The sequence below is a fragment of the Malaclemys terrapin genome, chromosome 17, assembly GCF_027887155.1.
Source record: "Malaclemys terrapin pileata isolate rMalTer1 chromosome 17, rMalTer1.hap1, whole genome shotgun sequence".
NCBI lineage: Eukaryota > Metazoa > Chordata > Testudines > Emydidae > Malaclemys > Malaclemys terrapin.
The window spans coordinates 466,726-525,174 of NC_071521.1; the positions used below are offsets into that span (position 1 = coordinate 466,726).

At 44.1% G+C, this 58,449-nt stretch overlaps 3 protein-coding genes and 1 pseudogene across 11 annotated transcripts; 1 reads left to right on the forward strand and 3 right to left on the reverse strand.

Annotated features, from left to right (window-relative positions):
• Window positions 1-920: 920 nt before the first annotated feature.
• Window positions 921-49,327, reverse strand: SLC2A8 (solute carrier family 2 member 8). Of its 7 annotated transcripts, none has more exons than XM_054007853.1 (11): window positions 49,229-49,327; window positions 17,942-18,096; window positions 15,808-15,970; window positions 14,800-15,006; window positions 11,345-11,444; window positions 8,567-8,778; window positions 5,595-5,741; window positions 3,880-3,988; window positions 2,529-2,702; window positions 1,657-1,802; window positions 921-1,481 (listed from the first exon to the last, which is right to left on the reverse strand). In XM_054007853.1, the coding sequence occupies exons 2-11, from the start codon at window positions 18,040-18,042 to the stop codon at window positions 1,335-1,337; spliced, it is 1,506 nt and encodes a 501-aa protein (XP_053863828.1). In that variant the 5' UTR covers window positions 18,043-18,096; window positions 49,229-49,327; the 3' UTR covers window positions 921-1,334. The 7 variants fall into 7 exon arrangements, with proteins under 7 accessions (XP_053863828.1, XP_053863824.1, XP_053863822.1 ...); XM_054007849.1 differs by lacking the exon at window positions 49,229-49,327 and adding an exon at window positions 19,091-19,106; XM_054007847.1 differs by lacking the exon at window positions 49,229-49,327 and adding an exon at window positions 18,428-18,617.
• Window positions 18,626-28,799, forward strand: FBXW2 (F-box and WD repeat domain containing 2). Of its 3 annotated transcripts, none has more exons than XM_054007856.1 (8): window positions 18,626-18,711; window positions 18,990-19,095; window positions 21,784-22,293; window positions 22,693-22,887; window positions 23,969-24,102; window positions 25,059-25,145; window positions 25,966-26,135; window positions 27,021-28,799. In XM_054007856.1, the coding sequence occupies exons 3-8, from the start codon at window positions 21,804-21,806 to the stop codon at window positions 27,307-27,309; spliced, it is 1,365 nt and encodes a 454-aa protein (XP_053863831.1). In that variant the 5' UTR covers window positions 18,626-18,711; window positions 18,990-19,095; window positions 21,784-21,803; the 3' UTR covers window positions 27,310-28,799. The 3 variants fall into 3 exon arrangements, with proteins under 3 accessions (XP_053863831.1, XP_053863830.1, XP_053863829.1); XM_054007855.1 differs by having other exon boundaries at window positions 18,647-18,735; XM_054007854.1 differs by having other exon boundaries at window positions 18,698-18,773.
• On the reverse strand, window positions 33,815-36,619 carry LOC128825387 (glycosyltransferase family 92 protein F13G3.3-like). Its single transcript, XM_054007872.1, is given in 4 exon segments — window positions 33,815-33,926; window positions 33,928-34,040; window positions 34,042-34,754; window positions 36,607-36,619. Coding segments are annotated over 4 exon segments (951 nt in total).
• LOC128825388 (uncharacterized) lies at window positions 37,126-38,794 on the reverse strand (annotated as a pseudogene).
• Window positions 49,328-58,449: the final 9,122 nt, after the last annotated feature.

Below are 58,449 nucleotides of genomic sequence, written 5' to 3' on the forward strand. Positions count from 1 at the left end.
AGTGAAATGGTCATCTAATGGAAATATCTCCTGTCACTGTCAACTAAGAGTGTTTTACATTGACAAATTTCTTTAAGGTAGTTACGTTCTTGTAAAAAGTGTTCAGTAAGCTACTTAGACAATCAATATAGTAAATGTTATAGAAGCAGAACAGAGTATAAACAGCAGCTGATAAGAAAGTACTACATCAAGTAACTTAAATGTGTATAGTTCAAGTAGCATAAGTTTAAGTAGCATCAATGCTGGGTGGGGCTAGTCTTGATTATAGGGTTCAATGGCCAACTGTATTGCGATGGAAGTCTCCCACACAAGAGAAGTAAATATTTTGTAAATACAGGCACAGTTTCATAACTGAACAGCTGATTAAGGTATCTGAATGTTACAGTGCCATTCTGATGTATAGTAAATATTTTTTTCCAAGGCCCAGAAGCTTTTTCAGCAGTTTGGCAAACTGAGCAGAAGCAACGCACCTTCCGTTGTCTGGTCAAATGATAGCACCTCTGAAGATATTCATTTGAAATTTTAAAATGCTCTATTTTAGCCTGCTTTTCCCACAAGATTACAGCTAAATATGATATATTTCCCTGAGGTGCTCAAACCCCCTCCTGACATTAGGGCTCTTGGAGGGTGTTCAGCAATTTAGCAAGCATACAAACATCTGAAGAGGGCTGATGGCTAGTGCATTAGTTGCAGGACTTGTACTCACCAATGGCCTGGACTTTGTTCAGTCAGGCCACTACCCATACAAGCACAGGTGAAGACAGTGGAAGAATCAAAATAGGGTATGAAGTTAATGCAGTTCAGGCAATAGTAGGTTTCATTTGTACTACATACACTGTGCTAAACACTGGGCCAGGGAAGAGGGGATTCCTTCCAATCCCTAGCACAAAGGACTGGCTCATGCAATAAGAGACAGAATGAACAGCATACCAGCTAATCTATTAAAAGCAGTTATTCAGCCTTCATAACTGATCTACAGTAGGTAAAGGGAACATTGGAAAGAGAAAGACAGTGACAGCCCCAATGAAGCTCCAAGGCCTGGGAAAAGGAGAGAATAACTCATGTATCAGAGTGAATTAGCACCACCTGCTGCTTTGTATACCTGAAAGAAGCTGAATGCATACATGCATATGAGAACAATGTTTTGGTTCTCCACAGTGCAATTCAGATTTTTGCCAAAGTTAACAAAATTGATTAGAAGTTGATTTAAACCATGTTTAACCACATCATGAATTCAGGTGCAGCCTACTAACCCAGAGGATGTTTCTTGGAAAAGTTTAGGCAATAACACTAACAGTAACCTAATAGGAAAACTTTCCTACAGGGAAAGAACCTCAGGTCACAGGTGATCTTCGGAAGTGAGCCTCTATTTGTTCCAATGTCCTTCCTTTTGTTTCAGGCACATACAGGACAGTAAAAATTACATTTAGAATACAGAAGACAGAGAAAAGCCAGAAAGTGCCATAGGAAGTCAGGAAGCCCTGAAAGAAAAAGAAAATTATTATTATGAGAAAACACAAAGCTGCATAGGACTACTTGCAATACCTCATTACCAGGGAAGAGCATAGCTTAGTGATTTGCCAACAGTATTGTTTATCAACTTTCACCATGAATCAGAAGGGGTAAGGCTCATAATTAGGGTTACACGGTGCTTACTGTAAGATCATGAAATTCCTTGGTTATTAAAAAAGCCATCAACCAGTTTGTTAAGACACAGGCACCGCTGGAAATCCCTCTAGCTTTAAGTGGGAATATTTCAGACATCACCAGCCAAGGAATGGGACCCCAACCAAGGGCAAAACCTGAAATTGAAAATAAAGGTGAAAAGTAAACTTGTTTTGCATTTAAAGAAGCAAGTGGTGAATGATGCCAAAGCCTGTTCTGTGATAAGTGTTAATTCTACCCCAACTCTAACTACTGTCCTGTCAGACTGCTGTAGAGGGAACATTTCACTTAGAAAGCAGTACTGAAGTGCATACTCCAAAACTGGTATATACTTGTTGCAACACTACCCAAAAATTATTAACCCCACCATCTGATAACACGCTTCGATAAACGAGAGGGGTTTTTTTGTTACCTCTCTCTGAAGTGGAGGTTTCTTCAAAACTAAATCTACATTTTTAACTTCAGTTGCCCTGCACTAACCTAAAAGTTACCTCACTTTGACTGGTGCAGGAAGAAAAAATGCTTCTGGTTACTGGTTGTGAACACAGTTTAAAATAGATATATAGATAGATCGATCGATCTAAGAATGTGGTCCAGGCTGATTAATCCATATCCTACACCCTTTCAGGAGTCCCTGCTGAGTGTAGTACAGACTGCAGGAGCAGAACCTTACAGCTTGATCCCCAAAAAGTGTTATGCTTTCACAACTCTTAGCTGAGTCAACAGAGGTCACAGGTGATCAGTACTATTTTAAGGCCATACTCAAGAACTTCTGAGGTACACAGTACTCCTGTCTCAAGTGCTTTTATAGTTGCGGACAATTTTTTTTGCATAGCCCAGGACTACAATGGCAGACCACTCACCAGTGATGAACAGTCCCAAGCTCACTACAGCCAACCATGCTAGGTTGTTTTCTGCTCCTACAGATGTTGAATTTAGTGTAGTCAATAAGTCAGGTTGTGATGAATTCTGAGGGTTTGGAAGGATCACTTTACAGTACAGCCCAAATGCTGCAGTGCTGATAGCCATAATGACCCCTGCAAAAGTGAAGAAGAACCAACTGCAGATTTATTGCCACTTTGAAAAGATTTGGATCCGAGAGACCAGAATTGGTAAATTAAATACAAAAAACCCCCCAAGCCTCTTATGGAAGTTCCTCACATCTGTGCTTTGCCCACAATGATTGTATAAGAATAGCATCCTTAGAAACTACCTCTGGAACTATTTGGTACAGGATGACTCAAGTGAGAGATCACCAAAAATAAATAAAATAGAATAGTATCTAGAATTACAATAACCTCAGCAATCACTGAATATACATACAATTACAGGATTCAAATATACTGTATACATATATGCATGTTAGAGTAAATTAATCCTGCTTGATATAATTAATACTACCAAACCTACTTGTGAAATAGGTACAAGTAAACAAGAAGTGTTCACTAGTTTCAGAAGACAATGGTACTTAAAGAAAGAAAGAACTCTCCAGTGCAATGTATAAGTTGTGATCAACTTTTCTTCTAAATCATCAGACTAAGTCTACAGAAGTGAAGTTTTAAAATAAACCACTTCATTGCATAATTACAAACCTTCATGCAGCAGGCAAGCTAGGATATTTTTGGTATTACAAACAATATTGTTCTTAAAGGAGGACATTTACCAACAGAAACTATCTTTAAGCTTTTGCATATCTGACCCAAGTTTGGAATGTTAATGCAGGCAAGTTTTTGCATGATGAAAGACACTTTTGTCATTGTCCCAGCCTTTAAATAAAAGGCCTCAGAAAGAGTTTAGAAACTCATTGTACTGCTTCTGGAGTTTACATTCTCAGTTATTAATTGGCAACATGGAAGCAGGATTCCTACAATGTAGGATACACAGTGGCAACTTAAACAACAAAGAGTCTGGTGGCACCTTAAAGACTAACAGATTTATTTGGGCATAAGCTTTCGTGAGTATAAACCTCACTTCTTCGGATGCATAAGTGGCAACTTAAGGGCACAAAGCAGAGACAAAAAGATGCAGGACACTGGAGAAGTCTGGACCTAGGTCTTTAACTCCTTCAGTCACATTCTCCAAAGAGACAGATTCTTAAGTATGGTTTGGAAAAGACAAAATAGTGTCTAGATGTTCCCTCATCCATTCACGTTGATTCAAACCAGCCATCTCATATGTATTTTATATTTTAAGATATAGATTTTTTTTTTTTACCTGAAATAGAAAGCAGTACTTTTCGCCCAGTTTTATCTATAATAAGTGCAGCCACAGCTGTGAAAAACACTTGTATGGAACCCACAACAACAGAGGCCATTCTGCTGTCCTGAAAGTAAGAGAAAAAAGAAATCTGTAGTAACAATGTCATGGTGTTCAGTAAGTGATTAGGATTTTCCAGTAATGCTACAGGTAGAAAAGAAATAGCATATTTTGTATTGCTATTTTGTATGCAGTATTGATCTCTTGGTCTCATCTCTGTATTAACTAATATACTGTGCTTCTGCACAATACCTTTCATATGAGGATCTCAAAATGCTTTTCAAGCATTAAGCCTCACCAGGTAAGTTACTCCTGGGGGGATTCTGCACCACAAAATTAAAAAAATTCTACAATTCTCTTTTACAGTTAAAATACAGCTTGCAGAGCCCACACAACCCCTCACCCCATTCTCTGCCTACCAGACTGATGGGGGGGGGGGGGGGGGGGGAAAGAGAGCTCAGGGCTTCTCCCCTGTGGAGGGGTGGTGGGGCTAAGGGCTTCTTCTCCCCAGCAGGGATGGGAGTCTTGGGGTTTCAACCCCATGGGGTGCGCCCGCCAGAGCTCGGTGCTTCATCTGAAGCCCAGAGGCCCCCCTCCCTGCAGGGCAGAAGCCCTTAGCCCCACCACTCCGCCGTGGGGTTGAAGCCCCAAGCACTGGCAGGCAGACCCCAGCTCTTGAACGTCTGAAGATCATCATGTGCGCTCAGAGGGTCAGTAAGTTTGGCCATCACTACTGTAGATCATCCTGCTACCATAAGGTTCTGAATGGCCATACTGTGCGGATGAGAAGTTCCTAGGTAGCCATGGATTATAACATTATGGCTCCATTACATGACTTTGGTAAAGTCAGAAGCAACTAACAGGAATGTCAAGGATAGAACCCCAGATGTCCAACTCACAACCACTGCTCTTATTAATATACATGAAGGCTCAATTTTATTCATTTCATTCAGAAAACTAACACAAGATTGTTATTAGCAGCTGATTCTCTCACAAGCCTCTGTCACTGCTATACCTGTGGATGACCTGGAGATTATGCAAGAAACACAAGGGAAATTGAGGCAGTGGAGGATGAAGGCAGGAAAGGGGAAAAGAAAAAAAAACAAATATTTTTAAATAGTTTGATTCTAACATGCAGAGCATATCTTGGTCAGTTAAACTGAAAACTGACACCAGACAGAAGCACTTCGCATGATGCATTAACTTAAAAATAGCATTTAATTATGACTAGTAAAATGTCCTGATCTTTCTGTAGAGATCCACTCCAGCAATTATTCCTCTCCCTTGCTGTACTTTAGCTTTCACCTGACACAGCAATTTTACTTCCTCTGAAGCACACAATAGTAACCATGGTGAGAGAGATTCTGCGTGGACCTATGACCAAGTGGGCTTTGGCACCTTATACTACATTTCCTGGAAATGGAGGCAAAGTTGCTGACCAGCAGTCTAATATATATTATTTTCCTTGAAGAAACTTAATAAAACTAACCAACAAGGACAGTCAGATGCCTGCATACAAACAAAACCACAGAGACTTAACATTTTTCCATCACTCCAACAGATTCACCAAATTCATATATGGTTTCTGTTTGGTACTCTGTACTCAAGTGTAACATCTGGCTAAACTGCATTTATCTATTATATTTTAGAAAGATGAAGTGAACAATTTTTACCTTAAAATTAGCTTCTTCAAAGATAGTTTCTGCATAAAACATAATTGCATTAATCCCTGTTACTTGCTGGAAGAACATCAGTGCCACACCAATAAGAAATGGCTTGTAGATAGATGGATTCTTAAATTCAGCAACACTTAGTCTGTGCTATAAAGAAGACATAGGCAAAGGTTCAGTGACAATTATTTGATTTGCATAACTGAATGAAGAAGTGCTACCACCGAGATTCAGATCTATCATAAGACCATATTGTGATGCTGCATATAGGAAAGGTGGCCATTTATATTACTGTTAACACTGTTATACAATTTCCATAAATCTTGTACAAAGAATGTCATGTAAGGTAGCAAATAACTTTTCCATTGATAAGTATGATTATCCTGTTTATAAGCATGGATCATCTTTGTATCTGAAGTTATGACTATTGGCTACGTGTTGTAGTCTGCTAAATAACTGCCTAGCCCTGATGTAAATCTGTGTGCTGAGGGCCCATCAGGGACACTCCATTCTCCCAATGGGCCATTGAAGAAACTCATCCTGTCCAGATAGCATTTTTGAGGATGCCTCAGATAGCAAGGAGCTAATGGCCATCCCCTGTGATGCAGCAAAACATGTAGGAGCTTGTGATACGCTTATGTGACCCTGGACTCCATCTTGGGACAGTAGCTTTCACATACAGGGGCTGTGGACTTTGTTTGATATAGTAAATTTCCATGTACATGAAGGAGAATATAAAGACACCTCCATTTTGCTTCTTTCCTGCTCTAATTCTCTGAAATATAGATTTACAACAAAAAGAAAAACATCTTGAACTATGGACTGAGGACCTTCCAATCTTTTAGAAGTCACCAGAGAGACTTTACAAGACAGCAGTCTGTTCCATCACTGCTACAAACCTGATATAAGGACTTTGCAACCATTAGTATGTAAATAACCTATTAACCATTTATAACTCTTCTTTTCTTTTATTAATAAATCTTTAGTTGCTAAGGATTGGCTGACAGTGTGATATTTGGGGAAGATCTGAAATTCATATTGACCTGGGGATGTGTGTCTCTGATCCTTTGGGGTTAGAAAGAACCTCAAATAAGGTGAAACGGGTTTTCAATAACCTCTTGCTATATTAGACTTGGTTGTCTGGATTGGAGCCAGGAGCTAGAATGCCTAAAGGGTACGGTGTTTGGCTTCTGGCTAGCCAGTCTGCTACTGGAGAAGCTCTTTTGTTACCGGTTTGGTGAATCTAATTAGAGTGTAAACCACCAGCTTTGGTGATTGCAAGAAATAGGGCAGTCAGCCCCGAGCAGGACATTGTCAGTGTGGTCTATCCCAGGCACTTGGTCACACACAAACAGAGCAAGTCCCCCATTTAAGTAATCTATTAAACTGGTATAATGAATGTGATTGTTATGTTTGGAACAACTTGAGAACTCGCAGTACTTAAATAATGCTGATTTCTTCTACCCTTAGTTCCCATTACTATAACTGAACCATAGTATTTGGACATCTGAGGGAGCAACATTTGAAGCCACAGCAGGGAATTTAGAAAAACCAGGCATCAATTTCCTTTGAAGTCTCTGCCTTCCCCTCCTACTGCCCCATCATCCAGCCCTCACAAGATACCCAAATCCACAAACCCCTTTGTAAAACATGAGAGATTTATTGGTATTCACTTTCTACAAATATCTGAGTCCAAACTATAAAAAGACCTGTTTAGTAGTTTGGTCAATATGGTCTCTACAACAAATTGAGGGGGCTAATCTGTGCTCTTATTTATGAGACAAAGTGGGCAAGATCTTTTATTGTACCAACTTCTGTTGGTGAGGTAGACAAACTTTGGAGCTATGCAGAGCTCTTTAAGATCTGGGAAAGGTACTCAGTGTTACTAAATATAAGATCAAACAAATAGTACATATTTAAGGGATCATTCCAGGTGAAATAGGACAAAAAAAAAGGGGGGGGGGTGAGTGGGTTACTGATTGTTTAATTAGCTATAAATCCAGTAAAAACAACGAGGAGTCCTTGTGGCACCTTAGAGACTAACGAATTAATTTGGGCATAAGCTTTTGTGGGCTAGAACCCACTTCATCAGATGCATGGAGTGGAAAATACAGGAGCAGGTATAAATACATGAAAGGATGGGGGTTGTCTTACCAAGTGTGAGGTCAGTCTAACAAGATAAAAATCAATTAACAGCACTCCGTGCATCTGATGAAGTGGGTTCTAGCCCACGAAAGCTTATGCCCAAATAAATTCGTTAGTCTCTAAGGCGCCACAAGGACTCCTCATTGTTTTTGCTGATACAGACTAACATGGCTACTACTCTGAAATCTATAAATCCAGTGTCTTTACTAAGTATCTAGCAAGGTTATGAATTCAAACTCCCAGGCTCATCTTTTTTAAAGTGTTGTGCAGGTTGCTTTTCAGAATGAGGACTGATAAGTCAGGTATAGAGTGATCACTTTGTGTGTGCAAAAACAAAAAAGTTCACCAACCTCTTGTTCATGTCAGCATTAAGAGAGAAGATTTTGGGCCAATACTTCTACTATTTCCATTTCCTCCTAGTTTTTCATATTGTTCAGCTATTTAATCACCCAATGCAAATGAGGAGCTGAAAGGATTTAGGTACCTGCTACAAATTATTAAAAATGGGATTTGAGGCCCGATCCTCCACTCCACATGCATCTGTAATACCCACGGACTTCAGTGGGAGCTTTGGATCCTAAGAATGTGCAAACCAGGCCACACAGGTATAGATGCAGAGTGTTCTAGTCTCATTTCCTATACCGTAATTCGGCAGCCGGAGGGAGAAGGGAAGAAGTCACACTTAAGATAACAATCAAGTCCTGAAACAATTATTTCACTATTATCTCTGACCATATACACAAAGTATGTAATAACCATATTCAACCACGTTTCTTCTTTACTGAATAAAAAAAGCTTTTAGTGTAACCCAGAACAAAAATCTTCATCACCTGCTCCTCCGCACTAGTTTCAATCTGCCTGCATTCCCATTCATGGTCCACCTCTGATCCCCGTAGAAACTGTAAAGCAGCCATAGCTTCAGTGCGTTTTTTCTGGTTCAGCAGGAACCTAGGTGTTTCAGGCATGAAGGACATGAACACGAGCATTATGCAGGGTGGGAAAGAACATAGCACAGCCAGCCAGCGCCATCTGAGTGCCATTCCTGAGGCAGGAAGGGGAAGGAACATAAATGAAGAGAATCAGCTGACATTTGTCCGCATTATAGTGAGCTGTACTAGCTCTGCTGATAAAGCAATTTGTGTACAATTTCCCCTTCCTCAAAGTGGTTCCCTGAGTATGTGTTAATTCTCCTCCTGAAGTCTGGAGAAGTTTCACTAGCCCTGCATCCCACATAGCCAGCATGGATTTATCAAAAAAAAAAAAAAAAAAAAAAAAAATCATTCCAAACCAACCTAATTTCCTTCTTTGATGGGGTTACTGGCCAAGTGGATGGGAGAAAGCAGATGATGTGATACATCTTAATTTTAGTCAGGCTTTTGACACAGCCCTACACAACATTCTCCTAAGCAAACTAGGGAAATGTGGTCTAGATGGAATTACTAGAAGATGAATGCAAAACTGGTTGAAAGACCGTACTCAAAGAACAATACCAATGGTTCACTGTCAAACTGGGAGGACGTATCTAGTGGGGTTCCACAGGCATCAGTTGTGGCTCCACTACTATGCAATATTTTCATTAATGACTTGGATAATGGAGTGGAAAGTATGCTTACAAAATTTGCAGATGACATCAAGCTAGGAGGAGTTGCAAGCACTTTGGAGGCCAAGCACTGTGCAGCCCTCAGTGGTGAAAGAACAGGTTAAGGATAAAAAGCTGGCTAGATTGTCAGGCTCAATGGGTAGTTCTCAACGGCTCGCTCTCTAGTTGGCAGCTGGTATCAAGCGGAGTGTCCCGGGGTCGGTTATGGGGTTGGTTTTGTTCAACATCTTCATTAATGATCTGGATGATGGGATGGATTGCACCCTCAGAAGTTCACAGATGACACCAAGCTGAGAGAGAGCTGGAGGAGAGGTAGATACATTGGAGGGTAGGGATAGGGTCCAGAGTGACCTAGACAAATTGGAGGATTGGGCCAAAAGAAATCTGATGAGGTTCATCAAAGACAAGTGCAGAGTCCTGCACTTAGGACGGAAGAATTCCATGCACCGCTACAGGCTGGGGACCAACTGGCTAAGCAGCAGTTCTGCAGAAAAGGACCTGGGGATTATAGTGGATGAGAAGCTGGATACGAGTCAGCAGTGTACCCTTGTTGCCAAGGAGGCTAACAGCATATTGGTCTGCATTAGTAGGAGCATTGCCAGCAGATCGAGGGCAGTGATTATTCCCCTCTATTCGGTACTGGTGAGGCCACACCTGGAGTGTTGCGTCCAGGTTTGGGCCCACCACTACAGAAAGGATGTGGACAAATTGGAGAGAGTCCAGCAGAGGGCAACAAAAATGATTGGGGGCTGGGGCATATGACTTATGAGGAGAGGCTGAGGGAACTGGGGTTATTTAGTCTGCAGAAGAGAAGCATGAGGGGGAATTTGATAGCAGCCTTCAACTACCTGAAGGGGGGTTCCAAAGAGGATGCAGCTCGGCTCTTCTCAGTGGTGGCAGATGACAGAACAAGGAGCGATGGTCTCAAGTTGCAGTGGGGGAGGTCTAGGTTGGATTTTAGGAAACACTATTTCACCAGGAGTGGGGTGGTGAAGCACTGGAATGGGTTACCTAAGGAGATGGTGGAATATCCATCCTTATAGGTTTTTAAGGCCCAGCTTGACAAAGCCCTGGCTGGGATAATTTAGTTGGTGTTGGTCCTGCTTTGAGCAGGGGGTTGGACTAGATGACCTCCTGAGGTTTCTTCCAACCATAATCATCTATGGTTCTGTGATTAGAATTCAAAAGAACTTTGACAAATTGGAATATTGGTGTGAATTCAGCAAGATGAAATTCAATAAAGACAAGTGCAAGTACTTCACTTATGAAGGACAAATCAAATGCACAACTATCAAATGGGGAATAACTGGTGAGGCAGTAGTACCGCTGAAAGGATCTGGACAACATTATACATCACATATTGAATGCGAGTCAACAATGTGATGCAAAGAGGATCATATTCTGGGATGTATTAACAGGAATGTTTTATGCAAGACCTGGGAGGTAGTTGTCCCAATCTACTTGGCACTGGTGAGGCCTCAGCTGGAGTACTATGTCCAATTCTGGGCACCGCACTTAAGAAAAGAAGTGGACAAACTGGACAGAACCTAGAGGACAGCAATCAAAATAATAAAAAGGTTTAGAAAAACCTGACCTATGAGAAAAGGTTAAAAACAAAAGCACACTAGGCACATTTAGTCTTGAGAAAAAACAACTGGTGGGACCTCATCACAGTCTTCCAATATGTCAAAGGCTATTAGAAAGAGGACTGTTCTCCACGTACACTGAAGACAGAAGTAGTAACGTGCTTAATCTGGAGCAAAGGATATTTAGGTTAGCTATTACATAAAATTCTCTAATTTTAAGTGTAGTTAAGCTCTGGAACAGTCTTCCAAGGGAGGTTGTGGTATCCTCCATTGGAGGTTTTTAAGAACAGGTTGGACAAACACCTGTCAGGGATGGTGTAGGTTTACTTGGTCCTGCTACAGCACAGGGGGCTGGATTTGATGCCCACTCAAGAGTCCCTTCCAGCCCAACATTTCTAGGATTGTATAACTAAGTGCAATACCTGCAACGTAAGCTCCCAGTATACCAGTCACCACCATCAGCTGAACACATGAGCCAAGTGTTCCTCGAATTTTTGAGTGGGATATTTCAGAAATATACACCTAAAAATGCATAATTAGAAAATATTAACAAAAAAGTTTTTAAAAAGTAAGAACAGCTGATATTGAAAAGAACTTGTTAAAATACAGCCACATTGTCCCAACATGAATCTTAAGCAGCTACACTGGAACGACTAGAACCAGCAGTGTCACTTTTGGGACTTTACATTGGTTCCATGAAAGGCTCTGCCAAAAATACCAACAAACGTGCCAAAAATTAACAGAAATCAAAATGCCACCACTTGCATAGAAGACAATAAGTTAGCATCCCAGACATGGATGCTGAATGTGAACTACAAAATAAGTCCACAGTTCTGGTAACAGATACACAGAGGTGGAGCCCCAGACAACTCCACTGACTTGAATGGGGCTCTGTGCATGAGGGATTCAGCTGCACACAACCCTTAAGAACATAAGAACAGCCATACTGGGTCAGACCAAAGGTCCATCAAGCCCAGTATCCTGTCCTCCGACAGTGGCCAATGGCAGGTGCCCCAAAGGGAATGAACAGACAGGTTATCATCAAGTGATCCATGTCCTGTCACCCAATCCCAGCTTCTGGCAAACAGACGTTAGGGACACCATTTCTGCCCATCCTGGCTAATAGCCACTGATGGACCTAACTCCCTTTTGAACCCTGTTATAGTATTGGCCTTCACAACACCCTCTGGCAAGGAGTTCCAGAGGTTGACAGTGCGTTGCGTGAAAAAATACTTTCTTGTGTTTGTTTTAAACCTGCTACCTATTAATTTCATTTGGTGACCCCTTGTTCTTGTATTATGAAAAGAACTCTTTGTAGGTCATGGCTTAAGACTTTAGCATCTTAATTCAACATAAAAAACTCCATACTTCCTACCCTGTTTCAGATAATGGAAATCTGATTTTGCCAGCTCCTGCCTCCCCATACACTATACTGGCAGTGTCACACTATCATAAACCCCCACTTTTAAAGTCAGTTGAGCCCTATAAGCGATTATGGAGGTGTCCACCATGGCTCCATAGTTATGACAGAGTTAGGTTTTGCATTTAAAGCAGGGATTCATCTTTTGTTACATGTGAAGAATATATTGGCTCCGTCCCAAATCAGTGTCCTTACTCTTTGGGCAGAGAATGAGTTTTAAGAATTTAAAAGTAAAATCTGTTCAAGTTATGTCAAACAAGTTCATTTTAAGATAGTCCCATAAGAAACTTCACATTGGGTCAGGGTTCACAATTTCCTGGGAAAAACTAGTTTAGGACAGGGTGCTGGTAAATAGAGATTTAAACCAGAAAAAATAATTGCATCAGTGTCCAGCAAGCATAGAACAAAGCTTGAAAAGATTTGGATACATCCATTCAAAACTGAGGAATAGGCTCAGTCTATACACTACATCAAAGTTTGTCTTCTGCTACAAATGCTGTATGGCCAAATTGATCTGGAATGGTAGTGTGCAATTCTGCAGGCTTCTGATTGCTTAATGCTTCAAGCCTACACCTCTCCATTCTCATTTTTCATCAAATCAAAATGTTTGATTTTTGTTTATGTAATATTGAGAACTGAAATAGGAGAAATGACATTTATAACTTCCTTGAGAAAAATACCAAACCAAAATATATAGACATACATTCCATATCATAATTGCAGTTTTACATTTTATTTGTTCAACCCTGCTGCCTTACGTAGCCACAGTCTGCATATAGAACAGGAGTACTTGTGGCACCTTAGAGACTAACAAATTTATTAGAGCATAAGCTTTCGTGGACTACAGCCCACTTCTTCGGATGCCAGTTTGCATATGTAACTAAAACTAAGTGTAATGTGATATGCATTCATAAAATAGTTTTTCAAATAGAAAATGCCTTAAATTGGAACTAACTAGTTTTTCCCAGGGCAGTAACAACCATGATTTTACCTGGTAAAAACAAACAAACAACAAATCAAATCAATCTCTGGTAAATACCAGGTCATCCCTGCATTGGGACTTAAACCTTGTGTCCCCCTAATAATTTTAGTCACAAAATAGACTTTAAAAATTCCCATATAATTGAAATCCCTCTGAGGAATAGGCTACATTTGAAGGTTGGTTTTGTTGTTGTTGTTGTTTGGGGGGAGGAGCGGGGGAAAATAGGATTAATGGTCTTTAATGCCATTTTTCTTCATAAGGGAAAGTTTCTTCTTTGGCAAGGACAGACAAATAAGTGTTCTTTCAGATAATTTCACAAAGAACCCCTTTCTTTCAAAGTTGCTGCCATCTCTTATAACAAACAATAAGGGCTGAAGCCAGAGGCTAATTAACTGAGGCCTCAGTCCTATAGAACAGAATAGGGCAGCCCTTTTGAAAGTGAACAGTTCTGAGAGTTTCTCTGAAGTCATTAATGCAGTCTAACAACAAATAAACTTTCAGTAATGGAAAATGCAGCTATACAATATGCCAACCACAAATGTTTAAAAAACAAATTTTTTTGAAGTCTCATGATTTAAGCCAATAATGAATTTTGGAATTTTTATTTGCTGTCTAATTCCAGAGACTTAAGGTTACATTTACTTTGCAAGAGCTGGAAACACTGGGATCCCTTCAAAAACTATGAATTACACTAGATCTGCTCACAAAGGAGGACAAAAGGGAAGGGGAGGGGTGAAGGTAGGGGAAACTGAGGGGAAAACTAGTGTGTGTGCGCACACATGTGCGTGCACAGGGAAAAATGAAAGTCAGGAGATAGAAGTAAACTGATGTATACATTCTGCCTGCTTTGCACTGCTCCAAAATGCTGTAAAGCTGCTACAGCCTAGTAGTGAATCTGACCCTAAGAGTTAAAGTTTTAGAAAGATACTAAAAATTGAAGATATGTAGTCTTGGTTTTATTTACTCTTTATGTATTAAACAAATAAATGTTAAGAAGGACAAGGAAATTCCTGTACTAAAACTGTGTTAAAATGGAGTGAAGACCAGAAATAATTTAAAATAATAAATAATATTTTTTTTTAAAGTGTTACAGTGACGCACTAACAACAAGTACTATAAACCTGGGAAATTCAGAGTTAACATTAAACTGAAAAGAAATCCAAACATATTGAGGATTGGAAATGCCATTGGGAAACCCAAATCACCTAAGTTTCGCCTTTCAGAGACACACCAAGAGGAAATAAATGTAATCCATCTTTAAAGTCAATGCTATTTAATATAAAAGACCACAAACACTAATATGCTATGATCATAGTCATATGGCTATCTCGTGGTGTCACTACGGGGTAGAGTTAAGGTTGTATGGGTGCCATAGCTGTGGTGCCACTCCTGGTTTTAAGTTTATATTATCTCATGCAACTTTTTTCCAGACTATGCGGAATAAATAAGAAAGAAATAGAAAATGTTTCACTTACTGGAACAACAAGTGAAGTTATGCCACTGGCTAACCCAGTCAATATTCGTCCAATGTAAAGCATCCAGACATTCTGGGCGGATATGATAATTGTAAACCCAGAGACATATGGTATTGAGCACAGCATCAAACTCAACTTCCTCCCAACTTTATCCACCATACAGCCTCCCAGTATTCCTCCAGCAGCAGCTCCTAATGTTACTACAGACTTCAGAAAACAAGCACACACAAATAGATAAATGACTATACATTCTACAGCCTTTCCAAAAATGCTTTTTGGTTTAAAAGATGATGTACGGAAGTCATTAGACTAAGGGACAAAGACTAGCCTACCTATCCATTCATAAAGTAGTGCAATCCCCAAAGATCATTAGTCCACCTCAAAAGGATAGTAGGGGGCGGAGTGTGTGTGTGTGTGAGTGTGAGTGAGAAAAAATTAAAAGATATACTAGCTATAGTCAGTTAAAAACAGAACCACCATGCATCTTTTTAGAAAGTACAACTTAAGGTTCGAGACAGTGGCCAGCTTCACTGTCCTGGGGCCTCAATTGTTTGTTTAAGTAAAGAGATGCTGCCTCAGCAGTGGCCCGGCAAGCTGCTACAACATGCTTTTCTCCCAATATAGCGCAATCTCATTTAGCAATGAGAGAGGGGAGCTCAGTCTCCAGGGCCCATTTAATCTTTGGACATTCTATTGAAACTGCCAAGAGGAGGCCAGTTAATGCCAAGTGCAGTGAATTCATAGAATGAGGCAGAAAACTCTAAATTCATTTCATAGACTACCAAACAGCCATCAGGTGGAAACAACTTTCAGTCACTCACACTAAAATTTGAACAAATTACCTAGAACCAAAAGAGTCCATATTCTATTATTAAACCCAACCTGCCTAGTCTCATACAAACAGATAGTCTTCTCAAAATAGACCTGCCCCACAACTGAAAACGTGTAAGGAATTTTTTCTTACCAAATCAGTCACACATTATTATAATGTATCTTGCAGAGACTTACCCCAAACCATGATGCTTCGTTGGTGTCTAATCTTAATTTAGGGTCACTAATTTTCTTCAGATCTGGAATAGCTGGTGAACTGTAACCTAGGACAAATCCAAAGCTGAGGGGTCCCAAAACAGCAGCAAAGGTGGCCAGATATAGCTTTCTGTTCTGGACTTTGCTGTAAAAGAGCCAGGCATGAGTCAAGCAGAAATTCTGCATGTGTATACAATTGTTGGTTCTCCCATTACTGCAAAAGCCAAAGAAAATTCTGTTTTATAATATCCTTCATATGTACAAATTGTGTGACTTGGTCAATCAAGTATGTAAATAGATCAGTTCAATGTTTCAGAATCCTCAGTGCAAGCCAGCAGACAATCTCAATCCAGGTAAGAATCTGGAGATGTCTGAATACATAAAAAAAGTAATTTAAGTGTTCCAGAACACACAATTTAAATTGCCTATTTTGGTATCATCTTAGGGAGAGTTAGAGGTGGAGAAGGCTATCAAGGTAGTAGCAGGTGAGGTTAGAACCTGAACAAAACATAAACTGGAACATCTCTTTTCAATAAGTATCACTCAGTCATAATTTTAAAAACAGTGAAATCCTGGTGCCACTAAAGTCAATCGGAGTTTTTCCATTGACTTCAATGGGACCAGTATTTCAAGCTATAAGTCACAGTCAACAGCCTAGGATCACAGCTAAAATAAAATATGCAAGAGAATTCAAAACTTTCCACCTCTGCTCTAAACATATTTCTGCAATCAGATCCCATCTCTAAGCCATTTTGATTTTAGACTGGAAGATTTACTAGTTCAAGGTGGGTCTGGATACAGAAAAATCAATCTCCCAGCACTCAAAGCCAACTCTCTGTTTCTGCATGTATGTTTTTAAAAACATTTTTTCAGTCATCCTCTAACTCCTACTTACTTTTGTACCACGACAAAATCCAACTTGAACTGAAGGATCTTTATTTTTTAAACTAGAATCAGAACTTTTAGAACTTCAAGATCTCTTTCCATCCATACTTCTCAACATGCTTTTCAAAAGATGAGTAAAAATTATGACAAAATGACTTCACTGAGGTCATATCATCAGAGTGGCAAATCTGGAATAGAACCCATGTCTCCGAAGTCCCAGTCCCAATCCATCAGACCATAGTGCCTCCAGGTTTTACTCTGTTGCTTTCAAGACCCCACTCGCTTCTCTTTGGCTATAGCGGCTCTTAGATGTCAAACAGTCTATTCAGAATCCTGTTACAAACATAATTACATCAACCTTGTCTTGAAGGGCCTACACTTGCTCATGACCCACTACAAGACTTGCCTTTGTCTTCACCACTGCTTGTGTTCCCATTTAACTTGGCAAGCTCTTTTCCCAAAAACTGCATTTTCTCTGAGCCCTTCATACTGTCACATCAGCTCACTAGAGCACTCTGCCCTCGTTCATAGTTTTTAAGGCCAAAAAGGACCATTATGATGATCTGATCTGACCTGACCTTCAGCATCACACAGGTGACAGAATTTCACTAGAGTGATTCCAGCCTCAAGCACTTTTAGTTGAGCTAGAGCATATCTTTTAGAAGACATCCAGATGTACATCCAAACCCTTTCTAAGTGTTGTTTAAAACTTACCACCTTGGCTCCATTTTCAGTCAGCCAGATGTCAACCAGCTTTCCTCACTGAGTCTTTTTCCCACCCACCCATTAGGCACTCTACTCCACTGTGCCCAGAACTCATACTGTGACATTCTTCCATATTAATCACTGAGCTTGCCGCTATGTCTCAGGAGAGAGTTGCAGGAATGCCACATTATAAAACTATACTGTATTGTTTGAGGCCTTTTAGTTTGTTCTGTGAGAGCTAAGTCAAAAAACGCTTTTAATTAATTGACAAATTCAATAAAAGTAGGAAAAAGAACTCAAATGAGAGCTAGAGAAAGTATGAATGGAGTCTAGTCAGGAGCAAGGTCAAATATTCCAAAGCCAAATGGCATGTAGGCTGGAGCCCCACATGGGAAGGAGCAAGCAAAGCTTCTGGAAAGACTTCACTGGAAACATCAGAGTAGGGATGGCAGTCATACACGGACACTTTGTTACTACTCAGCCAGGAACTCCAGTGTCTCCAGCTCAGGAAAGCAAGGGCTCTGACCTCAGGTAGACATCCAGCACAGGGAAGCTCTCAGCAGGCAGCAACCATTGCTCACTGGGCTTCCTGGAGCTCAACAGGGGTTGGGATTCCTCAGCAGCCATCTCTCCAAAGTAGCGCTGTCCTGGCAATGGCAGTCCGGTGAGCCTGGCCTCAGCCTAACGAAATAAAGGGACAAGCAACAATAGAAAAGTCACTAGAGTACGGTAGTTGTGGAGATTTACACACCCCTCCCTGTAGGGCCAGGGAAGGGAGGGAGAACCCAGAGCTCAGGAGAAGAGTCTACGGGGCGCAGGAACAGGGATTGGAAGGGGCTATTCACTCTCCAGTGATGGGCGCCAGCCCAGCGCTCCCCGTATGCACAACCCAAGGAGGGGACAGCAGCTGCGGGACGGTGCGGACAGCGCCCCCGATCCCTCAGACGGGAACCAGCTACCGCGCGCACGGAGCCTGACGCGCGCCGGGCCTCGCAGTTGAGGCTCCAGGTACCGAGGGAACAGACTGAGGGACCGACGGTCCCGTATGTCCAGTCCCCCGCAAAGCGTTTCCGGGGCTTTTCTAGACGTGGAGGACTAGCGAGCTCTATGGGTCTAGCTCTGACTCCCCGGACAGGCCAGCCTCGCTCTGCTGAAGGGATGGCTCTGGGCGGAGTCTCTGCCGGCTCGCTCGGCGGCAGTTCGCGGCAACCAGCCGCCTTCTCTCTCGCTCCCTTTCCTCTGTGGGGCCGGAGAACGGAACTAGCGATGGGCCGGGGCGCAAGGCACTGACGTGTGGTGGGCGCGCCGGAAGCTGCTCGGGTAGAGGCTGTGCCTGTAGTGGGATCTAGTGGCGGCAGGTTCGACCCCTGGGGAGAGGGGTGGGGCAGGACCCGACTTCACCCTCCAGGGCCCCGGCCACCTCCTCCCAAGGCCCCAGTGACCCCTGCGGGGAGGGATCGAGGGGTGGCTGGGTGCTAAGGTCTCGGCGAGCGTGCGGGGCGGGATCCTGGGGTGCAGCGGCTAAGCGGGGGTCGTGGCGAGGCAGTGACTGAATCTCTGTTTTGCTGCTGCAGGAGAAATGGCTGCAGAGGAATCCCAGCTCCTGTTTGGCTCTGGGGAGCCAAATGAGCAATGGCTGGTGCCTGCTGAGAGACGCCTTGCGCCTGACACCTACCTAAGGTGAGTATTCCCGGAGCCCCCCGCCATAGCGTAGAGAAGCGCCCGACAGTCTGCAGTGAACAGCGCAGCTGGCAAGTGGCGACACTTCCCCTCCCCACCTTACACAATAACCAGGTATAGGATCACAATGGTCCCTTCTGGCCTTGGAATCCGTGACAAACCGGTTCTAGCCTGCAAGCATGCCCAGGCTGGGAATCGTTCCACAACTAGTGCTACACTTGTCCTTTAACAAAGGGTATGATGTTCAGGGCTTAGCAAGGCTTGCGAAAAGTTGCCTGAAGTTTTGACAGAAAAAAAGTGGTCAGACAGCATCTGATTATCGGGGTCTGTTCTGTATTTAGTGAACTGTACACTTAACACATTACCACCACTGTGACTAAAAGCAGTAGACTGTTGAGTTAGTTGCCTGACCAAAATCAGTAATGAAACAAATGCTGGAAAACTCAGAACAATTTCTGCAACATTTGCATACTCAGGAGATGGGTAGGTCAACTGGATGTTAAGCTTTTTGTTCTACTCAAAATCATTAGACTTACTAGTCAGAAACTAGAACAGATTTTGGTTTTAAAAAAAAATATATATATATAGGATTGAGTTTCGTTCCTCAGTCCATGTAATAACTACTGGCTCTAGCTATTGTGTGTATACAACAAACAAGGATCAGAGATTTTAAGAAGCTGATATATGCTTTACATGGAAAACCCTTCACCAGAGTGCAAGATGGGAGTATCTGTGAGAAATTAAGAAACCCATATTAAACTATGGTCATAATGTTAGCTGTCTTACTTCTATTAATTTAGAAGCCATTATTAATCTTGAGGGAAGTAAACTCTTGTTATCTGTAGGTGAATGGGCTGCTCTTCCTGCAGATCTGCTGTTCCTTTGGCATTATCTATGTATGGGAAAATTAAGCATTTTGTTGCACCAATGCTATCAACAGGGAGACTATGGTGTAGACTGAACAGATTTACACAATATTAAAAGCCTGTCTGTCTACACAGTAGCTTCTGCTGTTTGTAGCACTGGTACAGAAAAAGCTACATTTTCCTAACCTAGAGGAAGCTATGTCTAGATACTGTCAGGATCGTAGAATCATAGGACTGGAAGGGACCTTGAGAGGTCATCTAGTCCAGTCCCTGCACTCATGGCAGGACTAAGATATCTAGACCAGTGGTTCTCAAACTTTTTTACTGGTGACCCCTTTCACATAGCAAGTCTCTGAGTGCGACCCCTCCTTATAAATTAAAAACACTTGTTTATATATTTAACACCATTATAAATGCTGGAGGCAAAGCGGGGTTTGGGATGGAGGCTGACAGCTCACGACCCCCTGAGGGGTCCTGACCCCCAGTTTGAGAACCCCTGATCTAGACCCATTCCATGTAGTGTCTTCATAAGTCTTCACAACTATTCTTTACCTTTCCTCCTTGCAGTGCTTTTAGGACACATACCTTACTTTAACATATTTTGCTATAGGAGACAAATTTATTACAGACTCTTGCAATCTTAAATTAATGCCTTTTCAGTACCTTGGATTTTGATTTCTACAGCCTAGGTTCAACTAGCTGTCTAATAGGTTAACCAGTGTAAGTGGCTAGTGAGAGACTCTTTGAAAGAATAAATAACTCATGGTGATTTTTAGTGACCTCAGCTTGAAGTACTGCTTATTTGTCTATACCTATATGAATCTATATCTTATGGAGGATGTACATAAAGTCTTATTTACCTCACATTTGATGTGATATTAGCCTGCCTGAATGCATAGAGTTTAATCAGAAGAAGCTGTAAGGGGGAAACTTGCTTCAAAAGAGGTTAAGATAACAGTGGCTGAGCCATTAATTGGGAAGAAGCTACTTACCTGGCTCCATCCGAGCTAGAATGGCTTGCTCTTCCCAGTGCTAAACCTAGGAGCAAAGGAGGATACTAAACCATTGCAGGACACCAGGCCAAAAAAGGGGAGTTGGTTGAGTTATTTGCCAGGGAGCATCAGTGAGAGCTGACAGGCATGAGAGAGAGGCAAACTGCAACAGAATAGTCTGCTTCTACCAACTCAGAGATGGTGCTAACTGGTCTAGATAAATTATACCAGAGTTGGCAAGGAAGGACTAAGAGTTAGGTAAGGGAAAATATACATATAGATGTTTACTGGTTTTACTCTTTGGTCTGTGTGCTTTGTACCTTTGCATGAATGTGTTTCGAATGAGCTGTTTTTGATTCATTTTAATAAGCTGCTGTCACAGGTTCCTGGAATGAAAGAGCTTACAAATGCCAAACCCACCTGGGCTGTTGCATTAATACAGAGGGAAACAGGGTGGCTGATATTCAGAGATCCAGTCTGAAGGTAGTTGAAGAGCATAGTTCTACCCAAAGAGAAGTGAAGGTAGCATGGCCCATACTCAAGAGGGACTAAGACAGATCTAAAGCATGTTTACAGGGAAAACAATGAAACTAGTACTTAGTAAAAGAGAAACATTAACTTACTGTGGCCAAATACATTTCCTAAGACCATTGAATCTACTTTGTAAATGCTATATAGTTATCTATTGTATGCCTGAAAAGTACTTTTTTGTACACTGACTTACATTATCAACATGAGGTTGAGAATGCTGATAAATCAATGATTAAAGATGAGAAATGTTTACATTATCTTTTTGAACAGAACTAACACAATATTTTGATGTACCACAGGTAAATTTTTCCATAACCTTATGGAGAAAAAGGACTTTGAAGCATGGCTTGATAACATTTCTGTTACATTTCTTTCTCTGACGGACTTGCAGAAAAATGAAACTCTGGATCACCTGATTAGCTTGAGTGGAGCAGTCCAGCTCAGGCACCTCTCCAATAACCTAGAGATTCTCCTTAAGCGGGACTTCCTCAAACTCCTTCCACTGGAACTCAGTTTTTATTTGTTAAAATGGCTTGATCCTCAGACCTTACTCACATGTTGCCTCGTGTCAAAGCAGTGGAATAAGGTTATAAGTGCCTGCACAGAGGTGTGGCAAACTGCTTGTAAGAACTTGGGTTGGCAGATAGATGATTCTGTTCAGGACCCTCTGCATTGGAAGAAGGTTTACTTGAAGGCTATTTTAAGAATGAAGCAACTGAAGGACCATGAAGCCTTTGAGACATCCTCATTAATTGGACACAGTGCCAGAGTATATGCACTTTACTATAAAGATGGACTTCTTTGTACAGGTGGGAAGCCCAGTAGCCTTGGAGTCTATTGTGATGCTTAAAGATTTCTCATCTTTGAGCTTTACCCTTTGTTTGGTAACAATATAGTTTGTTTAAGATGATTTATGATAGCTGTGCTGTTGGTGGTGTTGGAGGAGGGATGGAATTGTAAGGAGTGAAGGTGGGAAACTGGGAGGCCATGCACCTAGCAATTAAGTTGAAACTGTTGCAGTTGTGTTTGTGTAATACTGAGACTTCATCGTTCCCTGAAAACTAGACCTTTCCTCATTAAGTAAGTCTCACCCGTCATGAGTGGAGAGGAAATACTTAATTTAAGACAAACATGGGGAAAAGCCCAGTAGAAGTCTGGGAATTACATGTCACTTTAATGCAGCCAGCTATCGTGTTCTTAAACTATAGGTTCAGATGACTTGTCTGCAAAGCTGTGGGATGTAAGCACAGGGCAGTGCATATATGGTATCCAGACACACACTTGTGCTACAGTGAAGTTTGATGAGCAAAAGCTTGTAACGGGATCCTTTGATAACACAGTAGCATGTTGGGAATGGAGCTCAGGGGCCAAGATCCAACATTTCAGAGGGCATACAGGTGCAGGTATGTTGAGCTTTTATTCAACTTTTAAGTCCATCAGTCAAATTGTGAATTTATCCCTATCAAATTAGAAACGGAGATTGGAATTGGACCATTGTACTGCAGACACTGCTATTTGTGCTGTAAGTTTAATACTGTGAATCAGTTTCTCATCTTTTTTGAGGGGGAACCTGCCGGGGGGGGAAATAACCAACACAAAACTACAAATATGCACACTAGCTCTGCTTGCTCTTTGGGGTCAGTCCTAGGCTTAGGCACACCCTGGTCTGCAGGGTCATGGACACAATACAGGTGGTATAGTTCTGGTAGTATAGTACTTGATGCCTGATCAGTGTGATATGGAGCACAATTCACCAGGGCCACTTACATCCCAAGACGGGAGAGGATTTGAGGAGAGGGATGAGATAGGCCCAGTGGATCTGACCTTGCCTGTATCACTAGTAACTCTTCACATCTTTCTTCCTCTGGAGGGGCTTACAGCAGGTGTAACAGGCTGCAGTAGCTATTACACCCTGGAGGGAGAATTCCCTCTCATCAACTCTCCCTCACGTACAGCTTGATTATTTGGGCTGGTTTGTGGGCCCACAGTTTGTCCTTTTGAGTTGGAAGGGTATCTGGAATTTACTAATTCTGCTATGTAAACATGCCCACTTAGAAATTCATCTTGCACCGAGGACAGGAGGCTACCTAGCAGAACAGCTGAGGCTTTAAATGTAGTAAGTTTTATGGGGTGGGGTTGATGGGCTAAGACTTTTCAGAACTAGGATATTTAAAACAAAATGACTTCTGGAACACCTACAATGGGGACTGGCCTAAATAATTAGGGTACACTACACTTAATTCATACCTCAGTCAAAACACAACCCTGCTAATAAACTCATGGAGAAGAACCAGTAGCCTTGGGATCTAAGCTTTAAGGGGTGGAAATAATAGATTCATGTATTTAAAGTAACCATTCAATCTGTTTAAACCATTAGAATCTTTGAAAATTGAGGTTAATTGTGTTGGCCTGGTACTCTCATCTCAGATGAGATGGAGGATAAATGTAGAGAGTGTTGCTATTCATTTAAAATCCTTCTTGTAGTTTTTAGTGTGGACTACAATGATGAACTTGATGTTCTGGTCAGCGGTTCTGCAGACTTCACTTTGAAAGTATGGGCCTTATCAACAGGAATGTGCCTGAATACACTTACTGGACACACTGAATGGGTCACTAAGGTAGGGTTGTATTGATGTAGTCAAATCTTGCTTTGCAAGATAATACTGTGCATGTGTGTGTGTTTTACACACATCCCATGTCTCCTCAAGTGGTATTCCTTCACTTGCAGCCATACAGGGGTGGACTGTCAGTAACCAGAGATAAGCAGTTGATGCAGGAATTGTCAGTTGTGATTCAAAGAAAATCGTGTTAAGATGTTACAAAATAACCCTTTGGCAGAAGAGAGACAAGGTGGGTGAGGTAATATCTTTTACTGGATCCACTTTTGTTGGTGAGAGAGACAAGCTTTCAAGCCACACAGAGCTCTTCAGGTCTGGGAAAGGTACTAAAAGTTATCACTTCACCTACCTAGTCTCTCTAATATCCTGGGACCAACATGGCTACAATTATATTTCATAGAAGAGGCACTTACAAAAGCTACAGTGAAAACATTCAATCCACTTACATGATGTAGTTCCTATTGCAAAATGAATGGAGTGGTTAGGGTTCAATGTTTTATTCCAGGAATGAGTGTGATTGTACTGAAGCCAAGCTACTTTTAATTGCAATGAAAAAAAGTGCTGCTTGTCTGTAAAGTGTACAGTCAAAATGAAGGTGAGCAAAGTTTTCTCAAATGAGGAAGCTGGAATGCTTAGTTCTTAGCTGGTCAGGGTGATTCTAGAATCAAGTTTAACATTAGAGGGTTTTCTGTCACAGTGAGTTGTCAGCAGTGGGAACACAAAGTCTTAATTGTTCTGGGTTCTTTTTAATGACAGAGTATTCTTCCTTAAAAGAATCTATGTCCCATAGGCACAGTCATAGCAGAATTGCAAGTGTATTTAAACCTCCATTACTCAAATTGTCAATAAACCAGAGCAAGTTTTATACTAGATTTGAATAGGTAATTTAACATTTTACGAAATAAGGAATCTGTTTAGTGAGCTTTAAACCTATTTAACTATTTCTTCAATTGCAGGTGGTTTTGCAGAAGTGTAAAGTCAAATCTCTCATGCATAGTCCTGGGGATTATATTCTTTTAAGTGCAGATAAGTATGAAATCAAGGTAGGTACTGTGTCTGTCTAAATATGTATCACAGTGCAGAGAAGTATGGTACTTTCTGCATGTAGGGCATGCATTGGAGCTTTTAAGAGCACATAGGCTGTGGGGAAAAATTCATCAGTGAAGCATTGTATAGAAGACAAATGGGTCTTTGAAGTTAGTGGTGGTTCTATGCTTTTCTTTATATTTTAAGACCGTATCAGATGGCTGGGTGTGCATTAAGTGGGTAGCCCTGGGTTTGCAGTAAGGCATAAGTCCAAGTGCCTTCAGCCTCTGCCAACTGTACTCTTGTTGGAAACTCTTCTTCAGTAAGGGGGTGTATAGGTTGGGAGGAGGAGTTCTGATTTTAATAAATAGTTTAGAGCTTCACAATGTTTCTCATAAGTGTGCTCATGGGGACTTTATTAATCTTTTGTTTGGGTAGAGAAAGTTAATGCAGTTAAGAAGACTAGCAAAAGATTTGGTGAAACATTTGTTGTGGCTAAAACTAGTCTGTTTTCTTGTTCACTTACTCTGTATTCAAGAGATTGAGTATTAACTAAAAAAGCCCCTTCAGTGGAACTCTTCAGGCTTGAATCAATACTGCTACTATTCTGTAGATTGAAAGCAAGAAAAACCTGAAAACCAAATACTTTCTGTAGTCAGGCACTCCACTTCCAGAAATTGTCTGAAATATAACTTGTCTAAAGTCACTAGTTGTTGGCAGCCCAGAATGACTACCACATAAATAAGTGCAAAGCAATCGCTCTGTGTTCATGTAGCAGTTTACAGCTTGAGATGCTTTATAGTATGAAAAAATAGATTTTTTTTTTTTAAATTGCAGATTTGGCCTATCGGAAGAGAAATAAACTGCAAATGCTTAAAAACCCTGTCCGTATCTGAAGATCGCAGCATCTCACTGCAGCCCAGACTGCACTTCGATGGTAAATACATAGTGTGCAGTTCAGCTCTAGGATTGTACCAGTGGGACTTTGCCAGCTATGATATTCTCAGGTACATTTTTCAGTTTGAGACTAACTTTGCATGTGAAGTTTTACTGTTGAGGTTTAAAAAACAATCTGGTTCAAAACCACTGTGGTAGACTACAGAGCCATTTGGTGGGACAAGGAAGCATAAGGACCATCCCTATCATGGTACTGTTAGGCTTGAGACACATCATAAAACACCTCAGAATTTAGTGGAATGATGTAGTCAGATGTCCTGCAAACTGCAAGTGAGGGGGTCAGAGAAGATTAAATTCTGTTATGGCCTTACTCTTAATTGTATGCTCAGTCCCAGAATAGTGTTGGCACCCAAAATCATAATTTCCCAAGAACAGGATTTATTATGGAAATACTGACAGACCTCTTTTGAAGGATACTAGCTCATTCAGCCAGCTGTGGCTCTAACCCAAAAGAAAAGCACAGTTTAACTTTGTTACCTGCCTTTGGGTAGTTTCACCTCCTAATCTGGCTTCAAATATATCTTTGTGGGACATTTTCTAATAAGAAGGAATGGACCTAGAGCAGCCTCTATTGGGGCATGTGAAGGGGAGACTCCATATAAGTGAGGGGGTTCCTCCTGGGAACCCTGGGTAAATTTTTCAGAAGTGCCTCCCTTGTGGAAACTTAATATCAGACTTGTTTTTTGTTAAGAGGGTGGCTTTAATCTACAGTCATGAAGTTTTAAATAGGCAATCTTAAATACACAGAGCCTGAACTGGAATTACAGGCCTGGATTAAAGCATATTGGCAGCTCTTCAGGGAAACTAACTACTTCTTCCTTAAATCATTTTTTCCTTAGACTCCAATTTTCGCTCTCTGTAGATGCATATAGGGGATGAAGTTTAATTATATACAGTGATACCAATTCTGATTTAAACACTGTCTTGTCTTTCAGGGTCATCAAACCTCCTGATTTTGCAAACTTGTCCTTGCTGGGCTTCGGAGATATATTTGCCCTATTATTTGATAACAAATATCTGTATATAATGGACTTGAGGACAGAAAAACTGATTAGCCGGTGGCCCCTGCCTGAATATAGAAAGTCAAAGAGAGGTTCGAGCTTTTTGGCTGGTGAAATGTCTTGGCTAAATGGACTAGATGGCCAAAATGACATGGGCCTGGTTTTTGCCACTAGTATGCCAGACCACAGTATTCATTTGGTATTGTGGAAAGAACATGGCTGAAGATGTGGCAGGATATTCATGAGTCTGGGGCTGGAAGCAGTGTGTCCATGAAAGAAGACTTTGCATGAACCAAAGTTGCACACCTAATGGTATCATCATGCAATGCACAATCATTTATCTTTTGTTTTCTAGGGCATTTGGGAGAGATGGGCTTGTTTTGACATAATACCACACAGCATGCTAACAATATTTGCCAATGAATTTAATCTGTACTCGTATTTAAGCATACATAGTTGGGTTTTCTTGACAAAGTATAGATTATAAAAGTTTAAATCACTCAGATCTATCATTTAAGTCTAAAATGAAATGGTGTTTGATCTGAAAGACTTCTATCCTATATCTTTTGCTGAAACAGAAGGTGAAGCTACTATCTTGTTATGATAGGCTTTTGTACATGTAACATCAAGTGCTAATCACAGTGCTAAAACTGCACCAGTACAAAGAATACTCAGTGCACAACTGCATGGTTTCCTCAACTATCAGCCTATTCAGGAACTTGGTTTCTCCTTATTGTAGTTTTAAACTCTTAGCAACCTGAAGTCAAGGAAATAGTAAAGTCCTTTTGCCACTACCAGAATATTTCTTGATGACAGCAATAGCTTGTTTCTTTAAAGTAGGGTGCTGTGTACATGTGATATTCCCATCCCTGGGCCATACTCAGGCAAATTCTTAGACATAAGCAGCATAAATAACTGCAGGATTTGAACTTGGAGAATTTGTGGGCAATTTTTTCCACAGTTCACTGATGGAGTGGAATTGGCACAGAAATAAACAATCTGTTCCTGGACAGAGTACACAACACAATAAAATCAACCTGCAAGTTTAATGTGCTATTGCACAGTTATCGAATAAATATTTTGGACCATGTGTTGGTCTTTCCTCAGGGACTGAAACATGGAATATTTATTTGCACAAAATTCTCCAGCAGTTCATCGAGTACGGCTTTATTAACATTGCATAACTTTTCTAGAGTTTGAATGTCTGAGCACAGTTTAATCCATACATTTAGGGAAAACATTAAGGGAAAGGAACTTGTTTAAGGCCGAGGCAGCAGGCTTCAGGCTCATACATTGTGTATCAAATGACATCTAAGGGCTGTCTACCATCCAACATAAGAGTGTGCTAATGAGTACAGAAGTACCTGTTAAATCTGGATTGGAGAAGGAGGATGAAAATTGTGACATTGTGAATACACCCTTTTTTCATAAGAGTTCAGGAGTTCTAAACAAAAAAGAATAGAACTAAACTAATCCACTGTACTCTTCTCTGACCAGTTTTACTGGGTCTGACCACTGTAGAGGGTGAAGATTTTTAGTAAATATTTTTAATAGTAGGTATTCAAATATGCTGAATCTGACTTTTATATTTAAAAGCTGTATCTATCATTACCTGACTCCTATGCTTTAGAACTGCATTTCTACATTTTGAAAATAAATTTTCCCCTCCCTGTCTATTTTTACACTACTTCTAAATATAAGGCTGCTTGAAGATTAATGACTCTGTCCTTTACCTAACACACTTACATGGCTCCAATCACTGTAATAGCTAAGCACTTCAATGTACATATCCTCACATCAGCCATTGGGTAGGGCAGTATAATAATTTCTTTTTCGCAGATGGGGAACTGAGGACCAGAGCCTCAAAGGTGTTTAAACACCTCACTCCCATAGATTTCAAGCAGGGTTACATACCTACCTATCTTTTAGGATCTGGAGCTGATTGACTTGGGAAGTCACACAAAAAAAATAATTGATCCTAGGTGTTTAAAAATTTTAGGCAACAAGGGGCAGCTGAAAAAGGCAGCCCTTTTAATACCATCTAAGGTTAAGAAACAGCTCCCTCTCAAAATCCATCCCACTCCTTTTTATAGCATTTTTTTGCTTATTCAAACAAAATTAATGTTTTTTTCATTAGTGTTACAATACAGAATTACAAAAATTTGTATAAAATACTATTGTTCGGCCACTAAAATAGAATGTAGGGTGAAATTTAAACAACTTGAGTTGCAAAGTCATTTTCCACACAACTTTGGTTACTCTTTTATTCAGTAGAACTTGCACATGACACTAATTTAGATCATTTTAATATTTTGTACCTGGGCTAATTATTTAAGATAAACCAGCAGCACAGTGGTCAATAAGTAATTACTGTAGGTCTAATTCTATCTCTTAATGCTTTAGAACCTTTTATATAAAGTAAACAGGTAAAAGTCACTATTTTGCTATAAGTAACCCTGTAGTTGCCAGAACAGGTTCCATCCTTTCTACCCCCCCTTTTCAATATCATTAATTGGGTTGTTGCTCAGCTGCAAACACTCCACAAAATTTTCTTTAAAAACAAAAAGTCCACAGCATTGCTGAGCAATTGTTTGCTCCTTGTTCTTCTGAAACTCTTCATTAATGGTTTGAGGCTCCAGTTTGAATTCCCTCTCCTGGCTTTGCATGGTGACTGATCTAGCTCTTGCAGCCACCCTTAAGGAACATGTTTTCCCTAGTACTTCAGGCCTTTTGATCACCATGCATTAAGAACATAAGAACAGCCAAACTGGGTCAGACCAATGGTCCATCTAGCCCAGTATCTTGTCTTCCAACAGGGGCCAGTGGCAGATGCTTCAGAGGAAATGAACAGAACAGGACAATTGAGTGATCCATCCCGTTGTCTAGTCAGAACTTTGACTCTGGCAGTCAGAGGCTTAGGGACATTCGGTTGCATCCCTGACCATCTTGGCTTCTAGAGAATGCTACCATGAAGGTTCTGAACTTTAATTTCTTAGCTAGCAGCCTAAATTAGTCCTCAAGGACTTCTCTCCTACCTTTCCTAGGTCAGTGGTTACCAATAATCCGTTAATTGTGATCAACTGGTCAATCCTGGAGACTCTCCCCGTCTATCATGATCTCCAGCTGCAGTGGTGCTGCCCGCTGCTAAGGCAGGCTCCCTGCCTGCTGCAGTCCCATGCCACTCCCAGAAGTGGCCAGCATGCCCCTGTGGCGGGGGGCAGGGGTCTCCATGCACTGCTCCTGCCTGCAAGCACTACCCCCACTGCTCCCATTGGCTGAGAACAGGGAGATGTGGCCAATGGGAGATGTGGGGGCGGTGCCTGCAGAGGGTGGTAGCATATGGAGCCACGTGCCCCCCCCTGGGGCCACAGGGGCACATTGGCCCCTTCCAGGAGTGGCGTGGCCACGTAGTGCACTACTGGCTGGCAGGGTGGGGGGGTGGCACAACTTGTGATGGGGAGGAGGTGTCGATGTGCCTGAGCAGGTAAGGAGCCTGCCTTAGCCCCCTTGCAATGCCGATCGGCAACTGCCCGAGATAAATGCCTTCTGCTGGGAGCCCCCTCCTGGAGCCAGCACCCCACCCCCTCCTGCACTCCACCCCCCCAGACTCAGCCCGGAGCCCCCTCCCTGCGAACTCCTCGCCCCCAACTCAGACCCTGCACCGTCTCCCAAACCCCAACTCCCTGCCCCAGCCTGGTGAAAGTGAGTGAGGGTAGGGGACACTCTCTCTCTTAAGCAGTTGATAAACTGCCAGCCCCCCTTGCGTGAGAAGCCTGCCCCTCGTCCGTCTGGGCCTCTACCAAGTTAACCCGGTGTGGGTTCAGTCTGCTCAGTCTGTCCTTGAGCTTGGGGCACTGGGCCCGAATGTGGCCTCTTCGGCCGCAGTAATAGCAGCTCATATCCTGTGGGTCCCCTCGAGATGGTCGGTTGTCCCTGATGCTGGGCATTCCCCTTGGGAGGGGATTCCCCATATTCCCCCTTTGGGAGGTCCCCGGGTGACTCTCTCTCTGCATCGCGGCGGGCCTGTTCCTTTGGGACTCCTTCCTGTCACCCCCTGACCGGCTCTTCACAAACTCATCGGCCAGCCGCCCTGCGTGTCGTAAGTTCTCTGGCTTTTTGTCCCTCAACCACAGCCTCAGGTCGGATGGGCACCGCTCATACAGTTGCTCCAGTACCAGCAGTTTAACCAGGTCCTCCTTTGTCTGGGCCCCATCTGCCCACTTGCTGGCGTATCCCTCCATGCGGACGGCTAGTTGCAGATATGAGATCTCAGGGGTTTTATCCTGACTCTGGAACCTTTCCCGGTACATCTCAGGAGTCAGCCCAAACTCACGTAGCAGGGCCTTTTTGAATAGTTCGTAGTCCCCTGTTTCCGCCTCTTCCGGTTGGCGGTACAATGCCACGGCTTTGGGGTCCAGTAAGGGGGTGAGAACCCGGAGTCTGTCCGCAGGATCAACCTGGTGCAGCTCGCAGGCCATCTCAAAAGCATCCAGGAAGTCATCCATGTCCTCCCCCTCCTTACATGGGGCCAGGATGCACTTATCAAAGCTCCGTACAGTCTTGGGTCCCCCCCTCTCACCACAGCCGGGGTCTCGCGGCCCCTCAGCCTCGCCACCTCCAGTTCATGATGCCTCTGTTTCTCATGATCCTCCAGCTCTCTCGGTTTTAGCTCTTTCTCCCATGCCAGCCACTTCCACTTCACGGATGCTGAGCGTTGCCGGGAGGATCCCCTGCTGGCCGGCGAGCTTCGCCGGGAGGATCCCCTGCTGGCTGAGGGGGGGGTCACGGTGCCCTCGGTATTTGCTGGGCTCCTCCCCACCCTTCCCCTAGGCATAGGAAGGAGGGGGTCTCGGGAAGCCCTCAGCAGCCGGCTGACCACTCCCAGCTGGGACAGACACTGGTGCCTGCGCTGCATCTGCCAGGCTGCTTCCCTCAGAGACAGGAATCAGTTCATTCAAGCGATCTCCCTCCTCCAGCTGGGCAATGAGCTGTTCTTTGGTGAGCCTCCCACTGCGCAGTCCCCTCTGCTTGCACAGCTCCACCAGGTCCCTCTTAAGCCGCTTGGCATACATCTTCCTGCTGGCCACTCACAGGCCTGTGTGCTCACCGCTCCCCACAGTTTCCAGGGAGACCCCTAGTGTGCCAGCCCTTCTCGAGGTCACCACCTCTCTGCCAGGGTCGAGCTGCAAAGTCCTCCGCCCCTGGGAACACTCGCTGCAATCCCCCGGGGGACCCTGTTACTGCAAAAGTCCTTCTCGCTGGTCACACACTCCCCAGGGTGATAACCGTCTCTCTCTGACTCTTCAGCACACCTGGTCCCCGTCAATCCCCCTTCGTTTTTCTGCTCCCCCGTCACTTACTGCAGGAAGCACCGTCCACGGGGTGCAGTAGATCCCGCCGCTGCCACCACTTGTCACGGACTGTGGGGGAATCAGGGCCCTGCACCCCTCTTCCTGAGATTCACCGTGACTCTCAGCCAGCCAGTAAAACAGAAGGTTTATTAGATGACAGGAACACAGTCCCAAGCAGAGCATGTAGGTACAACCAGAACCCCTCAATCAAGTCCTTCTGGGGGGTTTAGGGAGCTTAGCCCCCAGCTTGGGGTTCCCTGTGTTGCACCATCCAGCCCAAACTGAAACCAAAAAAACCAAAACTCCTCCAGCAGCTTTCTCCCCCCTCCCCTCTGCTCCTCCTCTCCTTTGTTCAGTCTCCCGGGCAGAAGGAGTTATTTCTCCCAACCCCCCTCCTGGCTCAGGTTACAGCTCAGGTAACTTCCTTCAAGGGAAGTCCCCCATCCCCAATGCAACCCCCCTGCAACATTCCCAGGTCAAATCTGCTCCACTCCCTGCTCCCTCACAGCGGGTAATTGTACATGCTGCCTTCAGTGCAATAAACTTGATAGCTCCCACTCTGCAGCTGGACTTCTGGACTTCATTTATTCTTGCAGGGTTTTTTTTGTGTATGTATGTTTGTTCTTTATGTGGGCAGGTAGGTGGGGTGGGGGTTATTGGCCTAAGTTTAGAGAATGGTTATTAGGTATATCTGGCTTTCACACTCCCTCTCTAAACTCCCAGCAACACTTCCGCCTTGCTGTGCCTGTTCACTAGCTCATCTGGTCACTTACGAGTTGGCTTTTTAAACCCTTCTTCTCCAGGCGTTAGCCCTGCCCGGTTATCAAGGGATCCTAAAGGAATTAAGAATCAAAGGATGGCACACTAGAGCCTCCTTAGGCTCCACACAAATGTTCTTTGACTGCGATAGTATCCAACCTCAGAATGCAGGTTTGTTGGACAGCGGATGTGAAAAATCAATATTTACCTAACCTTTCTAATCACTTGCATCATCACTTCCTATACCCTGAACAACAGCTCTGACAGCTGTTAGTGTAGGGAAGATTTTGCCCATTTCTCTGATACTGTCTCTAGGTTCTCATGTTTCACTCAGTTTAATTGCAGTGGAGAATTAATTTAAGTGATTTGAGTCTTTTTCACAGCTTCATATGGCATTGTAGATTTTCACATGGTCCCACATGCTTTAGATCACTGGTAAATGTATTTATCATTATCTGATGTGTTCACTGATTGTTGTCTTGTCTGCAAGGGACTTTTTATATGCACATTATCTATAACTTGGGTCTCCCCCACGTGCTGTTTTCAGTATCCTCTCTATATATTGGTAATCCATACACCGCCCCTCCTCTTCTCCCCCCCCCGTCCCATTCTCTGTACTTACAACACTGTTTTCTGTCGCACTTCGTTAACATTCACGATTAATGATGAGTTGTATCTCCAGAGTGTTGTATCCCTAATCAGGGATTCTCTAGGAAGCTTTCCTTGAAGGGCAATGATAAACTAGGGCAACGTCAATGGGAACATTCACACTGTCTCCATAGACACATAGGACAAAGTGGACTGAAGTCTGAACCACTTTCCTTGGATTAACTATCATTTTTTTTAGGATTAGTTACATTTTTTCTGTCAGGCTCTCTGTGAATATGCTGCAGGATGTTAACTCCAGGCACAGCATTCCAGGATGTAATGTTGAATATGTCAGTAGACGCATATATAGTTTTTGGAAATATGTGGTTCTCAAAGAGGAAAATCCCAGCCCCTGGATTTTGCTCCTGAAAGCTGCTCATCATAATTTTCCAGTGTGGATGTTTAATGGGCAAAATAATTTCATCAATATCATTAAGAAGCACAAACTTGCTCCTGTACATGTTGCGGTAAATACAGTCATTTAGAGCTGTGATTTGTCGGTAGTAGCCAATATGTGTTCCATCCTCCATAAATTTCCATCTAGGAGACACTTTGAGATATGAAGTAATTGGCCAGGGAATTATCTCGACAGTTCTGTCTGCAATATAAAACTTCAAGACTTTCTCCATCAATTGGCTGCAGCTGTTTTTATAAATCATCACTTTCTGTACCCCAAGAATTTTATACATCTCCATGCTCTGTATAAATTGTAAGACATTATTGTAATTTCCAAACATGGTAGAGATACACACAGTGAATTCAACGGGAAATGTCTCAACTTTGCGTTTTTTTATTTCAAACCTTGGTAGTTGGTCAATATTTCCTTTACGGGCCCAATTGATGGATACAAAGTTTGGATCACAATTTGGGGTTCCAAACAAGGCACTTACCCACTTCAATTTCCTCTTCTCTGTTTGTGGGGGAGAAATATTTTGTAACACCCCCTGTTCAAAATCTACCTGTGTTCACAACCTACACACTATTGTAATAATGTTTGTACAAGGTATGCCTTGTGAGATATAATGTAAAAACTCAATTTGCTGATCAATAATAACATGGAGTTCCCTTCCACACAGACTTCCTGTCACCTTGCTCCCAGCTGGAAATGCTTCTCAAAGGGGGGACAGGACTATAAAAAGAAGGGGCAGATGACCTAAAAGATATCTCGTTTTCTCCCTCCCCAACAGAGATCATAGATCATAGAATGTCAGGGTTGGAAGGGACCTCAGGAGGTCATCTAGTCCAACCCCCTGCTCAAAGCAGGAGCAAATCCCAGACAGATTTTTGCCCTAAATGGGCCCCTCAAGGATTGAACTCACAACCCTGGGTTTAGTAGGCCAAAATGCTCAAACCACTGAGTTCTCTGCACCTTAATAGACAAAAGAAGTAGTGGTTGGACTTTGCAGGTGGGGTCCTGATCTAAATAGCTTGGTCAGTAAAACTGCTGAAAGCGTGTGGTGAGAAAACTTTGCTTTGAATCTAAGGGCTTGTCTACACTAGTACATTACAGCACTGCCACTTTCTTGCTCAGGGATGTGAAAAAACACCCCACTGAGCACAGCAAGTTTCAGTGCTGTAAAGCGCCAGTATAGACAGTGTACCGGCATTGGTAGCTACGCCCCTCGTGGAGGTGGGTTTTTTAGCGTGCTGGGAGACCTCTCTCCCAGCACTCCGTCGTGACTACACAAGACACATTAAAGCACTGCCATAGCAGTGCTTTAGCACTGCTAGTGTAGACTAGACCTATATAGTTTAAGTTAGTCACCAGTAAACATTTTACCTTTATTTTTCTTGTAATTGTTTCTGACTTTTACACCTTATTACTTGTACTCAGTTAAAATCAATCTCTTTGTAGTTAATAAACTTGTTTTATCTAATCCAGTGTGTTAAAATTAAAGTGGCCAGATAACTATTTAAAATAATAAACTGGCATAGTATTCCTTTAAAAGAATAACAGACATAATATATTTGTACAAGAGAGGGCTGGACAGTACAGGGCATACATTTCTGGGGGAAGATCTGAGATGGGGTGCGTTGCGGTCACCCTGAGCATAACTAAGGCTGGTAAGAGCCAAGGTGTGTCTGGCTGGCTGCAGCACACACACACTAACATAGTGGAGGCTGTTTGTGAGCAGGCCAGGTTGGGGGCGACAGCAGCAAACCATTGTAAAGGGCACCTCAAGTTACAGAGCGGGGATGACACAGCTACACAGTCTGGATTGTGCACCGGTATATAACAAAAGGTCTCCCACCCATCAGAAGCATGCTGTAATCACCCACGTATGGGATATTATGATGCAGGTCCCTCTCAATCTCTCCTGTTGAAACTTCCATTTTGGATAAATAGTCATGGGGGGAGGGAGCAAGGCGAGAGAGAGAAAATGACTCCATATCCTGGTGGCTAAAGCACCCAGCTGGGAAGTGGGAGACCCAGGGTCCAGTCCCCCTGCTCCAATGATTATTTCTCCAAAGTGGAACATCTTCAGTGGGAGAGACTGAGAAGTGCCACATCAGAATATTCCATAGCTCAGGGGTAGAGCACTCTCCTGAGAGGTGGGAGACCCGTGTTCAAATCCTCTTTCCCTATTAGGCAGAGAAGAGAATTGAACCTGGGTTTTCCATAGCCTGAATAAGTAATCTAACCACTGGGGTAAGAGTTAGAAAGGTGGCAGGGGCATCATCAATAAAAGAAACAGAGGAGGAACAAGCAAGAATGGCCTAGGCACCTAACTCCATGAGAGGGATTAGCTTAAGACACACACCTCTCATTGACATCTCCAATTGGCTAGTTTAGGTGAGTTCCTGTCTAGTGTGCTGGCTTTTATAGATCCCATTCTTAGGCACCTGTCTGTTCCTCTTGCACTGTATAGGGTGCCTGTCAGGGTACACCCCCCCCAAATCTGAACTCTAGGGTACAGATGTGGAGACCTGCATGAAAGACCCCTAAGCTTATCTTCTTCCACTTAGGCTAAAATTCTTCCAAGACACAGTCTTCTGCATTGGACAGATATTGCTGCCACCACCATGTGATTTTCACAAATATTCAAGGAAGGATCACTTGGAATCCCTATCCCCCCAAAACCCTTCATCCCCTTTTCTGGGGAGGCTTGATAATAAAATACCAACCTGTTGCCTCAGTAATGTGACCATAGACCAACCCCTTGTCTAAGGACTTTGGAATCAAAGGATTTTTTTTTTTAAAGGTAAATTTTATTAAAAAGAAAGAACATATCTGAAAACTCAGGCTTTAGGGATTAAACACCAAAAATAACTTTCTTGGGGTTCAGCTTAAAGGTTACAAGCAAAACAAAAGCACCTGGGGTTAGCATAGAGGAAGCCACAAACCAAAAAAACCAAAAAGGTTCCTAATTGCATCTGTCTTAACTTTTCCTGTGCTACTTACATATCTGGGGTTCCAAATGAGGAGTTTCTAGGTATGATGCAGATGATTTCCCATACCCGGCTTAAAGCTTACAGCTTGTTGCTGCCTTCTCCTCTCTCCAGCCTGAGAGACAAAGAACCCCCCCCACACACACAGACACAGCAGTTTTTCCAATTTGAAAGGGTACTGCCTTCCTATTGGTTCCCCTGGTCAGGTGCCAACTCAGGTTAAGCTTCTCTTATAATTGTCCCTTTAGAGGTGTTTCCAATGGCTTCTGAGAATACCTGCAATATATTTTTCATGGTTCATTTGAAGTACTGCTTTTTTAGCACTTTGTTAACATTCTTAATCAAAGACAAGTTATATCTCCACAGGGTTGGATCCTTAGTGAGAAATTTTTTAGGTATGTTTCCTTGGAGAGGGTCTCTGCAATGATAAGTAATTGCAATGTCCCTGCAAACTTCTAGGCTGTCTCCATAGGCCTTTAGAACAGAGTGGACCGAAGTCTGAATCACTTTCCTTGGATCAACTATCATTTTCGTAGGACTGAAGGTCTATGGTCTATCAGGCTCTTTATAAATATGCTGGAGTATGTTGACCCCTGGTACAGCACTGCAGGATGAAATGTTGAATGCCTCATTCGAAGAATACACAGTTTTAGGGAAGATGTGGTTCTCAAAGAGGAAAATGCCAGTCCCTGGATTTTGCTCCTGAAGGCTGCTCATCATTGTTTTCCAGTCCAGGTGTTTAATGGGCAGAATAATTTCATCAATATCATTAAGAAGCACAAACTTGCTCCTGTACATGTTGCGGTAAACAAAATCATTTAGAGCAGTGATTTGTCCATAGTAGCCAATGTCTTTGGTATCCATAGAAAAATGCCAGTAAGAAGAAACGTTGAAGTACGAAGTAATTGGCCAGGAAATTATCTCAACTATTCCTTCTGCAATATAAAATTCCAAGGCTTTTCCCATCAATTGGCTGCAGCTGTTCTTATAGATAATAATTTTTTGTGCCCCTAGAATTTTATACATCTCAATGCTCTGTATGAATTGTAAGACATTGTTGTAATTTCCAAACATGGTAGAGATGCACACAGTGAATTCAACAGAAAGGGTCTTGTCATCACGGTTTTTTATTTCAAACCTTGGTAGCTGGACAATATTTCCTTTAGGGGACCAATGAATTGACACATAATTTGGATCACAGTTTTGGGGCTCCACACAAAGTAAATCTGCTGTACCATAAGGGAATCCAAATAGATCTGAATGAACATCTATTGCTGCCCTTTCCACAGATTCCTTGCCATCAGATTGACAGCAAAACCAGCAATAAAGATCTCTTACTTCATCACGGTGTACAATCCCAATTACACGAGTGAGGTTTATTTGTCTTTTGTCAAAGTATGGTGCTATTATAAATGTTTTATTATATTTTAATGCTGTGATTGTATCCCTGGCGATCTCACCTTGACAGAGGTCAATCGGCCCTATCAACTTTGATGGGAGAGAGTTTTGTGTTACCCAATAGTACAAGAGGGAGTACAGAATCAGTACGAAAAGGACCATCACAAAAAAAAAAAAGATTCTTCCATAGCAAGACATTTCTGCATTTAAGGTCTAGGTAAGTGTCTATGAGAGAAATGGGTTAAAGTTAGAATGAACATTACCAGTTAAAAGTAGGAAGTAAAAGTAGATATCGGTAATTACTTTACCAGTTAAAAAGTAGGAAATATTTAAACTGAAAGCTAATCTACTCCTGCACCTACATAACATAATCATTCTTGATTGTTGTTGGGTTTTTTTTGGAAGTTCCTCCTCCTCCTCAGAGTTAGATACAAATTACTGATTAGTTATATTTTCCATCCGCAACTTCCACCTTCAATCCTCATCCTCTCTCTTGGACATGCTTTGAGTGGAATTTCTCTATTTTTTCCCCTAGACTCTGCACTTGGTAATTGGCCAGGAAATAAAGGTACCCACTCCTCTAATACAGACATTTCACATTAAACATTTGAAATCAGTCTTAAATGTATAACATTGTAAATTCTGCCTGCTGTTGTTCCGTGGCTTTTGGTGGTTTTGCTTCCTGATACAGGGTGAACATTTGCGTTTATTTTAACTTGAATATTAGAAAGAAGACCTCAAAAAATAGATTAGAAAAGGAGAGAACCACTGTCGAGTGAGTTTCCTCTCCTCCTTCCCAGATTTATTTTTTAACTGAAACCCAGTAGAGTAAGTGCTATGTTAAAAAAAATAAATAAATAAAAAAAATCTCTTACTAAATATGAGTTACAAGTTTCCTCACAAGTTAGATATTTTCTTATCTTATCTAGAGTAGGACTGTAAAATAGTAAACGGTTAACCGGTAAGCATTAGTCTTACCGGTTAACCCAGGCTAACACTTAACCCCCAACCCTGGGCAGGCTGGAGCAGCCCCAGCCCAGTGGGCTTCGGTGGCTGGCCAACCCCAGCTGCAGCCTTGAGCTGCGCCAGCCAGAGCAGCAGCCCCGGGCCGTGGCAGCCGGCCCCAGGAACAGCCCTAGTCCTGCTGGCCAGAGCAGCCCCAGCCCCTCTTCCTTTAATTGGTTGACCGATTAAACAATATAAATTTTAATTGTTTAACTGGTTAACTTTTTTAACAATATTTACATCGCTAATCTAGAGTAGTTTATTTTAGAGCCTGAGCATCTACACAGAAGTTAAATAGCCCCTTAGCCCAAGCTTTGCAAACCCGTTAGCTGGCATGGACCAGCCACGGGTTTTTAATTGCAGCAGCGACATATCCTCAGAGTACATTTCCCAGACTGGAAGAAGAGCTCTTTGTAAAATCAAAAATTTACAAAAATCTTTTACTCTGAATTTTAGACTCTAATTTCTTCAGATTAACCAAGTCTACTAACCTTATGTCCAAAAATTATTTTGATTCTGACTTGTTTGAGCGGACCTCATCCATTTGGCTCTTTTGGACACTAGGTAGTTGATCACCTGACTTGTCACTAATGAGCTTCTCAAAATATTACTGAACCTGAAGTTCTTCCTGTTGCAGAAGAGGCATTGCTGTTCACAGAAATCTGCCTGTAAGAAATGGCCAATTACTTTATTGATTAATTCCCTTTTCAAAGAAATTGGGTTAGGCAAGCATAGATTAATTTAAGGATTAATGAATCACATCCTTGCTCTCCTAACACCATGTTCAAAGATCCGTAATTAAGAGACTACTGCAGGAAAATAAGCCTACCTGAAGAGAAGGTGCAAGTGTGAGATCAGTGACTGAAGAGAAAACTGGCCGAAGGAAAAGTTTGAAATATGGTTACTGTGTATGTGAAAATGACTCCATACTCTTATGCTGCTGCTGTACACAAGGTATGGTATCTGAAAGGGAACTAGGGGTTTTTAACCACACCTTGATAATAAGGAGGACTGCAAATTAGTTTTCTTATTTAGGTCTTATAGCCATGATATAAAAATGGTTTGGGCACATTTACATCTAAACATGTTTATGTTCACATTCACTGCAGCTATCATTTATAACAGTGCCTAGAAGTGTGCTACAGAAAATAAGAGATTTAATTTCTGCCCTAAAGATTTTACTATCTAATTATTGATAAGACAATGAGTGAGAATGAGATAAAGGGGGTTATGAGAGAGAGGAAATGTAAGAGTTAAATCAATTACTTAGCTAGGTTATGTTTGTATCTGGATGGCACAATTTAATTTCTAAATGTAGATGGGGTGAGGGAAGAGGCAAAGAAAACGGGAAAGAGGATACCCGAAATTAGGGGAGGTTGGAAGGAGATGTGCGGTTGGTGGCTGGGGGAAAGGTAGAGACAAGGAATAGGAGGAGGAATGCAGGTGGCAGGGTGAAGTAAGTAACATGGAAAATCAGCTGAGGACAATAAAGGTAAGCAAATTAGAAGAAGTGGCAACAGAATTGATATGCTACATCTAGAGACCTAAGAATAGTGTGATTATTGTCTTATCGTTCCCATGCGCTCCCCTTATCTGGTTTTCTGTAACCACCTGTTGTCTCTTGTCTTATACTTTGATTGTAAGTTCTTAAGGGCAGAGATCATCTTTTTGTTATATGTCTGTATGGTGCCTGGCACAATGGAGTTCTGGTCTGTAACTACAGCTACTAGTGTTACACTGGTCTACAATTTTTGAGAAGTCGTCTGCTTCAGAGATAAAATGTGCTATTTATTATGTATTTTGATGTGCTGAATTCAAATATGACAATTAAAACAAATGATTGGCTACTGTTTCTAAGATAGTTACGTTTTTACATTTTATGTCTATGTATAATGTGTAGATAGTAGAGTTTTAATCATAAATTGTAAACCTAGGTCTTTTTATGTGTTTATGGTTGCTTTACATGATAATATTTCACCTGTCCTGTTTAAGTAACACTTTAAAAATCAGCAAAAGGGTTATATAAATAAAATTTATTATGAAACAAAAGGCAAAAAACTATTATGTACATAGTTTAGTCCTATTCAGTGTCTACTCGGCGCTTCTTGGCTTGTCTCTTGTATTCATTAAAAGGAGCATCTCTTGTCACTGTCCAGCAATAGTCTGCAAGCATTGATGGGCTCCATTTGCCCTGATAGCGTTTCTCCATTGTTGCTATGTCCTGGTGAAATCGCTCGCCGTGCTCGTCGCTCACTGCTCCGCAGTTCGGTGGAAAAAAAAATCTAGGCCCCTGGTAAGTGGATTTGATTTTGGGAATTGCTGAAGCGAGTTGTTGGGGGCAGGAGGGTTGCATAAAGCAGGCCTGTCTCCTACCGGATGCATAGTCTGAGCGGCGGAACAGGCTGTCGGTTGACTCCCTCACTTCACAGGAATCTCCCTCAGAGATCTCCAGGAAACTCTCATGGAAATACTGGGCAATCCGCTGCAGCAGGTTCTTCGGCAGAGCTGCTTTGTTTCTTGCCCCATTAATGGTAATTGTCCCACGCCACTGTGCCGTCACGGGAGGTGGTGGGGAGACCATTCATGCACACAGGCGAGCCGCATAGGGGCCAGGGCGGAAGCTGCAGTCTTGGAGAAGACCCTCCCCTTGGTTCCCTGCTCTCTCTAGGCAGCAAGATATCTTCCATAATGATCACATGCTGTGGAAAGTGTGGGGACAGGAATGATCATCAGCCCCCCCGTGCTGGCTCTCCCTAAGAGCCACGTGCCCAGTGTACAGCAGGGTCCAGGAAGAGTGATTTTCCCTGCCCCTGCAGCTACTCACCATTTTGGGGATCTTGTGGCTCATGTGTGCCTGCCTAGGGTCAGCCAGTTTGTGACAGGCGTGAGAGTACTGGCTGTGTTTTAAATCACTGAATCAGTGTTTTGTATGTTGCAAAGAATACTGCTTCTGTAAAATGTTGCATTTAAACTTCACAGAGATGACCTTGGGAGCCCAGCCTCCTTCTTTGTTATCAGTGGCTGAATGGCTGTGCAGAATTAGAAAGCGGCCAAGAAGAACTAAGGAGGACTTTCTGCGTGATGTTATGATGCACTCCACTGCCAAGAAATGGGAATTAAAGGAGTTGTGGGACAGCGAGAAGAGGGACCGAAAGGAGAACATAGCATGCCAGAATGAAGCCACGGAGCGGCTCTTAACGTTATGGAGCGCCAAGCAGACACGCTCCAGGCGGTACTAGCTCTGCAAACTGAGCAGCTCCGCGCCTGCCGTCCCCTGCAGCTGCTGTCACAAAACTCTTTCTCATGCACCCCCCCACACACACACTCTTATCAACCTCCTGGCTCCAGTCTATACCCTTGGTATTCCATTCCTCCCCCCCTCACAGTCCAGCACTGCAGACTCTCACTGCACTCAACACCCATCCCTCTGCAGTTTGGCCCTGTAGTACCCTCTGCATTGTACTCCAAAGAAGAAGACTGGATACGATCCCTGGACATACACTGTAACTCCCAGCGCTGAACTCTGCCAGTGTAGACATACCCTAAGACCTAGTCTACACTAGAAAATTAGGTTGGTTGGCTAAGGATGTGAAAAATCCACACCACTGAGTGGTGTTATTAAGCCAACTTAAGTCCCCATGCAGATAGTACTACTAGGTCAATGGAAGAATTCAGCCAACCTAGTCACCTCCTCTCGAGGAGGTGAATTACCTACACCCTCCCATTGGTGTAGGTAGTGTCTACACCAGGGATCGGCAACCTTTGGCCCACGGCCCGCCAGGGTAAGCCCCCTGGCGGGGCGGGCCGGTTTGTTTACTTGCTGCGCCTGCAGATTCGGCTGATCGCGGCTCCCACTGGCTGTGGTACGCCGCTCCAGGTGGGCTGCGGGCCAAAGGTTGCCAATCACTGGTCTACACTGAAGTGCTACAGCAGAGCAGCTGTGTTACTATAGCATTTTAAGCGTAAACAAGCCCTAACAGGAAGAAAAAAGAAGCAGGGAGGAGGGGCTTTACCTGGAGATATATCTCAAAGGTTTGCTTAAGTTTATTTAGGGAGACAGAGGAGTCACCTTGGTACCCTTCACTGAAGAAGTCAAAGGACAGTGATTTTGCTTCATGAAAAAGGGGTCTCAACCAGGCTTGGTTGAAAATGCTGGAGAGAACTTTGAGTGAGACAAGTTTGGTTAGACAAGAGAATAACTTGTTAACTATGTTTAGTCTCTAGAAAGTGCGTTAGGATTTTGTTTTATATGTAACCATTTGTTTCCAATATTCTTACTCACTATTACTTGAATCTCTATTCTTTGATAATAACTTTAGATATATTTATAATGAAAACAATAATAAGTGCTGTGATGTAACGCAAAGCGAGGTTCTGAATTGAATCTTACAGACTGGTGTGTACTGTTCCCTTGGGAATAGCAGGCCTGGTAAGTTTGAGCATTCAGAGGATAAAGAGCTGGACACTACAGATAATGCTCCGAGGATTCAGGGGTTGTGCGTGCCTGTTGCTACCTGTACAAAGAGAGCAAGGTCTGTGGAGGACTCAAAGGCTTGTGAGACCAGAAGCTAGTGGTTTCATGAAGCTAACAAACATCAGGTACAAACAAACAAAACTGCTTCATGCTAAGGGCAAGTAGTAGTGAGGTACCTCACAATCCTGGGTACCTCAGCAAGTGTCACAGACATCATCATTAGATTGTCTTGACATGTACAAGTCACATCTTAATACAGAACTAACAATATTAAGCAACATATTATGTATTGACCATATATTGTTATATCAATAACATTTTCTTTTCCCAAAAATTATTTAAACATAACCTTAACAGGAGACCCACCAATAAATCCCCAGCCCCTGGTTCTTTGCCAGGCTTTGTTTCAGCAGTCTTGGCTCCTCCAGGTCCCCCTGATGCCCCCAAGCCCTTCAAATCTCCATAGAATCCCCCTAAAATCCCAGAAAAACTTCTTAGAAACCCCCAGAGAACCCTAGGAATCCTGAGAAACCCCAGAATTCTGAGTATATTGAGCCACTGATCCATTCCATGTAGACTCCATTACCCCCTTGGGGTCATCTTGGTGTACCTAACGCTCCCAGTTATGTCACAAGGAGATATGGGATTTCAATTGAAAGCACAGCTGAGTGAAGATAAACAATGAAGGGAGTGCCACATACTTTTTCTACACCTTCAGTTACAAGGAGTTTCATTCTTACAGGCTTCAGTTCTGGGCACTTTCCCTGGCCCTAGATGGTGGAGTGAAGAACAAATTCAGACCATTTCTAAAGGGTCACATTTATGTAGGACCATTACAAATTGGCGTATCCTAGACCTCATAATATATGCTAAAATGTACCTGTCCTTTGCTCTAGGTTCATGTCATAAATACAATAAATACATGCCATAATGATTCAAACCCTCACATTAAAATATCCAACATCAAAAACTACCCAAACCATGGGCAGCACGTATAATAGGCACAGGAAGGCAGTGCCTTCCCACACAGGTGTCATAGACGTGCTGCGGAATGCTGGGGACATGGTGGCCCCATGTCTTTCCGTCCCTGCCTTTCACATCACAGGAAGATTTAATTTATTATGGTCCATGTAGCTTCCAGGGCGGCTGGAAAGGCTGTATCTGCTATTCAGCTTCCTGGGTCCCTTGGACTCCCCATAGACATTACTAATGAACTCGGAAAGCTGAGTAGCAGATAGCCTCCTCAGCCGCTCTGGAACTTGCATAGAGAAGCTCAGTCAGTCATGTACATTGTTTCTCCCAGCCAGGGCTGCTGCAGTCTTTTGCACAATGTCTCCAAGACTCAGCCCCCTCTCCGGAGAGCCCTGCTGGCTGTGCTGCTGCTGTATGCTTTGCAGGTTCCAACTTCCTCTCCTCCCTGTTCAGCTCCCTCCCTGCTTGGCCCCTCACCCCATCCAGTCTCCCCCTCCCTGCTTGGTACCCCACTGCTCCTTGTGTGGGCTTCCTCCTTGCCTCCCCTCCTCATCCTCCTCCTGTCGGACCCAAGCCCTCTCTCTCTGCTCAGCCTCTTCCCTGCTTGCCCAGTATGGGGTTTCCGCCTTGCTCCCTCCCTCCCCTAGTCCTCCCCAGCCCAGCTGCTGCTTGCTGGGTCCTCCTCTCTCCCCTGCCGTCTTCCCGCAGACTCCCTCTCCCCTCACCCCTGCTTGCTGCCTGGTGGGTTTCCTTCTAGCCCTCGTCACGCCCCCCAAAGCCGCTGATCCCCAGGTTCCTCCTCTCCTTGCTCGCATTTGAACCCTGCCACTCACTGCAGTCCCCCTCTCCCCACTCAGTCAGCTCCCCCTTTTGATGCGTGGGTTTCCTTGCCCCCCTCCATTTGTCCCCCCATCCGCTGTGGGACTCCTCCTGCTGCTGTGCTGATGCTAGAGCAACTCAGCTAAGAGGCATCAGAAGGGGGGGCAGGCATCAGTATTAAAAGTGGTTCTGTTTTTCACTGGCTGGCCCAGCTATGGGACTTCTCCTGCTGTACTAATGCTGGAGCAACTCAGTTAAAGTGCCTGCCGGAAAGGGGGGCGGGGAGGGGCAGGTCACTTTTAAAAGAGGGAGGGCTTTTTGAAAGTTTGCCTGTCTCACCAACAGAAGTTGGTCCAATAAATGATATTATTGCCTCACCCACCGTCATGGGTGGTGCCAGGTATAATAGTCCAAGGGGAACCACCTTGTCTCTCTAAAAGGACACAAGTCATATAGAACTCACATATCACACATTCCTATGTGAAACAAGGAATCACATTGAAATCATAGCTGTTGGATTCCACTATAAACTGTACCGTACTACAAATACAACTATCCTACATGCACAGCCTGTTCAGTAATCAAGTAAGAGTCCCGCCAAAGAGACGCATTTGTTTTCCAGATAATGGAAAAGGAAAGTAAAATATAAGCAAAAAAGCATGGCTTGGTGTTGAAATCAGAGCTAGAACTGTAAAGATATGGGGTTTTATTAATGGCTCCCTGTCATAGGCTTCCAGTTTGACATTGGACCCACCATTTAAGGCTTGATCTCAAGGGGAATCTTTCCATTAATTGAAAAAGGCAGCAGCTAGGGGACTTAATTAACACATGCCTTAGTTTCTCCATCCAAAAAACAGGGATAATAATACTTGCGTGCCTCACAGGAGTTTGTTTAAATTAATTGGTTTTGGTTAGGTGCTTTGAGGTCATCAGATGGAAAATGCTTAGAAGTGTTGTTTTACAATTCCAAAACCTTTATGCTTCATTCATGCAGCATACATTCCTCCAATCACAGGAGATTGGGACTTTATGGGACAACTCCTCTTCCCACTGAATAATGCTGGAGCAACTTGCCAGAAAAGGGGTGGGGGTGAGGAGGGAAGAGACGCGGGAGAAAGTGGGGAGGGGGCAGACTCTGGGCGGTGCAAGGGCAGAGTGTGGGCAAAGCCACAGGCAGAAGAGGACAAGGGAGCTAGCCTCCCCAAGCAGCAGCCTGTGGAAGCTTCACCCACCGCCATGACCCAAGCCATTAAGATGGCCACTCTAGTCCTCTTAGAGAAAGCCTGGGTCACAGAACTTGCACAAGATCAACAGTGTGACCAAGCTGGAACCTAGAAGTAAGTGGGGCTGAATTCCAGAGTCAACCCTGTGACATTATACTCCATATTCTTTATGAAAATATGCTTGTGGTAGGAATATGACATAACTAAGATATGCTTTATGCAAGATAACTCTTGTAAAGTATCATTGGAAAGGTTATAATTTACTGAATATGATCCTATTCGTATGCATGTATAATTTCTGTATCTGAAATTAGGAATATTGACTATGTATCTATATTTCTACTGTGTTACTTTGGGTGACGCCTCCTGCTAACACTTCAGTGAAAAAGACAACAATGAAAAAGCTGGACAGTGCTGATGGCCCATCAGCAAGAGACAATGGACTGTAAAAGAGCTTAGTCTTCCTGTGAACTGTGGGTCAGCCTGTGAAGAATGGCTACAGGGGCCGTACAGAGGCATGTGACCATGTCACCTGATACTGGAATCTATCTTGAATTCTGTACTTTTCCAGGAGAAGGGTGTGTGTGTGTGTCTGTCTGTCTGTCAAACTAGGAAACAAAGGACTCCCGCCTTATGTGAATCCTATTTCAGGGTGGGGAATGAGATAATCCAGGTCCTCAGTTCTCCCCTGCTGCCCCACCCAAGATGACTGCTGGAAATAACTAAAACTGAACTGGGGGGAAGAACTGGACCCAGGCTGGAAGGGCATCTGGCCTGTGAAGAAGATTATTAGAACCACATTTAGGGTGAGAACTTACATGTAACCAGTTTCTTTAGTGTATTAAGTTTAATTTGCCTATTTTCTTAGTAATCTGCCTTGTTCTGTGTGCTACACCCTTAACTACTTAAAATACACCTATTATATGTAATAAATTTATTTCTGGTTTATAATATAGTTTATATGATTTCTAAGTGGGCGGGAGCAGAGGAGTTGTGCATACCCTCCTCCACCTTGAGGGAAGGGGCAAATTTCATATAATTTTGGGTTTGTACTTCAAGGGGGTGGACATCTGGGTGCTATGGCGAGCCCCTTAAACTAAGCCTTCCCAGAGCGGATCTGTGTCTCTCTGTGCAGCTGTGTGGAGCTCTGCCTGTACACTTGGCTGGAAAAGGCTGGGGAGCCAAAACCAGGTAAAAGGGGGCCCAGGCTGGCAGAATAGTCTGATTCAGTGGCATCCCAGCACACCAGGTGACATCCCAGGGGGTCCAGCCCATCACAAACCCTTCACTAAAAATGACTCGGGCAGCACCTCACTTAGTGTATTTTTAGGTCTTCAGTCTCTGGAAAGGCACCAATATGAACATCTGTCCCCTACCAGAACCCACAGCGAGGGCAACAGTATTTCATTTTGGCCAGGGTACTGAGGTAGCTGATCTAATGGAATCAGCACGACCAACTGACCCTCGTCCACCACGAGGAGCCTACTAACCAGAGTGCAGTTGCTATATTCAGGCCTAAAAGTCAGTCAGGGACAGGGCCGGCTCCAGGCACCAGCTTGCCAAGCAGGTGCTTGGGGTGGCTGCTCCGGAGGGGGGCGGCAGGTCCAGGTATTCGGCAGCAATTCGGCGTGACGGTCCCTCACCCCCCCTCGGAGCGAAGGACCTCCCGCCGAATTGCCGCCGCAGATCGCGACTTTTTTTTTTTTTTTTTGCGCTGCTTGGGGCGGCAAAAACCCTCGGAGCCGCCCCGGTCAGGGAAGGCTGAAGGAACCAGATGGCTGCACTACCACCGACCCCACAATCTGCCCCAAACGGCAGGAGCGATCGCTAGCAAGATCCCCAGCATCATCATCTAGTTTACTGAGCAGGGCCCCACACCCAGCATGTAACAGCCTGACAGGGCTCAGCCTTGCAGACCCAAAGACTCAACAACACGCAAGAGTCAGCCCCCAAACCAAGCACCAGATTGGCGCCAAAGAGCACGTGCGCGTGGGCCCTCTCTTAGTTTTCACCCAGCCCCCGACGATTAGTGCTACCAACCCCCTCAACGTCATTAGGGCGCTTCTGGCGCCCCCCGACCCGGCCGCTAACGTCCCGCCTCACCTCTGCGCCTCCCGGGGCCTGCAGCCGGATCCCCTTGCCAGGCCGGTGCAGCGCCGCGGGCGGGCGGGCGGGAGCGCAACAGAAGGGTCGCTCGCTCGCTCGTTCGCAGCCACGTCTCTCGTCTGCATCCCCCTTTGCGCGAACAGCATCGGCTTCTGCCGGACAGGAGAGAGTGCTCGTCCTGATTGGCTGCTGCTGCCCAGGAGGCGGGGCAGTGCGGAAAGCAGCCAATCGGTGCCAGGTCCTCCTGGCGGCGGAATTGAAATTCCGCGGGCTGGGGCCGCTTTGTTGCTAGGGTGACCGGTCCCGCTTGGCTTCGGAGCAGGTCGGTCTCCCAGCCGCGCTTGGGGTCGGCGCCTGCCTCACCGCCGCCCGCAGGGAGGAGCTCGTCCGCGCAGGTGGGCTGGGGACTGGGCGGTGCGCGAGGGGGTTGGCTACGCGGGAGGGGGAGGGGGGCGGGAGGATATGGCCTGTGAGGATGCAGCGCCAATGGATTGGGGGATGGGCTGGGGGTGCGGGGGCCTAGATAGAGGTTTGGATGGGGAGCCAGTGCAGTGCAGTGGAGGATGAGGCAGCCAGGGGACGGTTGGGGGCCTGGATAGGTCAGTCCTCGGTTAGAATGTGTTTTTAGGCTCCATTCAGTGGTGCACTCTAGCTCCCATTGAACCACTGTCAGCTTGGTCTGATCAGCTAGTGAAAGTGGGGTTATGGAGTGGCCCCAGAGGTGAAAGTAAGCCAGTAAGGTATGGCGTGCTGGACTGGCTTCCCCTGGCGGGCGATATAAAGGGGCTGGGGATTTAAAGCCCCACCCCTTCCGGTTGAGGCCCCGCCCCTTGCCCAGGACTCTGGCATAGCCGTCCTTTAAGTTACTTTCACCCGTGGCCCAAAAGTAGCTGGAGCATACTAGTGAATCCTGCACCAGATGGGGTGGAATCAAACCTTATACAAACAGCATGTGTATCCTAGAAGTACCTAGAAGAGATTATAGCTGTTGGTGAAGTCTTGTGGGGTGGGGTGACCTGGGCAGGCGAGGCTATGCTAATTGTGAGGAGAGGTAGAGGGAAACCAAGGGATAACTTCAAATTTTTAGAACATGATAAAAGAAAACCCCAAAATTGTACCAGGAGCATAAGTAATATAGACCATTGCCAATGCCTTACTATTTATAATAAACTATATATCTCAAACTCATTAACTTTTGTGAACTTGTACATGCTGTGCAGTTAGTACCAAATGCATTTTTATTAACAAGAACAAAAGATTACAATATGTACTGTGTCACTTCAGAGAAGAATCAACTTTTCTCTCCTTAGCTGTAAGTCCATCTCCATTCTTGCTGTCCTGTTCTTTTCTTCTCTTCAGCTTGAAGTGTTCCTTAGGTTTGATGTTCCTGTGGCTGTACCTCTTTGCACCAAGTTTATCCACAAACGGGTGTTTCTTAACCTATGGGCCCTCACTTGTCCATTAGACACCTTTGAACTGAATTCCGTCAATATATGTTCAAAGAAGAGTCATTCTCACTGTTCATGTACTCCAGGTCCTTTTTGGGTGGACTTCTCATTACTGCTTCTAGGATCTGGGTGCATCTAACACAGCTATTTGATCAATTCCCTTTTTCACCAGTTATATTTCCTTTCATTTTTTCCCCCCTTGATACTCTCTCTGGGAAGTCTGCAGATTTTATTTCCCTCTACTTCCCTTCTCTAATAGCATCTGCTCACACAGCGAGTATTTCTTTTCCTGCTTATCCTGACCTGAAACTTTTTCTTTTTTTCTTCTTTCCTCCTCACTTCCCAGTCTGCTACTTTTATTCTCCTGTTATCACCTCCTCTCCTACCTAGGTTCCATTTCACCCATAGCACCTTCTCCTCTAACAGCTATTTTCCAACTGCCCCTTCTGGTGGATTCTGAGCTCCCTCCCAAGCTTGAGTGGCCTTCCCCTTGGCTGTTTCCCCAGGATATCATTCTGTGCTGCTGCAGATATTAGGCCAGGGTGAGGGTTACTACACTTGCTCTTTATCTAGGGCAGGTTCCATTTTTGTGATATGGAAGCAGACAAGCCATAAGTGCCTGACTTAGACAGTAATGCAGGGCTAGACAATCTATGGCACGGGTGCCGAAGGCGGCACACGAGCTGATTTTCAGTGGCACTCACACTGCCCGGGTCCTGGCCACTGGAAGGGGGTATCTGCATTTTAATTTAATTTTAAATGAAGTTTTCCAAACATTTTAAAAACCTTATTTGCTTTACATACAATAGTTTAGTTATATATTAGACTTAGAGAAAGAGACCTTCTAAAAACGTTAAAATGTATTACTGGCAAGCGAAACCTTAAATTAGAGTGAATAAATGAAGACTTGGCACACCACTTCTGAAAGGTTGCTGACCCCTGCAGTAATGTAAAATGAATTAGGTATCATGATCTTTGAAAAGTGCTGAGGATGTAGTTATAATAGGGCTTAATTAGTTTCTGTGACACAAAGACAACATTGTCACAAATAGACTACTTTTGAAAACACTTGTTTGCATTTGGTACCCAGCCACATGATTGGTAACTGCAAAGCAAATGTTGTTTGTGCTCAAATTTCACGTTTTACATGGGAAAACTTGTTGGAATCAAGGGGTCAGAGACAACTCCACTTAAGCCTGAGTGTGTTGGGTCGAGTGTGTTTTCAGACCCAACCTGAATGCGATACTTGTAGTTGGGTCCTGTCTGGTTTAGGTCAGATTGCAAGGTTCAAGACACTGGTACTTTAAACAAAGCACTAGATATTATGTAGCTGGGAAAGACCAGGTACCAAATCATAAATTGCAGCCCTAACCTCCCCATATACTTCCAGAATCTCAGTGAGAAGCCCTGACTAACTCAAGCAGAGAAGATGCTATACTTGGCCCCACTGCAGCTGATTATCTGTAATTATGCAATTTAATCTGCGGGAGTCCAACATGCTCCTCCAAGCTGCCACAGGCTTCCTCTTTCCTGGCATAAGGTCCTTTAGTAACCAAGAGAAAACTCTGGATGTTTATCAGTCACCAGATTAACCATTTATTAACTAGATAATAAAGAAAATGTTTAGACACATAGAATGGGCAGATTATAATACTGAAAATATTACAGTGCCACCGTATACATGGGAAGATCTCCCCAAGTGTTCATTTCTAGTCACCCTCATAAAAGATTCAGTAGACATAAACTCGGTTCAGAAAGTGGCTGATGATTAACAGCCTAGAGAGGCTGCCTAAGACTGTTTACCTTAGAGTATAGCTCTCTTGCAAACTGATTGGAGAAGAAAAGGTAAAATCAGGTAAAATTACACTTTCCCACATTAAAAAATAAGGGGTAATCCTGACATTCAAATCCAGCAAATTTAAAACTTACAGAGGAACTACTTTTAACCCAAACATAATTAACTCATATCCATCCTGAAGACCTATTTCTTCCACAACACTTACAAGAAACCATATGACTAAGCCTTCTGCTTGCTTATTTATTTATTAAATGTAAATGATGTGAGGAGGTATTGAATGGTGGAAAATAGGAAGGGGAACTTCATGTGATTATCTTAAATATAAAAAAATCTCAACAGAAAACATGCAATTACTAATCTAGCTCCAACCCCCTCACTTGGCTTGTACAGCCTGATCTAGCTGTATCCTCAACCTTGGTCTGCCTTTGTACACTTTCTTGTGTGTGACTGTACAGAAAGACTCTTTCTGTGTTTGGGTGCTATCACAAAAACAGTTACCTACCGCTCGTAACTGTTAGTCTTCGAGATGTGGTGTTCATGTCCATTCCGAGTAGGTGTATGCGTGCCGCATGCGCAGTTGCTGGAAGACTTTTCCCCTAGCGGTACTGGTTGGCTCAGGCGCCCCCTGGAGTCGCACCTTCATGGCACTGCATATAGGGCCCTGCCGACTCGCTGCCTCTTGCCAGATTACTCTGAGGGGAAGGCGGGTGAGTCTTGGAATGGACATGAGCAACACATCTCAAAGAACAACAGTTATGAGAGATAGGTAACTGTTTTTTCTTCTTCGAGTGCTTGCTCATGTCGATTCCAAGTAGATGACTCCCAAGCTTTACCTAGAAGGCAGGGTCGGAGTTCATGAAATCACTGATTGAAGCACCGCTCTGCTGAATGCTGCATTGTCCCTGGCATGCTGGGTAATGGTATAAAGCGAAGTGAAGGTGTGAACTGAGGACCATGTTGCCGCTCTACAGATCTCCTGGATTGGGACCTGGGTCAGGAAAGCCGCCGAGGAGGCCTGTGCTCTAGTAGAATGTGCCATCAGTGTGGGGGCAGGTATCTTTGCCAAATTGTAGCCTGCTTGGATACAGGACGTGATCCATGATGATATCCTTTGAGAGGACACCGGGAGGCCCTTCATCCTGTCCGCCACTGTGACAAACAGCTGGTTTGATTTACATCGAATGTCCAAGGAGTGGAGCTTCTGCTCCCGGCTGTTAGCATGAGGCTTTAGGGAAAAAAACGGAGAAAAATGTCTTGGTTGGTATGAAATTGTGAGACAACATTAGGGAGAAAAGCTGGGTGTGGCCAAAGCTGCACTGTATCCTTGTAAAAGATGGTATAAGAAGGGTCAGATGTGAGGGCCTTGAGCTTGGACACCCTTCTAGCTGAAGTTATAGTGATCAGGAAAGCCACCTTCCAGGACAGATAGAGTAGTGAGCATGTCACTATGGGCTTGGATGGAGGCCCCATCAGCCTCGAAAGCACCAGATTAAGGTCCCAAGCTGGGGTCGGTTGCCGAACTTGTGGGTATTACCTGTTTAGTCCTTTAAGAAAATGACACACCATCAGGTTAGCGAAGACCAAGTGGCCTGCCTCTCCTGGGTGGAACGCTGAGATGGCGGCAAGGTGAACTTTTATTGATGAGAGCGACAAGCCCTGCTGCTTTAAATGTAGCAGGTAGCCCAAGATAAAGGGTATTGATGATTGCGTTGGAGAGGTACGACTCTGCGAACACTAGATCGAGAATCTCTTGCACTTGTTCAAGAAGGTGGACCTGGTGGATGGTTTCCTACTGCCAAGGAGAACCCCCCTAACAGGATTGGAACATGTGAGTTCTACCAGGATTAACCATGCAGCTTCCAAGTTGTGAGGTGTAGAGATTCAAGATTGGGATGCTGAAGCAGCCGTGATGCTAGGTGATCAGGTCCGGAACTAAAGACAGGGTGATTGGGGTGTCCACTGAGAGCTCCAGCAGCATGGTTTACCAGTGCTGGCGGGGTCAGGCTGGTGCTACCAGCATCAGTGAGGCTTTGTCCCTCCGGATCTTGAGGAGGACTTTGAACGAGCAGAATAGGTGGGAACACGTAGAACAGGTGGGCCTTCCAGGGAAGAAGGAAGGCATCTGCAAGTGAGCCGGGACTGTGATTCAGGAAGGAGCAGAACGGAAGGCACTTCCTTTTGCTCTTTGTGGCGAACAAGTCCATCTGGGGGAACTCCCCACCATTGGAAAATGTTGTTCACCACATCTGGGCGAATGGGCCACGTGTGATTGTGAAAGGATCTGCTGAGATGGTCCACCAGCTCGTTTTGAGATCCAGGGAGGTCGGAAGCATTCAGGAATATTGAGTGGGCTATACAGAAGTCTCCGAGCTTGAGAGCTTCCTGACATAGGGGAGAGGAGCGTGCTCGACCATGTCTGTTTTATATAAAACATAGCTGTTGTGTTGTATCAGGACTGATACGCATCTTCCTTCCAAATGAGCTTGGAAGGTCTGACATGCCAGATGAACTGCTTTCAGTTCCCTGACATTGATGTGAAGAAACAGCTCCGCTGGGGACCAGAGGCCCTGAGTTCTGTGCTCTCCCAGGTGTGCTCCCCACCCATTGTCGATGTGTCAGTGACCAGACACAGTGAGGGGTACAGTTTGGAGAAGGGGACCTCTGCACACACCACTTGCAGATTGAGCCACCACTGAAGAGTCTCGAGCACCTGCGGTGAGTGTGTGACTACTTTGTCCAGACTGTCTCTGATGGGACAATACTCTAATGCTAGCCAGGCCTTGAGAGGTCTGAGCCTCAGCCTTATGTGTTGTACTACGTATGTGCAAGATGCCATGTGCCAGAGGAGCTTTAAGCAGTTCCTTGCAGTAGTCGTGGGGTACTGCCTGAAGCCTTGTATAATGTCATGCATAGCTTGAAAACGAGACTGTGGTAGGAAAGCTCTGGCTTGCCTCAAGTCTAACACCGTCCCTATGAACTCTGTTCTCTGAGTAGGGATAGAGTTGATTTTTGTACATTCATCAGGAGACCCGGTCTGTCGAATGTGGACCTTATCAAGTTGACATGTTGTTCCACTTGCGTCTTGGAATGGCCCTTGACCAACCAGCCATCAAGGTACGGGAATACCTGTACCTCTTTTCCTCAGGAAGGCAGCTACAACTAACATGGATTTGGTGAATACCCGAGGGGCCGATGACAGGCCGAAAGGGAGGACTGTAAATTGGTAGTGAGTGCAGCCCACTACAAATCTTAGAAACCTCCTGTGGGACGGGACTATAGAAATGTGGAAGCATGCGTCCTCCAAGTCGAGAGTGCCATACCAGTCCCCTGGATCCAGTCTCTGGTGGCCAAAGAGACCATATGAAACTTTAACTTCTCCATGAACCTGTTGAGATTGTGCAGGTCTAGGATGGGTCTGAGACCCCCTTTGGCTTTTGGTATGAGGAAGTACTGGGAGTAAAACATCCTGCCCCTTAGTTCTTGTGGAACCTCCTCTACTGCTCTTGCCAATAGGAGGAGTACCACCCTGTATTAGGAGTTGCTTGTGAGAGGGGTCCTTAAAGAGGGATGGGGAAGGGGGGGGGGGGGGGGGCTGAACTGAATTTGAGGGAATATACTAGTTCTACCGTGCGTAGTACCTAACTATCTGAGGTAATTTGGGACCACACATGGTAGAAATGGGATAGACAGGCCAAGAAGGGTAATAACAGATCCAGGATTTGGGTTGGTGTGTCACCCCTGGGTGCATCTTAAAAAGGCCTGCCTAGGGCCTGGGAGTTGTCCCGACAACCCTGATCCCTAGTTAGTAAGGGGTTGAGACTAGCAATGCCAATGATTTCTGCCCTTTCTTCTACTGAAGTCCTACCTACAATGCCATTGATACGGGCGTGGCATAGGTTGGGAGTTAAAATGTTTGCGTTGAGTGGTGGGTCTATGCAGCTCCAAAGATTTTAAAGTGATCAAAAGTCTTTTAAACTATGCAGCTTTGAGTCCATTTTTTTCAAAGATAAGGTCGAGCCCTCGAACTGGAGGTTCTGAATTGTCTATTGAACTTCTCCCGGGAGGCCTGAGGCTTGAAGTCAGGAGCAACGACATATAGTGATCGCTGAAAACATGGTGCGGGTTGCTGAGTCCAGCGAGGCCTGCAATGAGGCCCTCGCCACCGCCTTGCCCTCATTAACCAAGGCCAAGAACTCTGACTTGGAGTCTGCCAGCACAAACTCCTTAAACTTTGACATTGCTTCCCAGGATTTAAAGTTATAGTGACTGAGGATCGCTTGCAGGTTTGCAATGCAAAGCTGGAGCCCTCTGGTGAAATACACCTTCCTCCCGAAGAGATCCAGCTTTTCACATCCTTTGCCCGGGAGTGGGCCCCTGCTGCCCTTGCCTCCCCTGCTTGTTCACAGCCGCCATCACCAGCGAGTCCAGGGGGGAGAGAGGGGAGGGAGCATAAACAGATATTCATACCCTTTTGATGGCACAAAATATTTTCTTTTGACCCCTCCTTTTGCTGTCGGGGTCAAAGAGGCTGGCATCTGCCACAGGGTCTTAGTGGTCTCCTGTATTGTTTTAATAAGGGAGAGTGCCACCCTGGTGGGGCCCATGGGGGATAAGATGTCCACCATAGGGTCTGACACCTCAGTGACCTCCTCCAGCTGGATACCCATATTCTGTACCACCCTTCTGTGGAACTCCAGGTGGGCTCTATTATTAGGTGAGGCAGGTGCCGAAGATGTTCCCCTTACTGCCTCAATTGGGTGAGGATGAGGAGGCGGCTTGGGCTGGTACGGGCCTTCTTGTCTGTCTGGTTCCTTGATGCGCACAGAGTCGTCGGTATCCACACCTGTCTCGGTGTCGACTACGGTGCTGACTGCAGCGTGGACTATGGTGCCAGTAGTGGTGCCAGTGTTGACGCTGCGAGACAGCTCTCTGGCCTTGGATCATTCATCTGAGGTGACTGAGAGGGATTGCCCTGAAAAGGACCCCTGGTATTGGTGGTATGCCCACAGGGTCCAAAAGGGCCACTGTGCTGACATCTGCCACTGCTGGCCATGGCACAGGTGGAAAGGATTGTGACTTTTCCAACCTCTGGGGATGCCGCTGCACTCGGTGCTGGCTCCTCCTAGGTACATAGGACTCTGCCTCCAAGTCTGACACTGAGGAGTCCGAGTGCAGAGACTATGGTGGCGTGGTGCCGGATGGTGCTGGGGTGAGGGCAAGCGGTGCCTGGTCATCACCAGCTTGCCCCTGGATGGCACTAGTGGTCTTTGCAGTACTGGAGGCTTCGGGACTGATGACCTCTTGCGTTGGTCAGGAGAGTGTGGGCCCGTCAAAGCTATGAGGTCCCTGGCTGCCTTAAAGGTCTCCGACGTGGAAGGGAGATCCAAATCCTCCACTGGACCCTCTTCTACTGCACTGGACTCAACAGATCCCTCTGTGGGCCTGGAGTTAGCGATGCTGCCTCCTGCACAGATGAGGCAGAGTGGTTCGGCACAGGTTGCACTCCACTAGCAGGCTTGCGCTCAGTCATAGAATCATAGAACACCAGGGTTGGAAGGGACCTCAGGAGGCCATCCAGTCCAATCCCCAACTCAAAGCCGGACCAATTCCCAACTAAATCACCCCAGCCAGGGCTTTGTCAAGCCTGACCTTAAAAACCTCTAAGGAAGGAGCTTCCACAACCTCCCTAGGTAACCCATTCCAGTGCTTCACCACCCTCCTAGTGAAAAAGTTTTTCCTAATATCCACCCTAAACCTCCCCCACTGCAACTTGAGACCATTACTCCTTGTTCTGTCATCTGGTACCACTGAGAACAGTCTAAATCCATCTTCTTTGGAACCCCCTTTCAGGTAGTTGAAAACAGCTATCCAATCCCCCCCTCATTCTTCTCTTCTGCAGACTAAACAATCCCAATTCCCTCAGCCTCTCCTCATAAGTCATGTGCTCCAGCCCCCTAATCACTTTTGTTGCC

Excerpts from the sequence above, each read along its gene's own strand:
- SLC2A8 (XM_054007853.1), bottom strand. The coding sequence starts at position 18,042 with ATGGCTGCTGAGGAATCCCAACCCCTGTTGAGCTCCAGGAAGCCCAGT. Across the intron at positions 15,971-17,941 it reads GTGCTGGATGTCTACCTGAG|CAAAGTCCAGAACAGAAAGC; the intron begins GTCAGAGCCCTT and ends GCTCTTTTACAG. Across the intron at positions 3,989-5,594 it reads TTGAAGAAGCTAATTTTAAG|GACAGCAGAATGGCCTCTGT; the intron begins GTAAAAATTGTT and ends TCTTACTTTCAG.
- FBXW2 (XM_054007856.1), top strand. The coding sequence starts at position 21,804 with ATGGAGAAAAAGGACTTTGAAGCATGGCTTGATAACATTTCTGTTACA. Across the intron at positions 22,888-23,968 it reads CAGAGGGCATACAGGTGCAG|TTTTTAGTGTGGACTACAAT; the intron begins GTATGTTGAGCT and ends TCCTTCTTGTAG. Across the intron at positions 25,146-25,965 it reads CAGATAAGTATGAAATCAAG|ATTTGGCCTATCGGAAGAGA; the intron begins GTAGGTACTGTG and ends TTTAAATTGCAG.